Source organism: Narcine bancroftii, chromosome 11 (assembly GCF_036971445.1).
Source record: "Narcine bancroftii isolate sNarBan1 chromosome 11, sNarBan1.hap1, whole genome shotgun sequence".
Taxonomy (NCBI): domain Eukaryota; kingdom Metazoa; phylum Chordata; class Chondrichthyes; order Torpediniformes; family Narcinidae; genus Narcine; species Narcine bancroftii.
The window spans coordinates 105,075,427-105,146,661 of record NC_091479.1 but is presented as its reverse complement, the minus strand read 5'-3'; the positions used below and the strand labels follow the sequence as shown (position 1 = coordinate 105,146,661).

At 48.4% G+C, this 71,235-nt stretch overlaps 2 protein-coding genes across 6 annotated transcripts in view; both read right to left on the bottom strand.

Moving 5' to 3' along the window:
* Window positions 1–10,285, bottom strand: part of utp20 (UTP20 small subunit processome component) — a 108,329-nt gene extending 98,044 nt beyond the window's left edge. The window contains exons 1-4 of one of the 2 annotated variants that reach the window (XM_069904470.1): window positions 10,058–10,285; window positions 5,376–5,456; window positions 1,898–1,964; window positions 373–505 (exon numbers count right to left, since the gene is read on the bottom strand). In XM_069904470.1, coding sequence (XP_069760571.1) covers window positions 373–505; window positions 1,898–1,964; window positions 5,376–5,456; window positions 10,058–10,102 — 326 coding nt within the window. In that variant the 5' untranslated portion in view covers window positions 10,103–10,285. The remainder of the gene's footprint in view (window positions 1–372; window positions 506–1,897; window positions 1,965–5,375; window positions 5,457–10,057) is intronic. The other variant, XM_069904469.1, reaches the window with a different exon arrangement.
* A 4,729-nt stretch (window positions 10,286–15,014) lies between these two features.
* Window positions 15,015–68,240, bottom strand: LOC138746280 (anoctamin-4-like). 4 transcript variants are annotated; one of them, XM_069904465.1, is made up of 26 exons: window positions 68,009–68,235; window positions 64,787–64,984; window positions 59,816–59,952; window positions 56,051–56,209; window positions 54,472–54,572; window positions 47,657–47,788; window positions 44,701–44,807; window positions 42,948–43,003; window positions 41,587–41,708; window positions 40,252–40,386; window positions 39,520–39,616; window positions 38,392–38,452; window positions 37,530–37,612; window positions 36,133–36,273; window positions 33,733–33,897; window positions 32,745–32,781; window positions 31,526–31,637; window positions 30,445–30,502; window positions 28,571–28,668; window positions 25,769–25,911; window positions 25,485–25,637; window positions 22,504–22,651; window positions 21,136–21,255; window positions 19,948–20,053; window positions 17,122–17,328; window positions 15,015–15,673 (listed from the first exon to the last, which is right to left on the bottom strand). In XM_069904465.1, the coding sequence occupies exons 2-25, from the start codon at window positions 64,845–64,847 to the stop codon at window positions 17,137–17,139; spliced, it is 2,724 nt and encodes a 907-aa protein (XP_069760566.1). In that variant the 5' UTR covers window positions 64,848–64,984; window positions 68,009–68,235; the 3' UTR covers window positions 15,015–15,673; window positions 17,122–17,136. The 4 variants fall into 4 exon arrangements, with proteins under 4 accessions (XP_069760566.1, XP_069760565.1, XP_069760568.1 ...); XM_069904464.1 differs by having other exon boundaries at window positions 15,015–17,328; XM_069904467.1 differs by lacking the exon at window positions 25,485–25,637 and having other exon boundaries at window positions 15,015–17,328; window positions 68,009–68,236.
* Between the last annotated feature and the right edge of the window lie 2,995 nt (window positions 68,241–71,235).

The window sequence follows — 71,235 nt, the reverse complement described above, 5'->3', positions numbered from 1 at the left end:
CCCCCACCCTAGAGAGAAAAGTGCGACCACCCACCTCTCCTAGGCCCCTTGATTTCATAAATCTTTACACGGTTGCCCCTCAGCCTCAACAGGGAAAACTGATCTTGTCTCTCCTCCAAATGAACCCCTCAAAACCCAGGCACACACCTGTGAATCTGTATTGTACCCTCTAAGGCTCAATGCACACAGTACTCCCAGGGCGGTCTCACCTACGCCTTGTACAGTTGTAACATGACCTCTCAACTCTGTACACATAGGCAAGTGTGCTTCCTTCACCACTCTGCCCACCAGCGTCACCACATAACATCTTAAAAACCACTTGAGTAATTATCCTTTGAGAAAAGAGCGAATCATTCACATTCAGAACCTTACTCAAGCAAAGGTTGATAGGCCAAGCTGTTACTGATTTGAAGATGGTTCTTCAAGCTTTCAATTATGCCATTTTGATGGTAGATCAGCTGGTTAAATGACTGGGATCGTCCCAAAACTTCTTTGCGAAATGCAACTGTTTTATTAAAAAAAAATGAGAGGCATTAAACGTGCCTGGTGTTTTCTCCCCAATCAGCGCACCTAAAGAAACCAAGTGAACAGTAAGAAGCTGAAGGGACTCAGCAGGTCAGGCAGCATCTGTGGAGATGGTCAGATGATGCAGCTCGGTACAAGGTCAGAATGCGATCCAGAGGTCTGGAGCTTGGGGTCCAGAACAGGGGGTGTGTGCAGTGGGCTAGAGGTCCTGAACACCGGCAGTCAGCATTGTGGGAGATGTGAGCGGAGAGGGGGGTCCAGAACAGCAGCAGTCAGGATCTTAGGAGGTGTGAGGCAAGGTCGGAATTTGTAAGACCAGCATTGATGATCATAGGAGATGGAGCCAAGGCTGGGGTCAGGATCTTGCGGAGGTATGATTCAGGGGTGGGGTCAGGGTCACAGGTGCGAACCGGGGCTGGGGTCAGGGTCACGGGGAGGTGCGATCCGGGGCTGGGGTCAGGGTCACGGGGAGGTGCGATCCGGGGCTGGGGTCAGGGTCACGGGGAGGTGCGATCCGGGGCTGGGGTCAGGGTCACGGGGAGGTGCGATCCGGGGCTGGGGTCAGGGTCACGGGGAGGTGCGATCCGGGGCTGGGGTCAGGGTCACGGGGAGGTGCGATCCGGGGCTGGGGTCAGGGTCACGGGGAGGTGCGATCCGGGGCTGGGGTCAGGGTCACGGGGAGGTGCGATCCGGGGCTGGGGTCAGGGTCACGGGGAGGTGCGATCCGGGGCTGGGGTCAGGGTCAAGGGGAGGTGCGATCCGGGGCTGGGGTCAGGGTCACGGGGAGGTGCGATCCGGGGCTGGGGTCAGGGTCACGGGGAGGTGCGATCCGGGGCTGGGGTCAGGGTCACGGGGAGGTGCGATCCGGGGCTGGGGTCAGGGTCACGGGGAGGTGCGATCCGGGGCTGGGGTCAGGGTCACGGGGAGGTGCGATCCGGGGCTGGGGTCAGGGTCACGGGGAGGTGCGATCCGGGGCTGGGGTCAGGGTCACAGGGAGATGCGATCCGGGGCTGGGGTCAGGGTCACGGGGAGGTGCGATCCGGGGCTGGGGTCAGGGTCACGGGGAGGTGCGATCCGGGGCTGGGGTCAGGATCACGGGGAGGTGCAATCCGGGGCTGGGGTCAGGGTCACGGGGAGTTTATAGCCAGGAGTGGGATCAGGATCTTGGGGAGGTGCACTGCAGGGATTGGTGTCCAGAACATGGGGGTGGGGGGGTGCGGTGAGTGGCCAGAGACTAAAGATAGAGAAAGCCAAGATTCAAACACCTGGACAGCTTGAAAATAAAACAAGGCAGGGCGAGTGCAAATTATCTCTCACAAGGTTAGCAATGTAAACGTGGCAATGGAAAGGTGCAAGTAAAGTTCAGCCATACCAAAGTGCTCCGTGCAATTCAGATCTCTCCACTTTTCCAGACCTTCATAAAAGTAGGTCTCAACCTCCTGAGGAAGCAAAGTGTAGGTTTAATTTCTCTTTTCTTACAACAAACATAATATTTACGTCACAACCCCTTGATCACAGTTGTCGGCAGAATCACAAACAGAAATGAGGAAGCGTAAAGGAGGGAGATCGATCAGCTCGTTGAGTGGTGTAACGTCAACAACCTTGCGCTCAATGTCAGCAAAACCAAGGAGATGATTGTGGACTTCAGGAGGAAGTCAGGGGAACACGACCCAGTCCTCACCGAGGACTCTGTAGAAGAGAGGGTCAAGAACTTCAAATCCCTGGGGGGGGGTCAGTAATTGGTTATATGGTTATATGGGTCAACATCTCTGAGGATCTGTCCTGGAGCCTCCAAGTCCATGCAATCACAAAGAAGGCTCACCAGCGGCTACACTTTGTGAGGTGTCTGAGGAGATTTGATATGTCCCCAAAGACTCTCAAAAACTTCTACAGGTGGACATAGAAACATAGAAGATAGGAGCAGGAGTAGGTCATTCGACCCTTCGAGCCTGCTCCACCATTCAACGAGATCATGGCTGATCTTAAAGTTCAGTACCCCGTCCCCGCCTTCTCTCCGTAACCTTAAATATCCTTATACTGAAGAAATAGATCTAATTCCCTCTTAAATAGATTTAATGAACCTGCCTCTACTGCCCTCTGTGGCAATGAATTCCACAGATTCACCACCCTCTGGGTCAAGAAATTCCTCCTCATCTCGGTCCTAAATGGTTTGCCTATTATCCTCAAACCATGGCCCCGGGTTCTGGATTTTCCCACCATTGGAAACATCCCATCTGCATCCATTCTGTCCAGTCCTGCCAGATTTTTATAGGTCTCTATGAGATCCCCTCTCAATCTTCTAAACTCCAGCGAGTACAATCCCAATTTGCGCAATCTTTCCTCATAAGTCATTCCTGCCATTCCAGGTATCAGCCTGGTGAATCGCCTCTGCACTCCCTCCATTGCAAGAACATCCTTCCTTAGGTAAGGTGACCAAAACTGCACACAATACTCCAGGTGGGGTCTCACCAAGGCCCTGTACAGCTGCAGTAAGGTATCCTTGTTCCTAGACTCAAACCCTCTTGATATGAAGGCCAACATACCATTTGCCTTTTTAACCGCCTGCTATACCTGCATGCTCGCCTTCAGAGACTGATGTACAAGTACCCCTAGGTCTCTCTGCACTTCCCCATCTCTTAATCTATTGCCATTCAAATAGTAATCTGCCCTCCGGTTTGTATTACCAAAGTGGATAACCACACATTTATCCACATTGAAGTGCATTTGCCATGGATCTGCCCAGTCCCTCAATTTATCCAAATCACACTGGAGCTTCCTGACCCCCTCTTCCATGCACACAACCCCTCCTAGCTTAGTGTCATCTGCATATTTGGAGATATTCCATCCAATCCCCTCATCCAGATCATTAATGTAAATTGTGAACAGCTGGGGTCCCAGTCCAGATCCCTGTGGCACCAGAGCAGTCTGACTGGCTCATCACTGCCTGTTATGGAGGCGCCAGCTCTCAGGGGAAGAATAAACTCCAGAGGGTTGTTAACTCGGCCTGTAACATCACAGGCACCAGTCTACATTCCGTCGAGGACATCTACGAGGCGTTGTGTTAAAAAAGCAGCCTCTATTCTCAAAGACCCCACACTACCCAGACCATGCCCTCTTCACTCTGCTACCATCAGGAAACAGGAGCCTGAAGATGAGCACTCAGCGGCACAAGGACAGCTTCTTCTCGCTGCTGTCAGATTCCCGAATAATCAATCAACCAAAGGCATGGCCTCACTTTTCATGCAGTTATTTTTATTTTTTACAGTAATGTTGTAAGATGGTTACAATATGTACGTTTGCTCGATGATGCTGGCGCAAATCCCCAAATTTCAGGACTTGTTATGACAATAAATCGTGATTCTGAAGTCTATTGTGATTCTAGTGCAATATGCAAATGCACTGGAGAAATTCAGCTGCTTCTATAGGAGGCCAAACCGAGGACATCCATAAATTGGAGGAATATTCCCTGGGCACTCTCCAACCAGAAGGCATTTACGTTGAACTCTCCAGTTTCCGATAACCCCCTCTCCTCCCCATCCCTCTGTCTCCTTTCCTCTAGCTCCTTCCCTTACGCCCTCCCTGATCACTTCTCAGTTTTCTCTTCTTACCCCCCCCCCACCCACTTATATCCACCAATGATCTCTTCACTATTGCTCCTCCCCACCCTTTCCCCTCTCTGCCCCCACCTTTTTATTGAGGCACGTGCTTTTTGTTTATACCTTGCTGAAGAGCTTAGGTCTGAAACATTGGTTACTCTTTACTTCCTATAGATGTTATGATAACCTGCTGAGTTTCTCCAGCAGCACTTTTCTGTATTGCAATAAGATTGGTAAAATGTTAAATTTAGACATACACCATGGTAGTAAGTCCTTCCAGCACACAAGCCAATGCCACCAAAATACCCCAATTAATCTACAACCCCCATACATTTTAAACGGAGGAAAACCCACGCAGACACAGGGAGAATGTACAAACTCCTTTACAGACACCGCCAGATTCGAACATGGGTCACTGGCACTGTAATAATGTTGAGCTAACTGCTACGGCCTTGTTATCTCGACCAAGGCTGAAACTGAGGACGAGCTCTCTGTACCAGCATGACCCTGATCTAGAGCTCACTGTAAAGATGCTTCAACAACTTCTGGTCATGCTCAACAATGAAGTACACCAACCTGTGACACAGTTCAGCTTTCCACTCGACACGAGTACATCATCCTGTACCTCATACGCAAAACCCTCTCCACCATCGAGCTCATCTACAAGGGAACGCTGGCACCGGAGAGCAGAAGCAATCATCAAGGACCCACACCACCCACCACATGCTCTGTTCTCACTGCTGCCATCAGGAACAAGGTATCGGTGCCACAAGACTCGCACCACCAGGTTCAAGAACAGCTGCTCCCCCTCCACCATCAGACTCAACAACAAACTCAGAGACTCTTTTAAGAACTCTTACTTTTGTACTTGTTCATTTTTGTTTTTTCCTCTCTGTATTACATAGGTTATTTACATTTCTTTTTTGTTTACATGTACATTGAGTTAGTTTTTTTTTGCACGGCCAATAAGCTGAGTGATGGAGCAAGTCGATAGGCTGAATGGCCTCCTCATGTTCCTATGTTAAGTAAAATATTCCAATGAGCAAAGTGGGAATGTTAACAAAAAAACTGACAATAAGCCACATTAGTAGATTAGGGCCAACGAACAAAGCTTAAAACAAACAATTTTAAGAAGCATTAAGATGTTCAAGTGGGACAGTTTAGCAAGAATTTGGATATTCAAATGAACCAGAGAGAGCAACCCCAGGTCATCATTTATCAACCACCAATGCCATGAACCAGATGTCTCCTTACCTCAGCATGGCTGCCAGTCCTGTCAATCCGATGGATGACATCAATATTCACATTTGCCAATCGTTCCGAGAAGGTGAGAAACTGTAAATACAGAGGTGTGAAACAATTACAAATGCATCAGACAAAACAGAATTCCTACACAATTTGAAACAGAAACAAATTCTTTAAATGATCTAGCAGAGTCTAAGGATGGAATTTTGCAAATCAACACAAAATCCAAAGCTAGTAGAGAACTGGTCTCACACGAAGGTAGGGGAAATGGAAATTGTTTTAGCTACAAATTAAAGAAGAAAGTAGCACTAAAACATGAAAGTCTGCAGTTGAGGCAAAAACACAACACTGGAGAAACTCAGCAGGTCAAACAGTGTCCTTTTTAGAGCAAATATAAAGATGCATAACCAATATTTCAGGCTTGAGCTCTTCATTGAGGTATGACAAAAGGCATTAAACTCCAGATTCTGCTTGAAACCGCAGTACAACAATGGACAAATCTCCAACACATCAGCAGCATAAATGCAAAGATAGCGATGGATTTTATTAAGGTTACAATCAAGCATCACTGTTCATTTCCATATGTGCTCCTTCACCACCATTTGAGGCACCAACCAGTCCTTCCGAGTGAAGCAATGTTTCACTTGTGAATCTGCAGGGATCATCTGCTGCATCCGGTGCTCCAACTGTGATCTCCTCTACATTGGAGAGACTGAACACAGACTGGGAGATCGCCTTGTTGAACATAACTCTGTCACATTAGCATGCATCTCCTCATCCCATTTCCTGGTTGACATCTCTGTCCATGGTCTCATGGACTGCCAAACCGAGACCACATGCAAATTGGAGGAAAACACCTCATCTTCTATCTGGGCAGCCTCTAACCGGATGGCTTTAGCGTTGATTTCTCCAGTTTCCATTAAGAACTCCCCCTTCTTCTTTGCCATCTCCTCCCTTTTCTCTGTCTCCTCTGACAGAGCTAAAATCAATTCTCATCTTTCCTCTTATCATATCTTATTGACATCTTTTGTCTATTGGTCTGGATTTCTTCCCCCTTTCTCTCCCTCATCTTTAATTCAGACACCTGCCTGTTTTTGCTTATACATTGAAGGACTCAGGCCTGAAACATCAAGAATGTAACTTTACGAGGAGTCACGTGATGGAGTAGTGGCCGGACGGTGAACTCCAGCCCTCTCCAGAAAAGTCGGGAAAAACAAGAGAAAACACAAAGGCACAGAAATAAAAGTTACAGAAAAGTGAGTATAAAGGTGGAAAGAAGATGGCGACAAAAAAAGAAAAGTCGAAAGCAACGGTAAGAAGAGAGGAAGAGAAGACAAAGGAGGAAAAAGGTGAAGGCCTTACCTGTCCGAAGAGGCCCGCTGCGGAGAGAGAAACCCGCTCCCTCAGGTCGGTAAATAATGGACTACAAAAATGGCTCGCAGAGCCGAGCAAAAGTGCGCAACCGCGCATGCGCGAAGTTTCGCGCATGCGCGATGCGAATGAAAAAAAAACACACCGACGGGAGGGGGGACCAGCTGGGGAGTCGATCTCCACAGCCGGCAACGACAGCTGCAGAACACCTGCAGCAAGAAGAGACCACAGAAGACAATAGAAACAAGATAGAAGAGGAGGAAAGGGCAACAAAGAAACAACAGATGGTCAACCCAGAGGAAGAAGAAGAGGAAGAGTATGGTGAAATAGAAGAAGAAAAGATAGGCAAGGTAAAGGATATACTTGCTCTTATTAAAGGATACATGGAGTCATTTAAAGAATGGCAAACACAGGAATTTAAGGATTTAAGAAAAAGAATAAACAACACAGAGGAGAAAATAATTAAAATGGAGATGACCTTAACAGAAATGGGAAAAAAAATGGACAAGATGGAAGAGCGGGCAGTAGCAGCAGAAATGGAGGTAGAAGACTTAAAAAAGAAATTGGAGAAATCTAATAAAAAAACTAAAGAGACACAAGAACTACTAGCTCAAAAAATAGATACAATGGAAAACCATAACAGAAGAAATAACATAAAGATAGTGGGCCTTAAGGAAGATGAAGAAGGCAAGAATATGAGGGAGTTTATAAAAGAGTGGATCCCTAAGACCCTAGGATGTCCAGAACTACAGCATGAAATGGAAATAGAAAGGGCACATAGAGTATTGGCCTCTAAACCACAACCACAACAAAAACCAAGATCTATTGTAGTAAAATTCCTAAGATATACTACAAGAGAAAAGGTACTGGAGAAGACAATGGAAAAAGTAAGAGAGGGCAACAAACCACTGGAGTATAAAGGGCAAAAAATCTTCATTTATCCAGATATAAGTTTTGAACTCCTAAAGAAGAGAAAAGAGTTCAATACAGCAAAGGCGATTTTATGGAAGAAAGGGTATAAATTTATACTAAAGCATCCAGCGGTATTGAAAATATTTATTCCAGGACAACAAAACAGACTATTCTCGGATCCAGAAGAAGCACGAAAATTTGCAGAACAATTACAAAAATAGACTGAGGGAGGAAGACGGGTAATGAGAGTTAAAATGATCACGACTGATATGTATGTGGGTAAAGACAAAAATAGACTGAGGGATGAAGACGGGTAATGAGAGTAAAAATGATCACGATTGATATGTATGCAGGTAAAGAGGTATAAGAGTGAATAGAGACAATGAGCATACATGAATGTATCTGTACTTAGAGGAAAATATAGATAGTATAGACAAGAATTAATAAGGGAAGGTAATGGAATAGAGAGAATAAGGAGGGAATTAAAAGAGGGACCTTTGTGACATATGAAAAGTGAAATCTTTTCTGGGGGAGGCGGGGTGGGGGGAAATAGCGGTCACTGCAAAATCAGTTGACGCTTGCGAGTGGATTCGCAAATCCAAATGGAGAGGGGAGATGTGGTTGTCCGACAAGGGATAAAGGACAACTCAGGAGGTGAAGGGGAGATTGGGGATAAATAAGATAGAAATAGGAGAATAAGGAAAATGTTAGATGTTGTAGGAATGTTGTCTTATAAAGAGTTGAAAATAAGAAAACAGAAATGGAAAAGGAGGAAAGGTAATGATGGAAAAACGGAAAGAGAAGATAAACAAAATATAAAAGGGCTACGCTGAACTATATGTCTTTAAATATTAATGGAACACATAACCAAATTAAAAGGAAGAAACTACCAAATTTAAATGAATAAATGTATTCCATTAGAAAAAATAACATATTGGTTAAGAAATAATATTGAAATATTCGAACAAGTATAGGAGCCTTACATTAAATACAATAGCGAAAACCTACCGGGGACAAACATTACCTAAGTTGATGGAAGGAGAAGGAAAGAAAAGAATGGACTCAGTAGAATTTCTGGTGTAATTTTGTTGAATGACAACATTGTCTGACTGGCTTAATGCAACCTAGATTGTATACCTAAAATGGATGAGGGGGGGGTGGGGGGATGGTTTGGGAGGAAAGGGGGGGGGGGGGGGGAGAAAAAGTCACTGTATATGTGTGAAAAGAAATAGTGTATATCATGGCTAATGTGATTTATGGTGTGAAAAATAAAAAAATTAAAAAAAAAAAAAAGAATGTAACTTTACCATGTGTGAACACTGCGAGACCAGCTGAGTTCCGCCAATATTTCTGTGATTTTAACAACAATAACAATGTCTGCAGACTTTGGGGTTTCATTTCAATAACTTTGTCTGTTGGTTTGTGCTCCTCCCCCTGGCTTTTCTTTACTTCTCCCCAACCTTTATATTCAGGTGCCTACCTGCATTTTGCTCACACTTTGAAGGGCTCATGCCTGAAACTTAAGTTATACATCTTTACCTCCTCTCGATGCTGTGAGAACAGCTGAATTCCTCCAGCATTTTTGTGTTATAACATCAAATACAGCATCTGCTAACTTTTGTGTTTCACCCAATCTGGCCACATCCTGGCGAATCTATTCCAGACTCTGTCCAGTAATCGCACCTTTACTTCAAAAAAGTTCCCTTTCAGCTTATACTGTTCGAGTGACCTGTACTCTGCCTCCCAGAGATTTCCAGTCTCACTGTGTTCGGAGAATTACTGTAGCCCCCAAGCCAGGGAAACTGGCACGGGTTGAACACAACCTGTGGAGGTGGGGAAACAGTTTGGATGCCCTGGGCTGGGAGGGGGACAGTCCGGTGGCCGAGAGGAAGGGCGAGGGAACAGTCCGAAGGGGCTGGGAGGAAGGGTGGAGGACAGACCAGGGGGAGGGAAAAGCGAAAGGCTAGGGTCGGGGGGGGGGCACGGAGAGGCAGCCAGGGCTAGTTGAGGGGAGGGGGGGGGCGGGGAGAACGACCGGGACCAGGAAGGGTTGGGGGGGGAAACTGGGGGTGGGGGGAGTTGGAGTTGGGAAGAGGTAAAGACCAGGGCTGGGAGGAAGGGGGAGGGGGAGGTGGGGGAAACAGTACGGGGTTTTCTGGGGAAGAAGGAAAGGCTGGGAGAGGTGGGGGAACGGGACGGCGGCCGGGCCGGGGGGGGGGGGAGAAGGGAAGAGGGAGACAGACGCAGGTCCGGAGCTATGAAGGGTGGGGGAGGGGGAACAGACCGGGGGAAGGGAAGAGGGAAAGGCCGGGCCGCGCCTGCGGACGGAGGGAGCTCCGGTGAGACGGCATCCCGCGGGGCGAGCGGATGATGTGGGCGCGGACGGGAGGCCCATCGGCGTGGCTCACCCGGTAGGTGTTGTGGGCCCGGTGGCGGCCCGGCCCCTTCCTCATGATCGCTCAGCCACACGCACACCCGCCGCTAGATGGGCGCCGCCATCTGCACCGCGGAATGCCGGGAAGGGGCCCCGCGTGGGGGGCGGAGTCACGTGCTGGGGGCCGGATGCGATGGGTTGACGCCCCCCCAGGATGATGCGCAGCGTCGTCGGCCTCCACGTGGGTCTTTCTTCCTCCGCTCGATGGGCGCCGCCATCTGCACCGCGGAATGCCGGGAAGGGGCCCCGCGTGGGCGGCGGAGTCACGTGCTGGGGGCCGGCACTGGGAGCAGAAACAGGTCATTGAGTCTGCCCCCCCCCCACAATCAATCACGAGCTGGTCCCTTCTCCCCATAACCTTTGATGGTCCTGCAATGTCTGCCTGAAATGAGCCGGCCGGGGCAGCAAATTCCTGAAGTTCGTGCCCTCTTGTCCTGGACTCTCCTACAGTGGGAAACAACCTTCCAACATTCAGCATGTTTCTATGAAGTTCCTGCCCCCCCCCCCCGCCAACACCCACCACCCACCTTCTCCTAAATTCCAGTGAGTCCAGGCCAACCTGTACCCTTTAATTCCCAGGATCCCAACCCTCTCCAACGTCAGCGCATCTTCTCTTAAATGAGGAGTCCAAAACTGCTCACAGTACTCCACGTGAGGTCTCACCAAGTGTATGGAGGCCATCTCCCAAAGGTCGAGACTTGCCTGTCAGCAGAAACAACCTCTCAGCCTCCTCAATATCATAACCCTTCATTTTATAAAGGTGCACCATCATCCTTCGAAACTCTCAGGTAATTCCCCGCGGAGCTCATCGTAAGCTCCCTTCAATGACCAGAATTGTCCTGGTGAGCCTCCCTCCACCGTCTCCAGACCCAGTGAAGTTCTTTGCCACCACATTGGTGGCTCTCAGCCACTCTCTTGGTGGTCAGTGAAGGTTCTCCCAGCCAGTGACACATTTCCCAGTGCAGTAGGGGGCTCCCACAACCTTTCATTCATGGGGCATGTACTGCAAACAGCTGGCAGCACATCTGGCGATGGCTGAGATAACCCAGCTGAAGGAGCAAATGTCAGCATCCAGAGAGGGAGACTGACTGACAAGAGATCCGTCAGTCTCCAGTGCCTGGAAGCATGGTATTCTGGACATTTTGCACACAGCCTGACCGACAGGGAGACACTGGGCCAAGGGAAGAGAAAATCCAATTGCATTCCAATGCAGAAACTCAAATCACTGAGGGATGTTTTGTACCTCGTTCTCCCAAAGTGCCTCGTGGGCACCGTGATAAAGTATCAATGGACACACTGCATGGCAAAATCCCACTAATGGCAGTGTGACTGATGAAGTTCTGATGCAGTCTTAATGATGGGATTGACAGTTAAAACCAGGCAACATGGGTCTAACGTGAAGGCGAAATTTAAAGAGGAGCTGAGGGGCATCTTCATCACACAGAGGTGGGTGGGAGGGGGGGTGGGTATGGAATGAACTGCCAGAGGAAGGGGTCAAGTTGGGGACAATAGCAACTTGGAAATGCACCAGTGGGATAAGTGGGGCTCTTACCCAGTTCACAGGGGAATGGTATGGGCTGGAGGGCAGAGACATTAATGACATCTTCAGCCACATGGAAATGGACACCCCTCCCACCTCCCGGAACAGAAGACTCAGAGTAGGAGGGTACTGAACTGCTGATGTCCATGAGATGGATGCAGGTCTCCAGAGCCCATTCCGCCATTCAACAGGGTGGTCAACAACTTCAGTATCCCGTTCATTAATCCCCCTCCCTTACACCCACTTCAGGGTAGTCAACAGCACCACTCACCCCTCCGGGGGCGGGGGGTTATCAATACTCTACTCACCCACCATCTCCTCCCTTACTCCCTCCTCCCCCATCATCTCCCCCCTCAATCCCATCCCCTCTGATGTGGTCAGCAACACCTCATTACCCCCTTCTCCATCTACCTTGGATAGTCAACTACTCCACTCACCGTGCCCCCCCCTTCCTCTCCACCCCCCTTTCTCTCCCACCCCTCCCCCCTCCAGATGGTCAATAGTACTCCACTCACCACTTCCACCTCTACCTCCAGGGTGGTCAATGACCCATCACCCCTCTCTCACCCTCCATCTCCAGGGCATTCAATATCCCACTCACCCTCCAGCCTGGTCAACAATACCTGGTCAAGATTCAAGATTCAATTTATTGCCATTTTAATCTTTCTTTGGCTTGGCTTCGCGGACGAAGATTTATGGAGGGGGTAAAAAAAAGTCCACGTCAGCTGCAGGCTCGTTTGTGGCTGACCAGTCCGATGCGGGACAGGCAGACACGATTGCAGCGGTTGCAAGGGAAAATTGGTTGGTTGGGGTTGGGTGTTGGGTTTTTCCTCCTTTGCCTTTTGTCAGTGAGGTGGGCTCTGCGGTCTTCTTCAAAGGAGGCTGCTGCCCGCCAAACTGTGAAGCGCCAAGATGCACGGTTTGAGGCGTTATCAGCCCACTGGCGGTGGTCAATGTGGCAGGCACCAAGAGATTTCTTTAGGTAGTCCTTGTACCTTTTCTTTGGTGCACCTCTGTCACGGTGGCCAGTGGAGAGCTCGCCATATAATACGATCTTGGGAAGGCGATGGTCCTCCATTCTGGAGACGTGACCCATCCAGCGCAGCTGGATCTTCAGCAGCGTGGACTCAATGCTGTCGACCTCTGCCATCTCGAGTACCTCGACGTTAGGGGTGTGAGCGCTCCAATGGATGTTGAGGATGGAGCGGAGACAACGCTGGTGGAAGCGTTCTAGGAGCCGTAGGTGGTGCCGGTAGAGGACCCATGATTCGGAGCCGAACAGGAGTGTGGGTATGACAACGGCTCTGTATACGCTTATCTTTGTGAGGTTTTTCAGTTGGTTGTTTTTCCAGACTCTTTTGTGTAGTCTTCCAAAGGCGCTATTTGCCTTGGCGAGTCTGTTGTCTATCTCATTGTCGATCCTTGCATCTGATGAAATGGTGCAGCCGAGATAGGTAAACTGGTTGACCGTTTTGAATTTTGTGTGCCCGATGGAGATGTGGGGGGGCTGGTAGTCATGGTGGGGAGCTGGCTGATGGAGGACCTCAGTTTTCTTCAGGCTGACTTCCAGGCCAAACATTTTGGCAGTTTCCGCAAAGCAGGACGTCAAGCGCTGAAGAGCTGGCTCTGAATGGGCAACTAAACCTCACCAAAGCCTTCGACACCGTGAGCAGGAAAGGGCTTTGGCAAATACTAGAGCGCATCGGATGTCCCCCAAAGTTCCTCAACATGATTATCCAACTGCACAAAAACCAACAAGGTCGGGTCAGATACAGCAATGAGCTCTCTGAACCCTTCTCCATTAACAATGGCGTGAAGCAAGGCTGTGTTCTCGCACCAACCCTCTTTTCAATCTTCTTCAGCATGATGCTGAACCAAGCCATGAAAGACCCCAACAATGAAGACGCTGTTTACATCCGGTACCGCACGGATGGCAGTCTCTTCAATCTGAGGCGCCTGCAAGCTCACACCAAGACACAAGAGAAACTTGTCCGTGAACTACTCTTTGCAGATGATGCCGCCATTTTAATAAAGCAAGGTCATATTACATGGAATTGTTTTGCCCGATAGATTCACCATCAGCAGAAATTGCCTGAAGTGCCTCTTACAGTCAGAGAAAGAGAAGCAAAAGCGAGTCTCCCCCTCCCCCCACCGAATCACTGAGCGTCCATAGCAAACCTTCAGCCCCTTGCAGCCACACAGAGTCCAGTCTGAACCATCGGCAGCCCGAGCTCCAGATCTGAACCTCCAATACAGTCAGGAACCCTTCAGTGCCTTTGGCACCCCCTCGCATCCTGTTTCCGATACCTGGTCCTCCTTCAGCAAACAGGGGATGGTCTCCCCATTTTCTGGTGCCCTGCGTCAGTTTACCACTCCCCTGGAGTCCGCAGCCCCTCGTGGCAGCTGCCGATCAGAGGCGCTGCCATCTTGGGTCCAGACCCCACGGTTGCAGGAGTTTAAAACCCCGTCAGCTTCTTCAACGGCCATGCTGAGCTGACTGCAGTCGGACTGAGCAGTTGGTCCCCGCGGGAGCGCTGTATCTCCGCTCCTCGTTGGTCCGCACCAAAGCTGCCATGACAGCAGCTTCAGAAACACCGCCATTTTAACATTACCCCTCCCCACCTCCCCCCCTCCTGACACTTCCCCACCCCGTCTCGTTCACACAAGAGCCTTCCTGCATCCACCTCACACACACTTCAATTAGGGATCAAAAAATAAGTGAAGTAAATAAAACCAAACTGCATTTAACTGTCATGATTTTGAAGAATTTAGTGTGAAAGTAGAGTGAAGAGCCACAAACCCCGTACCACGTGCATCCATGCCCAACGTACAGCTGTCCACCCTCCCCAACCAAGCATCGAGCTCCGGCCCAAAACCAGAAACAAGCCGGTTAAAGGGGGCCTTTGGTGGTCTGACAACAAACACAAATGTAGCTGCACATACAGACTGTTAACTGCTTTGCAAAACAGGAGAATTCTGTTACAGCAAGAAGCACAGCCAGGAGCAGCTGTTGCAATTCCGAGAGAGTGTCCTCGTGGCTTACAAATCATCTGTTTTATACCGTCAGACCCCTCAGGTTCTGGAAAATTGGAACAGACTGCTCCATACAAATACACATTCCTTAGAATTCTCTCATCTTTTACTACCTTACCAAATAAGGAAGTTGTTATTAGCACCAGCTGTCAGAATGGAATACTGACATCTTCTGCTTCCAGTCAGTATTTTAAAACTTACTGTCTCGTCCAGAGATGGACAGGGACCTTGGAGGATAATGAAGTCAGGAGGCACTGATCGGCAAAGGAATCCTTCACTGGCAGATCTCCACCAAACTGCCACCCATTTTGGGCCATTCGGCTGGTAAATGGGGCTTTGAAAAAACTGAAGCAATTCATCACTCTTCAAACTCCAAATGGATGTTTATTTAAATCTGCATCACACAATATACAAGCAATAAATATGGTTCACGTTCATGAACAGATCCTAAACCATGACATTTCAGTACTTTCCCTTTTGCTATTTCCAAGTAGTTTGCATTTTACATCGGCCTCAACAACCGTTCAAAAGTAGCAAGAGCGAGAAGTTTAAAAAAAACATCAGGAAACAAGGTTGTTCACCTTTCTAATTGTTTGGTAGGAAGTGTGTGCAGAACCGGACTTGGAGAGATTATGCAAAATAGTTTTCAGAAATTCTTATTTACATTTAAATCGGGATGTTGTGTAAAAGTCTGGAGTCAGGTGATGAGAAAGATCCTCCGGAACTGGGTTACATAGCAAACCAGTGTAAAACAGTCACCCGTTTGAAGTTAAAATGGGTGTGCAGAATTACATTATTTAATGAATGACATGATAAACATGCTGACACAAGCCCTAATACAGTTGGGATCATGTGCTGAGTTGCAGAAGTCTTCATGGTCCATCTTGTGGCAGATGAACACCAGCGAGCTCTTGCCCCCTACCACGTGGTGTTTACTCAGTCTGGGAAATGCTGCTTGCAGGAGCCGCAGGGAAGAAGTCCAAAGTCTGCAGAGCCACAACAATGGACGGCTTTCATCTTCCAGAGAGGAAAAGATGAGCAGGTGGAGAAAAATGCAAATTGTTTCATTAGCAGGCCAACTCTTTTTATCAAGACCTCTGCGGAAAGTCCAACACGCGCTCCCACGGGGTTCAAGCGCCCAATATGGACTGCTGTTGGTTCTGTACAAGTTTTAATCAGACCTTAAAGTAGGCTTTTTCCACTGAGGGTCAGTGAGATACAAATGAGAGGACATGGGTTCAGGGTGAAAGGGGAAAGGTTTTGGGGGAACATGAGGGGGAGCTTCTTCACACAAAGAGTGGTAGGGGTGTGGAACGAGCTGCCAGCGAAGTGGTGAATGTGGGATCAATTTCATAATTTAAGAAAAATTTGGACAGGTACATGGATGGAGAAGGAGGGGTGTATGGAGGGCTTTGGACTGGGTACAGAATAATAGTTTGGCATCGACTAGAAGAGCCAAAGAGTTTGTTTTACTTGCTGTGGTGTTCTATGGTCAGCAAGGTCCACAAAGCTGGAGAGTAGAAAGAATTCACCTAGATGTTACTGGGAATGGAGGGCTTGAGGAACAAGGAAAGGCTGGGACCTTTCTCCCTGGAGCATAGGAGGCTGAGGGGGTGACCTCTCTGAGGTGTATAAAATCATGAGAGATGTCGATCAGCTCTGCATGTGCTGAGCAAACAACAGATGTGGCAGGAGGAGCTCAGCAGATCAGGCTGCATCTTCGGAGAGAAGTGAGCAGTCAGCTTTGTGGGTCAGCACCTTCACTTCAGGGTCGGAGATTAAAAGCCTTGAGGGCACAGTTTTAAGGTGAGAGGGGACCCAGAGACAAGATTTTCCACACTGAGGGCTGCAGGTATGGGGAATGAGGTGCAGAGGGAGTGGTAGAAGTGGGGATAGTTACATCCAGACAGGTATGTGGATAGGAAAGACTTGGAGGGATATGGGCCAAACTCGCATTGGCATGGATGAGCCACCTTGATTTATAGTATCCACTGGTGACCTTGATCAACGGACAATCACTGGCCCCATAGGTGAACATCCTCAGTTGTGTTCCAAGGGGCCACTGTCACAGATAAGGGATTGGTCAGTTAAAACCAAGCATGTTGGAATTTCTTCTGTGAATCAGTGGAGGTGTTTTATGATGAAGGTGCATGCATTTTTGAAAGATCAGGGAATTGTCACAGGAGAGGTGTTGAGGCTGTCACAAATAAGAGGGGCTAAATTGACTACTCGTGCTATTTTGTGGCATCTTCAGTCAGTGCATTGTTGGTTGTGAAGTTCTCGGCGACACGTGGTCGACGTTCACCTTCCCTGCTGTGATTCTGAGCAGCCAAAGGTGCAACTCGTCACGAGGTGGGTGTCTACTGCAGGACGCAGCGTTTGGGCTGGACATACGTCAGGGGGAGATGGTTTTGCTGCAGCACCGAGTCTGTTCAAAGCCCGAGGTCTGAAAGGCAAGTGAATACCTCCGTGGGGTACGCTCATGGCCACTCATTATGATAGCTCTTCCCACTACTCTTCCTGGCACTGCGTTCCTTCTGAAGTCTCTCCAGCTCTGCCTCGTACATCATCTCCTGAATGAGGTACTTCTCCCGCCGCATTCGATCCCGCAGGTTTTTCGGTAGGTCAGGAATCATGTACGCGATCAGGGTCTTGATGGAGAAAACCAGATGCTGTGGAGGGCGATAAAATGAGGCTCATTAGGGACTGTCTGACAAATCCAAGCAGCTGTCTCTTCACAAGGATAATGGAGGAAGCTGGGTTCTCCTGCAGGGACAGTCACCAGACACAACCTGTCATGGAACTCAGCACTCTTACAATCAAAGCCGACAGTGCCAGATGGAGACGAGGAGGTTAGACTGGTGATTAAAGCCGACGACACCAGATGGAGACGAGGAGGTTAGAGGTGTGTAGGATTCTCACTTCATTACTCTCATTACAGAGACATGCAGCAAGTCTCCAAAAACTGTGCCTCTGACCCTGAATGTACTCAGTGGAATCCAGATGACCAAAGACTTCCACCTCTCCGTCTTCCAGTTTGTCCAGCGGATGGCAACATCACTCACTGAGGGAGGGCAGGGGTGAGACCTTTCGTTGAAGGTGGTGTGCCTGGGGGAAGGGTTTTCTGGGGTTTAATGTGGAGGTACTGAAGGAGGGGGGCAGTGGTGTCAGTGGCTGCACCTGCCCCGTTCGTCATATAGTGGACTAAAAGGCGACACGCAGGTCAGGGGCTTTTCCAGTCACGTACAGCCCCTCTGCACCTTACAAAAGCAGAGCCTGGAAACAGGCCCTTCAGCCAGCCATTCCCCTGCTGACCACCAAACACCCTTCACACGAACATCATACATAATTTCCCATCGACTCCCTGCAGACTCTACCCACTAACCCCACACTTCGGGATGTGTGAGGAAACCAGAACATCCAGTAGGAAACCCATCTGGTCACGGGGAGACCATGCAAACTCCACCTATATAGTGCAAGATGTCAGATTGTACCCGAGTCATTAGGGTGGAGAAGCAGCATCTCACTTGCTGCACCCCCGCTCTGCCCTCCGGTTGCACCCCCCCACCCACCCCCCCGCCCACAGTTCCTGGCCACATGCATTGGGGTATTTAGGTACGAGGCCAGGAGAGAGCAGTGTTTAGATCATAAACCAAGACATCCCCAGAGTGAAAGGCATTTCCGTGAAAGTTTGTCAGTTGCGGTATGCCAATCTGCGTAATAGTGTATTTGGACGGCACAGGCTCATGGGCTGGAAAGGCCTCTTCCCATGCTGCATGTCTGAATTTAAACATACACTTGTCTTTAAATCCTGTCTTCTCTCTAGTTCTGTCGCTCTTTTCCCCCACCCCTCGGCTCCTTTCACAGAAACAAAATCAATTTTCACCTCCTTATTATATCCAATTCACACCTTTTGTCTGTTGATCTGGACTCCTCCCTCTCTCATTCTTCCCCCTTTCTCTCTAGTCTTTAATTCAAACACCTGCCTGCTTTTTATTTGTACCTTGAGGAACAGCTCAGGCCCAAAACATTGGTAATACATCTTTCCCTCCTACGGACGCTGCGAGACCGGCTGAGTTCCTCCAACATTTTTGTGTTTTTACTACAGTCACAGACTTTCGTGTTTCACTTTAAATTCAAACACATGACAACTAAAGCATGGGATCAGGAGAAGACCATTCAGCCCTTCATCTGCTCCCAATCTGTGAGATCACATCTGACCTGTGAGCTGATCTGCAGCACCTCCCTCCCCACCCCCGCAGAGTCTTTCAACCCAGCATCAGGTGCTCTGTAGAGCTGGACATGACACTGTTGAATGCACACTCAGATATTGTGTGCAGTTCCAGTCCTCGTGCTAATGGGAAGGAATTATTACATTGAAAAGAGAAAATAGATTCACAGGGATACCATTGTATATGAGGGCATGAGTTACAGGGAGAGGATGGGACAGTTTTCCCTGGAATACAGGAGGCTGAGGGGTGACTAATCAAAAAAGTGAATGCTCACAGTGTTTTCCCAGGTCAGGAGAGACTAAATTTACAAGGCAAAGGTTTACAAAGAAGGATGAAAGATTTAAAGAGGGCCAGAAAGGCATTTTTTAAAAATTATGTAGAGAGTGATGGGTCTGTGGAACAAGCTGCCAGAGGATGGGGTAGATGTGAACTTTTGGACAAGAAGGTTGAGCAGGATATAGGACAAAAGCAAGCAATTGGGAATAGCTCAGATGGGCAACATGGGTTGGTCTAAATAAGAAGGGCTGAAAGGCCTATTTCCTCATTGAACATCTCTATGAATAACAAAAGAAGTGCTCTGGATCTCTCCCATAAGACCACAGATATAGGAGGAACTAGGCCATTCAGCCCATCGAGTCTTCTCCACTATTCTATCATGAGTGGATCCATTCTCCCACTCAGTCCACTCTCACGCCTTCTCCCCATAACCTCTGATACCCTGACTATTTGGATACCTGCCCAATTAAAAATGTTTCTCAACCACACTCCTTGAACCACAGGTTTAACTTTTAGATTCTTTCTGCTAGTCCCAGTCTCCCCAACTTATAAACATAGAGGCACATCAGCAAGAGCAAAGAGGAAACAGTTTTAATTCCAGTTTCTTTGTGCACCCCTGCAGAAAATCCTGCACTCAGACTACTGACCAAATTCATTAATGGCTCCTTTCTCCGCCTATTCTGCTAAGCGGCAGAGTATTCCTGGCATTTGTGTCCCAGGTTTCTCTTGGACATTGTCTGCCATTCATGGACTGACAGAAGTGGAATTGCAGAGGCCCCTTACCTCGAACACAATGATGAACGCCAGGCGTGCTGCCAGCACGTGCCAGAACTGGATTGTGTAGGTGTACGGATGCTTGGAGTTCGGGGGTTCCCTGTAGTCACGATACCTTGCAAATAGTTAAACATTATTCCACAGTCATAATTTGATCAAAACAGTTTCAATCTGACACAAAGATTCCCTGCCGACCATCACCCTGACTCAGAGGCAGGGCGATGATGACTGCACACTGGAGCTCAAAATCCGGACTGATAGTTGGCATCAGTACTGAGGGAGGGCCACGCTGTTAGAGGTGACATCAAACCTGTAGGGCTCCCTCAGAGAACACGGAGGGGAGGGGTGGGCTCCATGCATGGGAAGAATGGCCTCTAGATTGAAATGTTGATGGATTATCTCTGACCTACCTCAGAAAATTGATGTTTCCCCAAAGCACTAATTAGTCCAATGGTTCTCAACCTTTCTTTTTCCACTCACATATCACCTCAAGTTGTCCTTTACGAACCGCAGACCTCCTATGCATTGGGTGCCATCGGCACTCTGTGGTTAGTAGGGGATTACTTAGGTTGCATGTGAGTGGAAAAGTTGAGAATCACTGAATGAGAGGAACTGTATGAGAGAGCATGATCCTACACACAGTAACAAAATAAGTGGCCAGGTCTTCTGTTGGTTCAAATTGGTCGAGACAAATCGACAAATAAGAGTGTGGAAACGTTGCTAATTTCCTGCAGCTAACCAACACACAATCCTTTACACCTTCCCAAAGGCAGCCTGGGCTCTCACTCAATAACATACCGACAGAGTGCCGATCAGTGGGACACCAGCATGACGCTCTCTCCACATTGCATAACATTCCCTCTCAACTAACTCTCAACATGGTCTCAACCCTAACCCTGGAACCCTTCAAACCCTTCATGGCAGTTGGGATGACAATGTGTGTGGGTTGGAGAGCTGAAGGTCATTTCGGTACCATCCTGGTTCCAACCCTGACCGCTTTCAATCTTCCTCAGGCCTGGCTCGATCTGAACCTCAGTGACACAATGCCTCTGCATCCTTCCCCAAATCCACGGGCAGCCACCCACAATCAGGAATGTTAGTGAAGCCGCTCACCAAGATTCTGCTTCTCAAGCAAACACAAAAGCTCTTGTGGGCGTAGCGGGTGTTCGGAGCAGCGTGGGGTCACCAAGCTCCTACCTGCAGTATTTCACTTCCATCTCAAAGGAGTCCGTGCTGTTCGATAAGGGTTCAAAGTGCGGTTCAAAATCAGCCACCAGGAATATGGAGAGGCTGGCATTAATGTAACCAACCATGCAACTGAGAAAGAGCAACAGACAACCTGAGAGTTCACATTGCCCAACACCTCGGCTGCTTAGGGGCGTTTGGGAGCTCGCGGGGGGTGGTCTAAACCCTGTTACTGCTCAGTGGGAGAGGCAGTGGATGGTAAACCTTGGGCCTAGATCTGAAATTCAACCAGCGCAAAGAAAGGGGCGGGATCCAACTAAGGAAGAATCCTGTGGTTGGGTCCGAGCTCTATAATCATACATCTTCCTCATCACAGACATCAAGGGGGGTGGGCATATGTACCGGTGGAGAACAGACGGCGGCGGGGTGGGGGGGGGAGAATGTGTACCGGTGGAGAATAGACAGCAGGAGGTAGGGGGGGGGGAAGAATGTATACCGGTGGAGAACAGACCGCGGTGGGGGGGGGGGGGGGGGAGAGAATGTGTACCGGCTTCACCATGGAGATCAGAGTGAGCCATAGTGAGGATCTGGTGCAGGTCAGTATTAGAGAGGGGATGGTGTTTGATGCTGGGGGACGTGAAGCGTGAAGAGAACTCCTTTCAGTCGAGACCTTTCCCATGATGCAATGAGTAGCAAAGGAGTACATGTAAGCTCCTCATCGGCCATAGAACAGATATCACAGGGTCTCTGATGTGGTTCCTTTAAGAGGACATCAGGGATAAGCACAGAAACAACAGGCCAGTGAGGAGTGCGTTATGGAGACAGCATTGATGTAAGTGGTCAGGGAGAGTCGGTTCTGGTCAGTGGAAGACAACCCCTGCCTCAGGAATCCGATGGAATGTAAAAGGTCACTAAAGGCAGGGTGGTAGAGGTTGGTGAAGAGATCTTGCATGGGACAGTGGTACAGAAGGTGCTCCCTATGTCACCCAGTCACACCCACAGGTCCCACAGTTGCCTTCCCGCCATGTCGCCCCCTCCCCCACATCGCCCCAAAGTCATGCCTTTAGGTCTCCCAGTTACCCCCCAGTCACCTCAGTCACACTGCATCGCCCCCAGGGTTGCCCTCCCATTGCCCCTAGGGTTGTCCAGCCACACCCGCGGGTCCCCCAGTCACCCCCCTGAATTTCCCCAACCCACGCATCCCTCCCGGTGTTGCCTCCTCCCCCACATTGCCCTAAAGTCACCCCAGACCCTCTGTATCGCCCCCAGGGTTGCCTAGATCATGGACAAAGATTACCTGTCAGCCACCACTCTCCTGCCCCAGTCCCCGCATCAGGCCACCATGTTACTGATGGCTGAATGAGTCATAAACACACTTACTTTTCTCCTGCCTTCCCCTGTCCAGCACAAGGTCCGTATTTGTACGCATACACCAAGCGGGGGATTAAGTCGGAGGTGATGGCGATAACAAAGGCATTGGTGATGACTGACAGCACCCCGATGCTTTCCAGAATGCTGTACCAGATCCCTGAGGACAGCAATGCAGGCACTATTCAGAGTCTGCAGGATGGGAACGTTGCTCAGGCCATCACACCCCCCCTCCCCCTCATCAACTCCACAACATCTCCCTGTCTCAGAAAAGCAGCCAAATTAACAGTCATCCCACCCCGGCCACCCCTCCTGCCAGGACGAATGTCCACCACCAGAACCAAGGGCAATTCCGTATCTGCCACCAGCAGGGGTTTGAACAAGCCCAACGGATATATGATGCTTCCTTCACTTTGCACATTATTTTTTCTAAAAGGTACAGTGTGTTAGAAGGCCCTTCTGGGCCATGAAGCCCCTGCTGTCCAATTACTCTACCAACGCTGTATATTTGGAGGGTGGAAGGAAACCAAAGCGGCCAGAGAAAAGTTACATGTCAAACTCCTCGCAGACAGAGGGCGAATCAATGATGGGGGAAGAGGGGGTGGGAGTGGTGGTGGGATGAGGGGAGAGCCCCAGGTCTGGGTGAGGACTTCTGATGAGGACTCCAACAGAACCCTGATGCACATCAGAAGTCGGAATGTCTCTGTGGTAAGGCAGTGGGAACATCGAGCAGATGGAGGGCAAGCCCTGAGCCCCAAAGATCCTGTGCCTGAACTAGTGGGTTTGGACTCACCTGGTGGTTCCATGATCTGGCCACAGCTTATTAAAAACCCCAGGGTGGTCCAAATCCAAATCACAAATAGAAAATCCTGGAAACACTCAGCAAGTCAGACAGCGTCTGAGAGACAGGCAGAGTTGCAGTTACAGCAGGTTTAAAGAGACAAATGAACGTTGGCCTTCCTCGCTAGAGGAATTGAATTCAAGAGCAGGGAGGTCATGGTGCAACTGTACAAGGTCCTGATGAGGCCGCATCTGGAGAACTGCGTGCAGTTTTGGTCTCCAGACTTGAGGAAGGATTGATGGCCTTGGAGGCAGCCCAGAGGATCCCGGAGATGAGTGGATTGACCTACGAGGGGAGACTAAATCGTCTGGGATTGTACTCACTTGAATTCAGAAGAATGAGAGGAGATCTTATAGAGACATAGAATTATGGAAGGGATGGAGGCAGGAAAATTGTTTTCACCAGAACGAGGGGTCGCAGCCTCAAGATTTAAGACGGAGTTGAGGAAAAACTGTTTTTTTCCAGAGAATAGTGATTCTCTGCTCAGGGAAGCAGTTGAGACAACTTCATTAAACATATTTAGATAGATTTTTACATAAAAAAGGAATTAAGGGATATGGGAAAAGGCAGGTCGGTGGAGTTCAGTCAATGATCAGATCAGCCAGGATGGCCGACTCCTGCTCATATTTCTTAAGTTTTATGTTGTTTTAAACACACAGTTTTGAGGTAATTAGCACTGAGAACATTTTCGAAAGCAATCCAAATTCTCACGTTGCCATTGTGAGAGGGATATTCAGTTTATCAGGAGGCAGACTTTCTTTTCAATAGCACCATTCATCCCAAAATAACTGTGGTGTCAGCATGCTCACAGCAGGAAGCCTGGGGATGTATCCACACCCTACACACCAGTGACCAAGCACCTCATCCTACTGGGGTGAATAGAAAAAAGATCCAATGAACAGCTGCTCCGATAGAGCTGTCGTCCATTGGGAGTGGGGGAAAAGTGGGAAGACCCTGAGAATTATGGCCTGCCCCAAATACCAAGATGCTCTTCAAACAAGGGCAGAAAGATCAGTCAGTTCAGTGCATGTCCCTCCTCACCAGTCTCATTGCCCATCATAGATGATTTTGGGGATGAGGGCGTTAGCTTATGAGAAGAGATCAAGTCACTTGTACTCGCTGAAGTTCAGAAGATTAAGATTAAGATTAAGATTAAGAGGGGCCTTAGAGAAACATCTTGATCGTGTTATATGGCGAGCTCTCCACTGGCCACCGTGACAGAGGTGCACCAAAGAGAAGGTACAAGGACTGCCTGGAGAAATCTCTTGGTGCCTGCCACATTGACCACCGCCAGTGGGCTGATAACGTCTCAAACCGTGCATCTTGGCGCCTCACAGTTTGGCGGGCAGCAACCTCCTTTGAAGAAGACCGCAGAGCCCACCTCACTGACAAAAGGCAAAGGAGGAAAAACCCAACGCCCAACCCCAACCAACCAATTTTCCCCTGCAGCCGCTGCAACCGTGTCTGCCTGTCCCGCATCGGACTTGTCAGCCACAAACGAGCCTGCAGCTGACGTGGACTTTTACCCCCTCCATAAATCTTCGTCCGCGAAGCCAAGCCAAAGAAGAAAAGAGAGAAACATATCGAATATGAAAGGAATGGATAGAAACGGGGAAGTTGTTTCCACTGGCAGATGAGTTTAGAACTAGGGGGGGGGGGGGGAAACACAACCTCAGGATTCAGGGGAGTGGCTTGAAGATTTAGGTCAGAAATTGAGGAGGATCTGTTTCTCCCAGAGACGGGCGAATCTGTGGAATTGCCTGCCTACGGAGCAGTAGAGGCCGCCTCAGTGAATATATTTAACGCACAGATTGATAGATTGCTTCACAATTATGAAATTAAGGGTTATAGAAAAACAAGCCCTTTCAGCCCAGAAGCCCTTGCTGCCCAATTATATTCAATTAACCTACAACTACGTTCCGAAAGGTGGGAGGAAACAGGAGCCCCTGGGAAAACCCACACAGACAAGGGGAGAGCATACAAACTCCTTACAGACAGCGCAGGTTCGAAACCCCGGTCATGATCGCTGGTGCTGTAACAATGTTGCGCTAATCCTGCCAATCTACACCAGATCAGCCACGACCTTTATTGAATAGCAGAGCAGGCTCGACAGGCCTGATGGCTGACTCCTGTCCATTTTCCCCACCCTCACCTATGTCTTTGGCTCTCGAAGCCAGAGGTCTCCTCCACTGGGTGACAAACTTGTATGCATCGAGCCGGATCTCAATGATGTTGTTCAACAAAGCGAGGAGTGGGGCCAATGGAAAAGCTGCCACAAATATCGTCGTAAATCCAAACTGAAGAACTGGAGGCGGTGGGGGAGAGAGAGAGAGGGGAGGAGGGAGAAAGAAAGGGAGAGCGGAAGGAGTCAACAAGAACATGCCTTAATATCACACACTGTACCACAAAACCTGGAACAGTTGAAGTCCTGCTTACTCATCTCCAGGTATTCCTCAAATAGTCCGTAGGTGTTGACAGGCTGCAGATTGTAATCTTTCTCCCACTGTGGAAAGCTTGGCTTGCTGGGGTCATGATGGTCTCGTCTCACTTTCCTCCTCGACAACCAATTCTGAAGAAGCCTTTGGGCAAGAGGAAAACACGCCTCATTGTGATGGCTTTCTGCAGAGGCCAGCACACATTTCACTCCTCAAAGCTATGCTGCTTTCATCAAAACTGGCACAACTCCATCAAATTAACCTGTTTTAAAAAGTTTGGTCAAAGGGGCAAGTTTCAAGAAGAGACTAGAAAAGGAGAAGGTAGATGCAGAGAGGTTTAGATGGGTTTCGACAGTGTTGAAGGCATGGTGGTTTCCCCTCCCAGCATTAAATCCCAGTTGTACTATGTTCCATTTCTTCTTCTTTGGCTTGGCTTCGCGGACGAAGATTTATGGAGGGGTAAAAAGTCCACGTCAGCTGCAGGCTCGTTTGTGGCTGACAAGTCCGATGCGGGACAGGCAGGCACGGTTGCAGCGGCTGCAGGGGAAAATTGGTGGGTTGGGGTTGGGTTTTTCCTCCTTTGCCTTTTGTCAGTGAGGTGGGCTCTGCGGTCTTCTTCAAAGGAGGTTGCTGCCCGCCAAACTGTGAGGCGCCAAGATGCACGGTTTGAGGCGAGATCAGCCTACTGGCGGTGCCCAGCATTAAACCCCCATCGTGTTGTGTATCCCCTTGTGCATGGTCCCCACCCCAGCATTAAACCAGATGTCCTATTGGTCACATCTTGGATTTTACATCCTATGCCACCAACTCATCAAAGGTTGGGAAGTGGAACTGGAGGTAGGCCCTGATCCAACCCCGAACCTTCCCATTGGAAGGTGGGGGGACCTGCCCCCAGCAAGGGGGGATCATTTGCCCCCAGAGAGGATGGGAGGAACCTGCTCAGTGTGAGGATATCCCTGGAGGTTCTGCTAAGCCAACCACAGCACAAAGAGGAAAACACAAAAGTCTGCAGACCCTGTGGTTGAAGTAAAAACACAATTCTGGAGAAACTCAGCTGGTCACAGTGTCCTTGACGTGACCAAGATAAAGATATCGTTAAATGGATCTAGGAATACAGGTACATATTTCCCTAAAGTGCTGTCATTGGTACAATACATAAGGCCACACCAATGTCTTGTACAATTTTACCACAACATCCCGACTTCTGTACTCAATAGTGAAAACACAAAGCTGGGGAATCTCAGCCGGTCAAACTGTCCACTTTATGTAGCAAAGATAAAGATACGTAATCAATGTTTCAGGCTTGAGCCTCTCATCAACATGAAGCCAAGTGCCCGCACCTGCCTACATTTGTCTCACACCTTGATGAAGGGCTCAAGCCTAAAATATTGGTTCTGGATCTTTCTTTGCTCTATAAATGACACTGTTTGACCTGCTGAGGGGTGTGTGTGTGTGTATGTGTGTTTCCACAGTACATGCCTCAATATTTGCCACTTATATCACGTTTAATAGATTCGCAGGTAGGGAGATTCATGAGGGAGGTTGGGAATTGATGGGAGAGACACTAACCAGAATTTTACATAAACCTTTCTGAGAGCACTCTGGAACCTGGCAGCAACAGAGAAAAGAGAGTTTGTGTGAGATGGGCTAGTGTGGTCTGGTGAGAAAGACCAATCAGACAGCAGGATGATCTGCTCGAGGAAAGTTCTTAGCAGACAGTTGGCCTGGCTGGTGGTGGACGGGAAGCCAGGGGACACAGGCTTTCACAGAGAGAAGATTTGAGGAGAATGTTCCTGGCCAGTTTCAATGGCCTAACTCCCTTTCCTGCTGTTGTCCACTTCCTTAATCTTTCTGCTCATGTCTTCTGACAGAGAGCTGCTTAATAACCCAGCACAGTAACAGGCCCTTCCAGCCCACGAGCCCGTGCCACCCAATTACACCCAACTGACTTACAACCGTGGCACATTTCAAAGGGTGGGAGGAAACAGGAGCCCCCGGGGAAAACCCACACAGACATGGAGAGAACGTACAAACTCCTTACAGACAGCATGGGATTCTAACCCGGTCCCTGGTGCTGTAACGGCATTTTGCTAACTGGGCAGTGGAACTCATAACTAAGTGGCAGGGCAGACTCGATGGGCTGAATGACCTATTCCTGCTCCTATGTTTTCAGGGGAAAGTGAGGTATCTCCCACCTAGGGAAGGAAGTGTGGGTCTAGATATACTGGGGTTCATGGAGACCACACCTGGGGTGATACCCCTCCTACCTGGGCAAGGAAGCATTGAGCATGGCTGGAATCCTGGACCAATCCCTGGGATGAGAGTTGTCCCACGAGGACAGGGATCTGATTGTATTCTCTGCAGTAGAACGAGAGGGGACTTCACTGGTCCTCAGCAAAGGAATGGTGCCGAGCCCCTGAACACTGGGCCCAAAGTGCATCTACAAACTTGCGTTATGAACTTGATGGTTATTGGAGCTGCCTGCCTGATGCTGCCCCTGCTGAGGGTAGGATGGACAGACACCCGCTGTTCAGGCTTAGGACCTTAGAAACGAGGGCTCAGCCACAGGCAGGGCTGTACATGGGATGGATGTGAGGGGGGGGGGAAAACATGCAACGGATGGGGAATACATCACGGGTTGAAGGGGGCAGGGAACACGTCACTCAGGGTGAGGGAGGTAGGGGGCACGTCACTCAGGGTGAGGGAGGTAGGGGGCACATCACAGGGTGAGGGAGGAGGGGCAGGGGGCTGGGGAAGGGTGTCTCTGCCTGAACCTTTGACCAGCAATCCTGCCTTTACTCACGGGTAGCCAAGCTCCACGAGGTTATTCCAGATCTGCTTCAGGACCATGATAATTCCCATTTGCAGGCAGAGATCCACAAGGCAGCCACTTGGGTGACACTGTAGGGGGGAGACAAAGAGGATGCCATAACATTCAGGCAGTGGGGCTGGCTTGATACATCACAAGCACGTAGATTGCAGGTACAGAAAGGCAAATGGGACGTCGGCCACCACTGGTGGAGGGATTGAACACATAAGCAGGGAGGTTCTGCTGCAAACGTACAGAGAACCTGGTGTGGTTACACCTGGAGTACTGGGTTCAGTTCTGATCTCCTTACTAGAGGAGATGTACACTGGCTTTGGAGGTGGTGTAGAGGAGATTCACTGGGTTGATTCCATAAATGTGGGGTTCTGCTGTGAGGAGAGATAGAGTTGCTGGAGTTTAAGAGAGGGAGAGAGAATCTTCTTGAAACATTCAAAATTATGAAATGAATCTACAGGATAGAAGCAGGAAAGTTGGTCCCACTGTTGGTGAAATGAGAACTTGGAGACATGGCCTCAAGATTTAAAAGAGTAGATTTAAGGTAGATGAAGAGGAACTGCCTGTTCCAGAGAGGAGTGGAGGCCACCTAGCTCATTAAATCTATTTAAAGACAGCCATTCTCAATAGGGGCCCTACAGCCTTCCAGGGGCCACAGCCCATTTTAGTAAAAGCCTTGTTTTCTTTTCACCTTGTGTAACGTGCACGTAAATAATTTTTGCGTAGTCGGTCGGCGAGAAGTTGGAAGAAACCAAAAGTTGACTGTTTCACAGGGAAGGGGCCCATAAACTTTGAGCAGAGTTTTGGGTTGTGGGGGGGGGCACAGCCAAAAAGAGTTTGAGAATGGCTGATGGAAGGAATAGTTAGATAGGCTTTTGCACAGTAGGGGAATTTAGGGTTATGGGGCAAAGGCGGTGGGGTGAAGTTGAGTCCATGGCCAGATTAGCCATGATCCTTCTGAAGGGTCGATCAGGCTCGACGGGCCACATGGCCGACTCCTGCTCATGTCACCAGCCTGAAAGTCATGGGTTCAGATCTCATCCCTGGGTCTAGAATCCAGTAACCAAGCAGAAAACCCTGGAGAGGTCCTGGGCCAGTGATGAACCTTGCAGCCGTCACTAAAATCAAAGATGAGCAGATGTCGAAAACATCGGTTGGAAAATCCTGGGGGTGAAACATGCAAGTCTGCAGACACCATGATTGTAGTAAAAACACAGGAACTCAGCAGGTCTCTGATGTTTTGGGCCTGAGCCCGTCCTCAAGGTATGTCAAGATTCTTGAGGACGGGCTCAGGCCCAAAACAACGGATACACATCTCTACGGACCTGCTGAGTTCCTCCAGCATCGTGTTTCTACTTCAACCACGAGGTCTGCAGACTTTTATGTTTTACTTCTGCCAGAAAGATGTTCACTTACAGCCACCATTAACTATCGGAACGTGGGCTTTCACACACGGACCAACACAAGTATACCAGGACATGTACACACGTTCACAGAGGTTTTCACACACAGGGAGAAGGGCTGAAAACAAACCCCTTTATATTCAACCCATAAAATACTGGGTTGATGTGGGGGGAGGGTGCACAGGGGCAGGGGAAAGATGCGCATGTGGGAGTGGGTGGAGGGTCTGTCGGAGAGGATGAGGGTAGAGGTTGTGTGTGGGAGAGAGGGAGCATGTGTGGGAGAGAGGGAGCATGTGTGGGAGAGGGTAGAGGTTGTGGGGGGGTCTGTGGGAGGGGAGAGGGAGGAGGTTCATGGACAAAGAAAGGTTCGAGGCCTGTGGGCCTAAAGTGGAAGCATGGGACAAGCTGAGGGGGGAAAACAGTCCCATGGCCATGAAAACAGGTGACTCTCACCTCTTCCAACCTCCACCTGTTCAGCACTCTCAGGTATGCCCCGGGACGTCCTGTCAACCTGAGGATGAACAGAGACCCTGAGTGAAAGCTGCCCATCAACGCTCAACCCTCTCGTCATTGTACATGGATTTAAATGTCCAATCAACCTGGTGACTTTCTCCCACTTTCTGCTCAGAGTCTGAGCAGCAGGGCTAAAACTGACCAACTCAGGGCTGTTTTAACCCTTCGCCCTCCTGATTTCATCCACCCACCACACCTCACCCTGCAGATTGACCCTTCCTCTAACGATCCCATCGCTGACCTCAAATCCCAGCTCTGGGAGCATGGTGTTCCCACATCAGCCTTCTCTGCCTCCCTTGAACCCCTCTCCCCACCCGGATCCACCTCCACCGACCCACCTTGACACTCCCGCACTTGCCCATCATCCTTCGCCCCCCCCTCGCTCCTCCCATCACCTGCTGACCCATTTCACTTCTCTCTACTGATGGTCCTCCCTTCACACTCAGACCTAGTGTTGCTGCTGCCCACCCACAGGCACTTACAGTCCCCTTCAACACTCCCAGACCCCCTCCCTCGGCCCCACCCAATGTTCCCTGACCCCCCCATCCCCTCCAGCAGACAGTCTGTGTATCCACAATTCATTCCCCATTTTCTCCCACATTCCTCCCTTTCCCACTGTACGACACTCCTGAGAATTCCACAGGAACTGGCCACGTGGTTCGGTGCAGGGGGTGGGAGCTAGAGCATGAGGACGCTGGACGCTGCACACCCCTCGAGGACAAGAAGGGACACAGCAATGCGAGTCATTGCAGGGCACTCAATGTCCCCTGGAGCTCCAAACACACGCTGCTGGAGGAACTCTACGGCTCTCAGCGTCGGCAGGAGAGAGAGAACATCAACAGATCAGGCCACAACCCTTCACCAAGAGGGAAACAGAGGGGAGGGAGTCAGCAGCTGATAGGTCCAAGACATCGTTGGGACGTTGGGGAAGGAAGGCATCGTTGGGGCGTGGGGGAAGGAAGGCATCGTTGGGACAGGGGTTCAAATCAAATCCCCCTCTAGGTCGAACAAGGACTTTTACCTGCCCAGGAAGAAGGCGGTGTAAAAGGTGGAGCTGTTCAAATTCACAAACTGGAACAGAAACATCTTCAGAGTGAAGCTGTTCTCCCACTCTGACTGGGTCCGAGGCTGTTCTGTAAGAGAGCGAGAGCAGTGTTAGGGTCCTACGCCTCTGTCAGACCAGTAACCACTCCCACCCAGCCCAAAGGATCAGCATTCAACTGCAACTCAGATTACAACAGTGATGCCAAACTCATTGGGCTGGGGAGCTCAGCAGTCGGGCAGCATCCGTGGGGGAGAGAGGATGGGCAGTGTCAGGCTGGAACCCTTCGTCAGAGTGAACACAGAGGGGAGAGAGTCTGTATTGTGGACGAGGTGGGAAGGGTGGGTCAGAGGCCAGCATAGGACAGGGGTACCATAAAAGAGTGGACAGGGACCAAGATGGGATGGGGGCACCATGGGAGGGGTGAAGGATAATGGAAAGAAGGGAAGAGGCAAGAGAAAAAGAAGGGGGAGGGAGTCACACAGGGGGCTTTAGGGACTGGAGGGGAGAGGGGCTGGGGACTAGAGAGAGGGACTGGGGATCGGAGGGAAGGGGAGGGAGAGGGGCTGGGGACCGGAGGGGAGGGGAAGGAGAGGGGCTGAGGACCAGAGGTGAGGGGAGGGAGAGGGGCTGGGGCCTGGAGGGGAGGGGAGAGGGGCTGGGGTCTAGAGGAAGGGAGAGGGGCTGGGGACCGGAGAAGGGGAGAGGGGCTGGGGACCGGAAGAGGGGAGAGGGGCTAGGGACTGGAGGAGGGGAGAGAGGCTGGGGACCGGAGGAGGGAGAGGGCCTGGGGACTGGAGGAGGGAGAGGGCCTGGGGACTAGAGGAGGGAGAGGGCCTGGGGACTGGAGGAGGGAGAGGGCCTGGGGACTGGAGGAGGGAGAGGGCCTGGGGACTGGAGGAGGGAGAGGGCCTGGGGACTGGAGGAGGGAGAGGGCCTGGGGACTGGAGGAGGGAGAGGGCCTGGGGACTGGAGGAGGGAGAGGGCCTGCGGACTGGAGGAGGGAGAGGGGCTGGGGACTGGAGGAGGGGAGGGGTGGAGAAATCTACAAAAAATTTCACTGTGGGATGTGGCTAGTTGGTCCAGAGTCTGGAGTGGTGACAGGGTGGGGGGTTAGATCTGGGGGGGGTACCAGGATTCTCAGAGAGAGTGGACAGCCTCATTCCTCATCCAGACAAAGCACAAAGCCCACACTCACCTAAGTTGGTCAGTAGAAGCGCAACCTTCTCGTACAGCTGGAAAACAAGAGACAATTAGCGGCCAGTCATTTGATTTTGATGTTTTACATGCACTAAGAGAGAACGGTACACAGGAGCTGGGTCTTCACCTCATCATAATGCAAACAATAAGGTGACGCAAAGAGAGAGAGAGAACAAATGAACTCCAGGCAAATGGAGGTTAATGTGGGGGAGGGAGAGGAATCTAAAGGCAGAGGATCGAAATAGAGAGAGCCTGTGTTAGTGAAGTGCAGAGGGACCTGGGTGCTTGAGGGCAGGAATCACAACAGGTCCCATAAGTAGTTATGCTTGGTTTTCCTTGCAAAGGGTTGGAGATGCAGTTAAAACTCCAGCTCTCCCTTCTGGGCAACGTCCTGGTGAATCTCTTTCTCACTCTTCCAATTGCTCCCACATCCTTCCTGCAGTGTGGTGACTGGGACTGTACACCACGTGGAACCAAACCAAAGTAATGGTGGCAAAACAACATCCCAACTCTTATCCTCAATGTCTCAGCCAACGAAGGCAAGCACACCAGATACCTTCTTCACCAGCCTATCCATGTGTGTCTCCACTTGCAGTGACCACCCCAACATCTCTCGGTGTCACTGCATTGCCCGCTGCATTGCTGGGGTGAGTGAGGGGTTTGAATGATTGTGGCATCACCACGGTGTCAGCCTGACAAAGACATGGACAGGACTGCCTGTATCAGTTCCAGCACAAATTCACTCCCGTCTCACTTTTCTCAGAGCAGATTGGAGCCAGATGTAGTTTGGCTCCATTTGAAAGTCAAACAACAAATTTACTTCAATCACTGTCACCAAGTTCTTCGGCAAGGTTTTCCCAACTGGGGGGGCGGGATATCCCTGCTTGATCCATAAATAATGTGAGGAGCCCCTTTGGTGCTCTGCCAACACAAAGTTGAAAGGACCTGCTCAATGAGTGTCTGTTTCCTGAATGTAGAGGACTCACCAGGTTCAGAAGTATGATGATGCAGAAGTTGATGCACACGGCAGTGCTGGTGGTAGCAAGCTGGGAGTTGTTACGGATCAGAGCCCACTTGAACGCTGCAAAGGTGCTCACCGTCACCACCCGATAAATAACGATCCCAAAGACAGCAGCAATTACCACACAGATCTGCCAATGGACAGAGATGGCCATGTCAATCTTCCCCCCTGGCCAGGAACGGGGCCAAGGGAGGAGGAATGTCCCACCCAGACTCTCCGCCCAGAGGTTGTACTCTTCCCCTACCACCCCCCCTGAGAGATAGCCCCTTGGAGGACTCTACGCCCAGAGGTGGGACTCTTCCCCAACCACCCCCCCCCCCCCGAGAGGTGGCCCCCTGGAGGACTCTCAGCCCAGCAGTGGCTCCCCAGAGGTGGGACACTTCCCCCACCACCCCCCAAACCCGATAGATGGTCCCCTGAAGGACTCTCCCCCCAGAGGTTTGACTCTTCCCCTGCCACCCTGGGAGACTCTACCCCCAGCGGTGAGACTCACCCCCACCATCCCCTCCCCCCGAGAGGTGACACCCTGGGGGATCTCCACCCAGTAGTAGGACTCTCCTCCCACCACCCGTCGAGAGGTGGCACCCCTGGGATTCTCCAGCCAGAGGTGGGACTCTTCTTTCCCCCCCCTCCACTCAGAGATGACACTCCTGGGGAACCCTCCAACAGGAGTCCAGAGGTGGCCACATTTACATGGACAGCAAAGTGGATCAGAAGATTTGGTAGTATTGGACCAATGTGGCAACAGCTCTGTCCTGACTGAATAACAGAACAGCAAGAAGGACTGAATGGCCTCTTCCTGTAAAGAGCGCTTTTGTTATTAAGATGAAGGGAGTCGGGGACTGGGGATTTCACTGATGGGTGAGTGGGGCACTAGGGGTTTCTTGGACAGGGGAAGTGGGGAGGGAGAATGTTTTATACACAGGGTGGGATTTCATAGACTAGGGGAAGAAGGAAGGGAGGGTTTCCTGACACAGACTTCCAGAAAACTCTCACCAGGTAATGGAGAGCCGTCTTCTTGGCAGGGTGATGAGGGCAGGGAACAGGTTTCATCCATCTAGTTCATGAGTGTCTCTGTGTGTGGCTTGCTCAATGTCGAAGCCTCACACCAGATGTTGGCACACTGCAGGATGGCAGAACACACTCAGTGCTCAACACCGATGAGAAATCCAAGCTCAGTGCAAGTTTCCAGTCAGTTTCAGCTGGACAGCACTAGTGTGCGGAGTTAAACCTAGGAATCAGATCATCTGGGCCGTCTGCACCTTACTGGCATGATCCACCATGAGAATCTCAGATGGGACAATCTCTCCCTCCACCAACAGTGCAGTGACCACTGTTAGACCCAGGTACTCCAAAATCTCCCTAACCCACCAGCTCCATCACCATGTTGGACAAGGGCAGCAGGTGCAGGGGATCACCACTGTCTGGAGGTTCCCCATCCCACATCTCCCTCACTTGGAAATGCACATCCAGCCCCTCGTCACTGGGACGAAACCTTGGAACTCCTTGTCCAACAGCTCTGAGGGAGGATCTTCACCAGAGGACAGCAGGGATTGAAGGCCAGCTTCCCAACCACTTCTCCAGGGATTTGGAATGGGCAACAAAAGCTGTGCTGGATGGTCCATGATGACAAGGCTCCAGTCAGAGCTGTGGTCCCAGTGTTACCAACACCATGGTAGCACCGACACTCCCAAGGATGGTCCAAGAATTGTTCCTATCTCCAGGAAGAATGACTAGGTGAAGACTGTTTACCTTCAGAAGGGATTACAATTGAGATTTTTAACTTCAGGACTTTGACAATGGACGTGGTGAGAATGTTTTCACATGTGGAAGAATCTAAAGCCAGGAACCAGAGATGCAGGATAATGCCCAACCAGTCCAGTGGGGAACAGAGAACATTCAGCACAAGCCAGGGCCCTTCAGCCCACAATGCCTATGCCAACCATGTTGCAATTTAAATCATTCCATAGTCTCCACTTTCTGCATGTTTTGGAATGGAAGGTTTCTGTGGAATGGGTATGGAACTTGTTGGGAAAGTTGAACAGATGAAGTGAAGAGAAGAATCCAGAAGGGAACTAGACATGTAGGTGAGAGTATGATGCAATGGAAAACCACTCCTGTGCAGCACAAACTCCAGTGTGGACAGGTCAGGGCCATTTCTGGGCTGCATGTTCTAGCTCATACACGAGCCCATGCTGCCCATTTACACCCATTAATCTACATCCCCGTATGTTTCAGACGGTGGGAGGAAACCAGAGCCATGTAGACATGGGGAGAACGTACAAACTCCTTATAATCAGAGCTGGATTCAAACCCAGTTGCTACCTCTGTAACAGTGTGACCCTAACCGTACCGCCCGACTAACCATGAAGAATATTCCAGAAGCTGACACAATGATTCTGCTGCACTTGTCCGTGAAAGCTTGGTGAGGTTCGGCTTTTCCTGATATTGGGTTGACCCGTTCCTTCTTGGAGTACTTTGCTTCGAACTGTGGGCGAATTTCCTCCTAGGTGGAGAAGACAAACAGTTTTGGGATCTATCTTTACCTCCCCTGGTCGCTGCATTTCCTGCTGACTTCCTCCAGCAGTTTTGGGATCTATCTTTACCTCCCCCGGTCGCTGCCTTCCCTGCAGAATTTCTCCAGCAGTTTTGGGCTTCCCCACTTTCCTTTGATGGTTTGTGGCCAAATGGAGTTCCTGACCTCTGACATCACCAGGGACTGGACACATTCATGTTATCCAGTAAATATATGGGACGGCCTTCCTACACAGACACACGCCACTCATGGTGCTGATTCAATCCAGTGCTGTGCTCCCTTGGCACTGCTCTCTCTACGGTGGGTTGTTGCCTGCACATGGACATCCTATGAAGGATACAGACAGAGTCAATGCAACAGGCTTTTTGCACTGAGGGTAGGTGAGAGACAGACTAGTGCCCATGGGATAAGGGTGAAAGGGGAAAAGTTTCAAGGGAACATTAGAGGGACCTTCTTCACAGAGAGAGGTGAGAGTGTGGAACGAGCCACCATCTGAAGTGGTGAATGCAGCTCAATGAAGAACAATTTGGACAGGTGCATGGAGTGGAGGGGTATGGAGGGATAGGAACTGGCAGGTACATGGAGGGGAGGGGAGGGAAACTTGTTTGCACAGAGTAGAAGAGCTGAAGGGCCTGTTCCTGTTCCCATTCCATGGGGCAGGACTCCTTTAGTTCCCACCTGTTCCCAGGAGGACATGCCAACATAAGAGACAGTCCAGAAATGGCAGGCGAGCAGCTCCAATCACATCCAGCTCCCCTCAGTGACCCCACGCTATTGATGCTTGTCATATCTTAAGGAGGTTTTTCAGCACAGGAGGCCATTCACCCCATCAAATCCATGCTAGCTCTCAGCGGACCAATTCCATTCTACCTGTATTGCTGAAACCCCTCTATCACTCAAAGGGCCATCAATTCACCATCAGTTCTTCAGCCATGAACTCACATACTGGGGGTAATTTCAGTGGCACATTAGCCAACCAACCCACACGTTCTTGAGGAAACTGGAACGCTCAGGGAAACCCATGTGGTCACACAAAGAGAGTGTGCAAACTCCACGCAGACAACACCGGAGTCGAGGATCAAATCTGGTTCTCTGGGGGTGTGAGACAGTGTTGCCCTATAAACTATCCTGGACAGTGGACTCACTGTAAACCCCACTAACGATGGCTTACTGTAGAACTGATCAGCTGCTTCAAAAGGCACAGAAGGTGAAACATGGTCACTGACCTCCTCCTCGTCCCAGTCAATCAGGTCCCAGTCATAGGCAAGGACAGCTCGCCTGCGTTTCCAGAACTCCAGGAAGACAGTGGCTGTGGGGGGGGGAAGAGGGGAGAGAGGGGAAGTTACCTTCAGGGTGAGATGGGGGAGGCCATGTAGGGCAAGAGGCTATGTGCAGTGAGAGGGGAAGGAGGCTACGTGGGGCGAGGGTGGGGGACAGAGGCTACGACAGGCAATTAGGTGCATAGAGAGATCCCAAATTGATACATCTGGTGAGTGACACCACTGCGTTGGTGCAGGGTGAATTTCCCCTCCCCCCGACACTCCACCCCACAGCGTCACTTTCCACCCCATAGGGTCACCCCCTGGACACAACTCAGTCACAGAGGAGTGCCAGGCAACGCTGCTGCCTCACAGCACAGTGAGCCGGGTTCAAACTTGACCTCCGGTCCAGTCTGTGTGGAGTTTTCACGATCACCCTGTGACTACATGTGATTTCTTGGGGGCTCCAAGGAATTTGCCGCTGTAAACAAGCAGCAGGAGAACGGGGGGGGGATGGGGGTGCAAGATAAAAAATGGGCCCGGCCTTCCTCTGACACCGTGGGGGGCCGCCCTTCCTCATACCTCACCCATTCTTCCTTGCCTCCAAAGTATGGTAGCCCTGCCTTGACCAGCTTCACTCGTGGGAAGGGGACGGCCCAATTTTGAAGTAAACCATGATCTTTCTCCCAACATCAAGCACGTGAGTGGTATTTGCAGGTGGGTGTGGGCCACGCACCGTCACTTAGTCATCACACCAACCCGGCAGCAAGATAAACAAGCAGTGTGATCCATCCGAGATTAAACGTGCTCATTTACAACGGCCACCTACCCCAGACTGCCATGAAAACCGCAAAGAACACAGTTGCTTGATTGTCGAAGAGATGCGTCACCTGCAGATGGGAAATGTCAAGTCTCATTTAGTGCAAAATAGAAGTGAATTGGTTTGCCCACCAGGCCCTGCAATGACCACTATTACGAATTCCCATTTTAGTGCAATGGGATTATCACTGTAAGGGATAGTATGGACAGAAGGGACTGAATGGTCACAGTTAACATTTAACATTTCACACAAGCACAACACAAGTCACAGTCCAGCAATAATTTGATGCATTGGAAGAGCTGAGGGAAGGTTTGTCACAGTCGGTTCTAGATTCGAGACATTTGCAAAGACGCAGTGATTTTGTAAAGGGAGAACCATCCCTGGTACTGAAGAGAAAACAGCTCTTGTGTCCGGCCATTTCTGTGGAATTCAGAGCCAAGCATGTTCTGTGAATGTCAAGGCCTTTTCGGTGGATTGGCCTGAGCCAGGAAGGTCTTTTGGGAAGCAAAGCGTTTCATTTGAGTGTGACTAACAGTGAAGGTCACTTGGAGAGACCAGTGCCAGAGTCTTGGAAGCTTCGTGGAGGTCACCCAGTTTCGTGTCTTGCCTACAAAAGGACCAGGAGTGTTATGACTACAGCCCATGTGGATGGGCATTTCTTCAAAGGCAACGCAACTCCCATCTTCCCATCAGTTCAACATTAATTCTGGGCATCAAATTTCAAAGGGCTACACTTTAACAATGAATTTAAAAGACAGAACTTTGAAGTAATTTTCTAGATTTTGGCCTGGTCTGTAATAGTTTGGGTATATCACACACAAACACACCCCCACATACACACCCACACCCACATCCACACCCCTACATGCGTATAGTTGGGGATAGATTTAGTGTTAAGGATAGTTTAAGAGTCGGCCTTTGCTCATTCCAACTTGCCAGATAAACAACATCTTTATATCATCCAGTACCCTCCTCCTCACGATGAATATCCCCAATCTGTGTCACCCACACAGCTTAGTGACTTTCCGAGTCCTGCTAAATGCTCACAGATCTGAAACCCTGCTTCCACACAAGCTGCCCAACCTGGGGGAGGAGGTGTCAGTCAGTGCCTGTGAGGGTTGGACAGGACTACCTTACCTTGGCATACATACAGCTGTAAGAAAGTGGCAGGTAGCCACAGTGCTGGTCACAGAGTGGACACATGATCGTTTCTGTTGCTTGGCAGATCTCTTTACTGGAAACGGAAAGCAGAGATGGGGTCAGATCACTAAGCAGTGAGGAGGAGGAGGGTCTTTGTTCCATCAAAGCAGAGAATGCCCATCACTTTTCCCTTTCCCAAATGTGAAATCGAGCTCGCATTCACCACCTCCACTGGTTCCACTCTTTCACAACCCTCTGAGGGAAGAAATTCCCCTAACGTTCCCCTTAAATGTTTCTTCTTTCATTCTTAACCCATGTCCTCTAGTTCTTGCCCCACCTGACCTCAGTGGAAAAATTCTATCTGTACCCATAATAATGTAAACCTCTATCAAATCTCTCCTCATTCTTCTATTTCCCAGGAAATAAAGCCCTAACCTTTTTAATCTTTCCCTTTAACTCAGTTCCTGAAGTCCAGGCAACTTCCTAGTAAATCTTCTCTGCACTCTTTCTATCTTATTGATATCTTTCCTGGCCTCCCTGGCCTGTCCAACCCCCTCCCATACTATACTGACCACCCCACCCCCCGCACTCTCAGTCTTGATGAAGGGCCTGACCATTCCCTTTCTGCCACCGACACTGTTTGACCCACTGAGCACCCCCAGCAGGGCGCGTGTTGCTCCAGGTTCCAGCGTCTTCAGTCTCCCTTGTCCCCAGCTAGCCAATCCTTACCTCACTTGACAGTGATCAACAGTGAGGACTCCATAGAGAAACACGATCAACCCAACGGCAGCTGCAGGGAAGAGCATCCCAGTGTACCAGCCCAGCCAGGCAAAGTAGAGGCCAATCTGCTCCCCAAAATAGCGTCTGTGAAGCAGCAAGTGAAAGGATGGTTGGTAAAGCAGGGAAGGAACTGCAGCCAGCAGTGAGACCTTCTTCAGGGCCAAAACACCAGCGCACATAAGAAACAGGACCAGGAGTTATCCATCTGAGCCGTCGTGCCTGCTCCACCATTCAATGAGATCATGGCAGATCTGGCCGTGAATTCAGCTCCTAACTCTTGCACTCCATGACCTTGAATTCCCCGACTGTGTAAAAATCTATCCAACCTTATCTTAAATCTATTTACTGAGGCCGCCTCCACTGATTCAATGGGCAGCGAGTTCCATAGATTCCCCACCCTCTGGGAAAAACAGTTCCTCCTCATCTCCATCCTAAATCTACTCCCCTAAATCTTGAGGCTGTGTCCCCTTAGTTCTCGTCTCACAGACCAGTGGAAATAACTTCATAATTTTTTAATGTTTAAAAGATCCCCTCTCATTCTTCTGAATTCCAGCGAGTACAGTTCCAGATGACTCAACCCCCTCATCTCTGGAATCAATCCGGTGAACCTCCTCTGCACCCCCTCCAAACCCAGTATATCCTTCCTCAAGCAAGACCAGAAGGGAGGAGGCATTCACATGCAAATGTAGGGGATGGGGGCAGAAAAGTCTCATTTGTTAGCAAAAAAACCCCAGAGATCGTCAATTCCATGGATAACACAATGGATTAACTCAGACCCAGGCAAAGCAATGTATACTGGGAGGGGAAAGACCCTTCTAACTTTGACCTGGAACTCAGACAGAATTCCACAGATCTGGACAAGAACCACATGCAAGATGATTCAGGCAAGAAGCAACAAATTCAACAGTCCTTGAAAATCTGGCCTATCTCTGAAACTTATCTGTAATTACATGGATAAATTCTGCAAAAGGAGACAAGTTATTCTACCTCTTTAGGTTCATGAGGTGGGACTGTAATAGGGGCATCCTGTACATGCTCTGATTGAGTGGGTAGACGGAGGTCGAACTGGAGGAAAGTAAATAAAACTGAAACCAGAGGCCTCTCGAACGTGAGAGAGACAATTGCCCCACTGATAGGAGCTGTGGATCCAACAACATCCACGAGGGAACTGGAGAATAACTCGACAGGAACAACTTGCAAGTTCTCAGGGAGAGGGAGCAGAGAATGGGATTGATTTGTCCCAGGCCATGGATTCATTCGGCAACAGAAAGGTGGATGGCTCACCTGACCAGGTCGAGTGGCTGGAACTTGTACCACACCCCCCACCAGGCCCAACACTCGTATAGCAGATGCCGGTGGTTTAAGCCTCCGTGGGTCTTCACTGATTTTTTGCTTTTGTAACTTCCCTGATGCAGAAACACACAACACAAAAGTGGTGATGAGGCTGGGTTTAAACAAATTGTCTGATATTGTTGGCTTCAAGCTCAGTTCAGAGCTTCAGTTTTTCCTCATTTTATTCTCTCTCTCTGCACACTGTTGTACTATGTATGGATTGATTAGCTGGACTCCTCACAGAACATTCTCACTGTACTACAGGAGGGTGGACATAAGAATAGGAAACAGGAGCAGGAGTCGGCCATCCGGCCCATCGAGCCTGCTCCTCCATTCAATAAAATCATGGCTGATCTGGCCTTGGACTCAGCTCCACCCACCTGTTCTTCAAAATTTGCACTCTCCAGAGTATCTATTGGTTGTGGACACTCAGCCCTCTCGGGGAGAGATCCCAAAAGGTCGGGAATGACCCCTTATTTGGACAGTGCAACCCCCTGGTCCTGACCTCCTGTGAAACAGTCTCCCTGTCGCAAGCCCTGGAGCTGATGGAGGGCAACCTCGAACACTGCAGCACCATACAGGCCCTTCAGCCCAGAATGTCGTGCTGACCTATACATACCTACCAAAATAAAAACGACACCCTCCCGTTTCAGGGGATTTCATTTCACACAGAGAGATCAGAGTGTGAGAGATAATGGAATATGGGAAGTCAAGCAAGTGCTAAATGGGAATGAATTAGGATTGGGTGAAGGGATAATGGAATATGGGAAGTCGAGCAAATGCTAAATAGGAATGAATTAGGTTTGGGTGAAGGGATAATGGAATATGGGAAGTCAAGCAAATGCTAGATAGGAATGAATTATGATGGGTTGAATAAGGGTGGAGTAAGAATGGAGTGTGAGGAAGGGTTAAGCAAGTATAATAGAATATAGCAAGTAGATAGATTTAGCAAGTCCTGGGGGGGGGTTGAGATTTCTGAATAAGAACAAAGACATGACACTTCCTGGTAAACAAGTTTACAGAAAGGCACATAAACTGCACGTAGGCAGAATTACCTAATGCTAAACCAATCCAGGAGGCAGAAGAATATTAAGGAGGGAGGTACCTCTGTACTGAAATAGAAAGTATAAAAAGTTGGGTAAGCCCCAGTACGTGTGTGTGTATTCCCAGGGTAAGGGGAAGCATCTAACTTTCCACTGTTGTAAAATAAATGTTCTTTGTTCTCAATTTTTGTCTCGAGTGAAATCTGTGAAGGCACCTCTGCTTCTCACAAGAACATCATTGAGTCAGAACGTTACTGAGTCCACACTCACCTCATGCAGCGGGAACGCTTCTTCATAGGTGTTGTTACCCAGCAAGCGATTAAGCCCTGAAGAAAGAAACATGAACATTAAAAACATGAACAGGTAAATTAAAATAACATCATATCCCATCCTTTTTGGCCAAATCATAGGCTCCACGTATAAATATCAATGATCATTCCCATTAACAATGTCCAGAGCCCAGTGGCATCACGCTTGGATCCGATTTACTGTGACAAAGGCTCCCACTCCTAATGGACAATTTCATTATTCCACTAAATGAAGAACTGAAATGGAGCGATCCCTCTCAGGCACAGAGACCCAGTTGATGAAATAGGATAACGTATGCACTATCAAGTTGACTGAACAAGTCCATATCAGAGCAGAAGGAGTCCATTTGGCCCATAGTCCACTCTACCATGAGCTGATTCATTCTCCCACTCAGCACCCCCCCACCTTCTCCCCATAACCTTTGATACCCTGACTAGATATTCATCAAGCTCTGCCTTAAATACACCCAATGACCTGCACAACCGCCCATAGCAGCAAATTCCAGAGATTCTCCGCCCTTTAGCTAAAGAAAATCCTTCACATCTGTTTTAAATGGGTCCCCTTTAATCCTGAAGTTGTGCCCTCTTGTCCTTGACTCCCAGATCATGGGAAACAAGATTCCCCCATTTTCTCTGTCCAGGCCTTTCAGCATTTGAAATGCTTCTATGATGTCCCCCCTCACTCTTCTGAACCCCAAGGAGTCCAGTCCAAGAGCCTTCAAACATTCCTCACGTACCAATCCCTTCATTCAAGGAATCATTCCTGAGAATCTTCTCTGAGCCCTGTCTAATGCCAGCACTTTGTTCTTTAAATATGGAGCCCACAACTGTACCCATTCTCCAACTAAGAACTCACCAGTGCCTTATGAAGCCTCACCATCACGCCCCTGCTCCTGTATCCTATCCCTCAGGATAGGACGCCAACATTGCATTCGCCTTTTTCACCACCGACTCAACCTGGAGGTCAACCTTTATGGTTCCCCACATGAGGTCCCTCCAAGTCCCTTCGCAACTCCAAATTTTGAATTTTATCCCCATCCAAATAATAATCTGGCCTTTTCTATCAAAGTGCACGACCGTACACTTTCCAACTTTGGATTCCAACTGCCACCTCTTTGCCCGTTCTCTCAATCTGTCCAAGTTTCTCTGCAGACTCCGTGTCCTCCTCACAACCTGCCCCTTCACCCTTGTATCATCTGCAAACGTAGCCACAAAACCATAAATTACATGTTGAAATTAGCCCCTCAAATTATCAGCAATTTGTCCAGGATTGTGTAGGCCAGCGGACTCCTGCTAGAATAACCACCAGATCATCCCACGCAACTTTCATTTATGGTCAAGACTGGATATTTTCAGACAGACTGGTGGCTAATGAGATTTATTGCACTTAATTACAACATTAAACTCAAACATTTAATATATCCATTACATAACCAAGCACATTTATAATGGGACGGGCCCTGTGCAAACATTACACTCTACACATTCCATCCCAATAGCAGGGACAGTTCACCAGGAGGTTACCAGGAAGGATAGGCTGCTGTAAAGATAAAAGGCTGGGGCAGTTAAGAATTGGAGCTAAACTTTTAAATAGGCTTTGGTTGAACAGTATTTCTAAGCTCCATCACATTTTGAAGTCAACCAGCTCCATTTAACAACATTGTGCTCGTAACCCTGGTAACAGCGTTCATCCCCAGAGTGAACACTTGACCTACCCACTTTGTTCTTCCCCTCTTCATATTTAACTCTCTGCAGGATGTGGTGTACGATCCGACTCCTCGTGGAGTTGTTGAAGAATGTATCTGTGTTGTTTATAATGAAGCTGAAACAAGATGGAACGGGTTTTCGTAAACTTCTCTGCCACTATTTCCAGTTACAAGTAGTAAGTGGCCACAAACTCTAGAAAGGCTGGACTTTTACATTGGAATGTGGTGAAGAAACCTCAAGAGGGCGACACAATTTTCTAAATTCCAACTCTCTTCCCCACACCACCCCCCCCCCCCCCCCCCACCACCACCACCAAGTGTACAAGCAGTAAATACCTTAATTGCACATTTGATTAGTTGTGGCTTCGAGATTACTGTGTGATCGTGGTAGCAAACACCCCAAGTGAAAAGATTGTGGATTCAAGTCTGTCGCCAAAGATTCCAAGCACAATAACCAGGGTGATAGACTTTCATTTAGACCGAATGAAATTTCACCCCCTTCCTCCTCATCTTGATAAAGGGTCCAGCCCTGAAACTCTGACAAACCACTTCTACCAATGGATCCTGTCTGACCCATTGAGCTCCTCCAGAAATTCTTTGACTGCTGGAAATACAAAGGAGTCACTGCTTTCCCATCTGGAGATAGGAGTCAGTGATAATCAGACCATGGTTAAAAAATGATGTGGGCACAAACCTCCCTTTGGGCAAGTGGTTTTCTGCTCTTACCAGACTGGCTCCAATCCTGACAGCAGTGTGGTGAAGTCTTAACTGCTTGGCTGCAGTGACTCAGTGCAGAGTGACCCAGACTGACTTTCCACCAGCCCATCCAGGGTAACCACACCAGTCACCACTGAATGGCTTATTGTCATATGCAGCAAGATTCAGTGAACATTGTGTTCTGCGCGCTATCCAGGCAGGTCAACATGTACCATAGGTATAACAAGTAATGCAAAGATAGGTGCATGTTAAACCTCTGTGTTACAGAGAGGGGAACCATTACAGCAGGACCAGGTAGGGTTTGTGAGATGAATAGATTATCTTTCACTCATGAGAGAACTTTTCAAAAGTCTAAGAACAATAGGGAAGACACTCTCCTTGAATCAGATCGTGCATACTTTAAAGCAAAGGGCGAGGTTCTCCTCTTTGGAAGGCAGATTATCTGAATGGTGACAAATTAGGAAAAGAGGTGTTGTGAAGAGACCAGGGGGTGTTTACTGTGAGAGCAGAAAGGTCTGACTGTAGTTGTATAGGGCCTTGGTGAGGCCATACCTTGAGTGTTGTGGGCAGTTCTGTCCTAATTGGAGGATAGACATTCTTCCTGTTGAGGGAGGGCAGTGAGGGTTCGCCAGACTGATCGCTGGGATGGCAGGACTGACGGATGAAGAAAGACCAGAGAGAACAGGGTTATTTTCTCTCATTCTTCTATATCCCACTGAGAATCTCAGAGATATTCCAACAGAACCAGGCAGGTTAGGGGAAGTCCAGTACAAGGGGGTTGCAGTCAAAGGAGAAGGGCAAACTCATTGAGGGCTGAGATGAGGAGAAACCTCTTCCCTCAGAGAACTGTGAACATGTGGCACTCCCTGCCACAGGAAGTTGGCAAGGCCAGTTCATTAGATCTATTCAAAAGGGAGTTGGGTGTGGCCATAATGGCTGAAGGGTTCAAGGGGTCTGGAGAGAAAGCAGGAATAGGGGATGGAAGTCACATGATCAGCCGTGTTGTATTGAATGATGGAACAGGCTCGAAGAGCCGAATGGCCTTCTCCCACTTCCATTTTCTAGGATTCTACAATGTTGCCTGCTGGCCGGGGGAGAGGGGAGTGCAACTGGGGCCGGCTGGTTGGCGGCTGTTGGGGTGGGAAATGTAGATGTCGTCGACGGAAGGGAGGTTGTGCAGTAGCCTGAGCAGAGTTTCTAACTCGGATCTTGGCTGGTCTTGGGGAGAACAGTTCCTGTACCCACACTGTGATGCGGTCAGACTGGAGCCTTCCAGTGGAGAATCCAAATATGATGCAGCATTGGACACAATATCTGGGCCAGGTTAAATATCTTCCAGTAGTCCTGGATTATACATTACGTGATATTAGACCACAGAGCAATTGAAAGAGAGAGAGAGGGAGAGAGAGAGAGAGAGAGAGAGAGAGAAAGAGAGAGAGAGAGAGAGAGAGAGAGAGAGTGTCTTAAACTTGAAAAAAAAGCCCTAGCAAAAAATAAATGAGTCTTGTGGTTACAATTAGTCCTCAGCACATCTAAAATCAGCTAAATTCACAATAGACGCTGTAATCAGGGTCAAACAGCTTTGTCACTATCGGAGAGGAGCAGGATGTTATGAGGAATAATGCCTTCAGAGGTTATCAGACATGGAGATTTCTCACAAAAGAACAAAAGCTTTGGAAGCAGGATAGATAATGCACAGCAAATACCCAGAAGGCCAATGGAAACCATCTAGATATCAGCTGGAGGGATAAACATTCACTCTGTTACTGGGAAGCTTTGCAATAGTCGCCATGGGATATTTCATGTGCACTCAAGAAAGCAGGTCAGGGACACGTCCTCTCCAAGACAACGCCTGTGACAGGACCACACTCCCTTCACAATGCATTTGTATCAATAGCTTTAAGAGATAAAATATCATAAATCAAAGTATTAACATTCTTATCCAGTTGATCTTGAAATCACTGTGGAGTGATTATCCATAGAAGCATTTCTCAGGACCGAGCTTATTGGATGTTGCATCAGTACAACCCCAATTCATGTACAAAGATCAGGAAGAGCGAAACACGCGAGGTTCCCTGGCTGCCTCAGAAGAGCCCAGCAAAGCACCTGGATGGACAAGGCAACCTTCAGCTTTAACATTAACCCCAGAACGTCTCCAGGCTGACAGATCTCATCATAAATTGAACAATCTGACATTTCCTCCTCCCACCTTGGGATATCGCGAGCTGGCAACAGACACAAGGCTTACTGGTGCGCCCTCTGCTGACTGAAAGGGGCAGTGTAGCAGTTGGTGTCTTCCAGGTCGGGTAGGATATCTTTGTCCAGTTTCATGGGCTTGCTGGGAAACCATCTTCGAAACCTCTTCCAACAATTCTCCATCCTGTGACAGATGTAGAGCAATGTCAGTCAACCAATTTTGGTGCTCGAGCGTCACCTGATTCAGATGCCGTGCAATGGGAAGGATGTGGTTGTGCTGGAGAGGGGTCAGAGGAGATTCACCAGGCTGTTACCTGGACTGGAGGATGGGTTCTGGGGAGACATTGGATAGGCTGGATCACTTCCCCAGAGTGAGGGAGGTCGAGGGGCAAAGTTGTTTCCCATGGTCGGGGAGTCCAGGACACGAGGCACAACTTCAGGATTGAAGAGCGCCCACTTAAAACAGAGATGCAGAGGAATTACTTTCGGCAGAGAGCAGAGAACCTCTGGAAGTTGCTGCCACGGTCGGTTATGGAGTCTAGGTCATTGGATGTATTTAAGGCAGAGATTGATAAGTATCTGAATAGTCATGGAATCAAAGGTTATGGGGAGAAGGCAGGGGAGTGAGAAAATTAATAAACTTGTGATGGAATGGCAGAACAGACTCAATGGATCGAATGGCCTACTTCTGCTCCAATATTGTGGTCACCAGTCTGGGAAGAGATTGAACAGACTCATTTCTGCTGGAGTGAAGGGGGCTGAGGGGTTATACCTGGAACTTGCTGTCAGAGGCGGTGAATCAGATACAGTCGCTGTGCTCGGGTTACAGTGCGAATGTGGATGGATGAGATTAGTGGTTAGCATGAGTGAAGTGGCTGAAGGGCCTGCTCTGTGCTGGACAGACCTGCGCCTGCTCTGCGCTGGACAGACCTGCTCCTGCTCTGCGCTGGACAGACCTGCGGCACAGCATTGACAGGTTGTACTTCAGTTGATTCTAATGGAAATTTCTGCAACATGGCTCAAACACATCATTCTGGGAGCTGACCTCTGCACAGGGATTGAAGGCAAAGCAGAGACAAACAACTCCCCTCTAACTGAACCAGGAAGTAATGATTCCTTGAAAAGGGTGGAGCATGATGGGAACAGACTGCAATGGAGCAGAAGCAGATTATTGTGTGATTCTATGATTCAGAAGGTTTTTTGTTCATTGTGGAAGCTCGCGCTATATTGTGGAACCTGCTTCACTAACAACTAAAGCAAACGTTCCCCACGAGTTGGTTTGTAAGTGACTTTGACACTGCTTAAACAGAACATAGAACACTACAGCACAGTATAGGCCTTTCGGCCCTCAATGTTGTGTTGACCCACACATTCCTCCCTCCCCTGTAGCCCTCTAGTTTCCTTCCATCCATGTGCCCAAGAGTTTCTTAAATGCCCCTACTAATGTTCCAGCCTCCACCCCCACCCCTGGGAAGGCCTTCCAGGCCCCCATGACTCTCCTCCACCCCCAACCCGGGAAGGCCTTCCAGGCCCACACAACTTTCCTCCATCCCCACCCCTGGGAAGGCCTTCCAGGCTCCCACTCTCCTCCACCCCAACCCCTGGGAAGGCCTTCCAGGCCCCCATGACTCTCCTCCACCCCCACTCCGGGAAGGCCTTCCAGGCCCCCACAAAACTGTGTAAAAAAAAACCTCTGACATCTCCCCTAAATTTCCCTCCCTTCACTTTGTATAGATATCCTCTGGTGTTTGCTGGGAAGCAGGTGCTGGCTATCCACCCTATCATTGCCTCTTGTAGACCTTTATCAAGTCTCCTCTCATCGTTCTACATTCCAAAGGAAAAGTCACAGCTCTACTAACCTTGCCTCATAAGACTTGTTTTCCAATCCAGACAACATCCTGGCAAATCTCCTCTGCCCCCTCTCCAACATTCTTCCTATGACCACTAAGTGTGGTCTCACCAGAGTCAAACACATGAAAGCTCTTGAGGAGTATGGGATAACCTCCTCAAGTAAAAACATATTAGATAGGGTCATAAAAAGAGCTTTTGGAGCACTGGCCTTCATAAATCAAAATATTGAATACAGGAGTTGGGATGTTATGGTAAAGTTATACAAGACATTGGTGAGGTCAAATTTGGAGTTTTGTGTGCAGTTTTGGTCACTGAACTACAGGAAAGATATCAACAAGATAGAAAGAGCGTAAAGAAAATTTATTAGGACGTTGCCTGGTTTTCAGGAACTGAGTTACAGGGAAAGGTTAAACAGGTTATGATTTTATTGCCTGGATTGTAGATTTGATGGAGTTATTTAAAATTATAAGGAGATAGATAGCAGTAAATGTAGGTCAGCTTTTCTCACTGAGATACAAACCAGAGGACATGGGTTAAGGGTAAAAAAAAGTGGAAAAATTTAGGGGGAGCTTCTTCACACATAGAGTGGTGAGGGTGGGGAGTGAGCTGCCAGCTGAAGTGGTGAATGCGGACTCAAATTTATGATTTAAGAAAAATTTGCTCTGGTACATGGATGGGGAGGGAGGGCTATGGACTGAGTGCAGGTCAGTGGGACTAGGGAGTATAATAGTTCGGTACAGTCTAGAAGAGCAGAAGGGCCTTTTTTCTGTGCTGTAATGTCCTATGGTTCTATTGACAGTTTGTTTGCCTTGTTCTGCCCTAATCAAATCAAAAAGCTCAGATGATTGAAGTCTGGTGCTCAGAAAAATATCACAAGCCAGCTCCTGGTTACCTGCTCATTCACAGTATGTTTTTAAAAGAAGTTTACACCAGTGTGTTCCCACATTAGAACAGTAGCTTCAGTCGCTGAGGTTGGTTGCAAAGCGTTTGAAGACATCCAGAGATTGTGAAAGACACAGCAGGAATCTCTTCCAGAAGACATGATTGAGAGGGTGGATATGGATAGGTTGCTGCCTGGATCAGAGACTGTGGGAAGCTATAGAAATGGACACAAAAGCAATGGAAATGAGAGGAGATTCCCCAGGAGGTTGTCTGGATTGGAAGTCAAGTTCTGGGAGAGACTGGATCAGCTGAGCTTGTTTTTCCCAGGGCGAAGGAAGCTGAAAGTTGGCCTGATACATCAGCTTAGGTGAAGTAGCATGACAAAAATTGGTTCCCCACCCCCCATTGGAGGATCTTAGTGCTAAACCAGAGAGCATTAACTTAAGCAGAGAAGGAAAATGAAAGATGATTTGAGAGTTGTTTTGTTTTAAAGAATAGTTTATTTCTAGGGTTTTCTACCAGAAGAGGTGGGGAATCATTTCGATCATTACATTTCAGAGGCATTTAGACAGACATTGAATAGACAAGGCAGGGAAGGACCCAGATCTAATGCAGGCAAATAGGGTGGGAGTAGATGGACAAACAGGGTTAGCATGGACATGTGGAGCAAAGAGCCTTTTCTGTGCCGTATAAGCATGGTAATCCTTCTGCCAATAGGCGTGCAGTTTGAAGGGAATATTGATGACTGATGTATTATGGAGTAACCAGAATATCCAAGACTTTTTCATTGAAAGTGAATTGGCTGCGCACTAACGGCCTTTTCAAACAGAAACAGTGAGCTTTGGCCTGCGTTGCATCTTAATGCCTGTTCTCCAGAGAAATGAAGCAAGCTACAGGTCAAGACATCGTCTATCCCAGCCATTCTCAACCTTTTTTTTTTTAAGGTATGTCCCTGCAGGACTCTGCTCAGAGTTTATGGACCCCCTTCCTGTGAAGCAGTCAAGTTTAGTTGGGTTTCTTCCATACTTCCTGCTTCTGGCAACCCATCCCATAGGATGGTGATGATTCCTTTCAGTCTGTTTGTGGGGTTTGATATGAGGATACCCCACTCCTCAGAAAGGAACATCATGTGCATGAATGGATTTAGGTGGGTAGGGGGTTGCACAGGTCCAGACCCACCCTCTCGACATCCCCTCCCAGATCCAGCGGCCTGGTGAGGTCCAAGACGGCTGAGGGAAGTTCTGTTGCAGTGAATGGCCAGACCGAGCTTCACGCTACACGGCACGAGTTTTCTGCACGGCTGTTGACCCTACGAGAGGGTTTTTCCACCCTTTGACAGGTCTTGTTTTTCATCCTGCAGGGTGCCTAGCCACCCTCCGCACCAGGCCAGCCTGGTGGGGGAGCTGGTTTAGTCGCCGACCACCCGACCATGCGACAGGTAGTACTGGGTTACATGGTATCAGTAGCGTTCAGACAAGTGACCTGAATACTTCTCTGCCACCCACTACATAAAAAATAAAATGTTATGTGAGGTAAAAAGAAAACAAGACTTTTACCATGAGTGTAACAGCTGTGGCTTGTGATTCCAAAACAGGCCAACAAAGAGGTATGACATTGGAAACCGTGGCAAATTTCTAGAGCTGCCATGGACAGTGCACTGACCGGCTACCTCACAGTCTGGTATGGGGACACCAATGCCCCTGAGCATAAAGCCCTGCAAAAGGTAGTGGACACAGCCCACTACAGGCAAAACCCTCCCCACCATCGGGAACGCTGCTGTTGGAGAGCAGCAGCAATCATCAAGGATCCGCATCACCCAGCACACACTCTGTTCTCACTGCTGCCAACAGGAAAGAGGTCTAGGTGCCAAAGGGCTCGCACCCCCAGGTTCAGGAACAGCTGCTCCCCCTCCACCATCAGACTCCTCAACAACATACTCAATCAGGGCTCATTTAAGGATTCTTGCGCACTTTTTTTTTACTCTCTGTATTGCAGTCAGTTTGTTTACATTTGTTTATCTGCTTCCATGTGTACATTGAGTACAGTTGTTTTTTAAATGACCAATAAGTGGTAATTCTGCCAGGCCTGCAGGAAAAGAATCTCATGGATGTATGTGATGTCATGTATGTCCGACAATAAATCTGAATCTGAAATAGGAAATAATTCTTATTGAAAGAAGAAAACATGAACATATAAAAAAGATTCTTAAAGTTCAATGGTTTGTATTCAATGAGTCATGAGAAGTGTAAATTCGCAGATGTAGCTGTAAACCCCACCCAGGGGAACTGTATGGCCCCAGTTGAGAATGGCTGGTCTAGTCTACCAAAGCGGTGAGAGTTATAGCCTCGGTTCATGCAGGACTACCTCTCAGCAGTGCTCAACCACACCAACCTGCTCGTGAGCTTGTAACACCGATGCAGGTAATAGATTTTTCTCCTGGAAGAACAGCAAAAATGAAGCCAGTCGAGAAGAAAACCCACCGTCAGTTACAGTATGAACTAGCAAGGAAGGAAAGGGAGATTGAAGAGGTAAGCCTGCAAGAGGTAGAAAAAAAAGACTAAAAGGAGAGATTAACAGATCCAACACAAAACCATTCAAACAGCCGCGGGAATGAACAGGAGAGCAGTGCATCGTCTCCCACACAGTAATCCACCTCTTCCTTTGTTAGAACTACCCGGAGTGAATAATAATGTGAAGAACATTTACTGTCACAATGTACAGATGTACTGAAATGCTTATTTGCTGCAGTTACATCACATGCACCATCAGTATAAATTAAATCACCAGAGGAGAGGAAAATGATAATAAAAGGGTAAAATTCTCAGTTACAATGAGTGCAAAAACAATGTGCCCACAGATGTTTGGAGGACACTTCCAATGTTGAAAGGCGCAGACAGAATCGATGTAAAGAGCTTGTTCCCCACGGTGGGAGAGTCTTGGACCAGAGGGCACAACTTCAGGATTGAAGGGCGTCAGCTTGGAACAGAGATGCAGAGGAATTTCTTCAACCAGAAGGTGGTGAATCTGTGGAATTTGTTGCGCAGGTGGTTGTGGAGGCCGGGTCATTGGGTGTAGTTAAGGCAAAGATCGATAGGTTCTTGATTAGGCAGGGCATTAAAGGTTATGGGGAGGATTAAATGGCGGGGCAGACTTGATGGGATGAATGGCCTATTTCTGCTGGACAAACAAGACAGTAGATGCTAGAAATTGGATGCAACCTTAAGCCATAGGAGCAGAAGTAGGCTATTCAGCCCATTGAGTCTGCCCCACCATTAAATCATGACCTGATCCATACTCACACTCAGTCCAGCCTTCTCCTTATAACGTACAAAATCTCCCCCTAACCGACAAATTGAGAAAATGCAGGTAATACTCAGCAGATCAAGCAGCATTTACAGGGAGGGAAGCAAGGTCTAAAACCTGTACCATTAATGGTTTCTTTCCCCAGATGCTGCTCCATTTCCTGAGTATTTTTTATTTCAGAGTTAAGAGGGGGCTTGAGAGGGCTGCTGGAACAGATTTGACCAGCGAGCCGATGAGATACAAAATAGTGCATCTTTTGTGGACTAACTGGCCTAGGGACAAGCACAGTGTTGCTCTAAAGAGCCAACATCAAGGGAAGTGGAAATGGCCCCTGCTGAGGAGGATCCCATTGGGGTGTGCTGGTGCTGAGATCCTTCACATTACTTTCAGAAGGAGTGGACAGCCAGTGACCAGTGAAGTATGGGGCACATGTCCTGAGACATGGCAGCCTGTCTTGGTACACTGGTGTTTCCAAAGCTGGGAAGGAATAACTCTACAACCTAAAGTCTTTACCAGATCAGTCTGTTGGAGTGCCCTGTTGTTTCCAATCCTTCCAATGTTATGGGAACACCAAGACTCACCCCTAAACAAATTCATTTTCTCAGTTTACTTTCCCACCAATGGAATTCAGCCAAAGTCCTTTGCCTTTTAATGGGAAAATCTCATTAACTCCCGACCAGAGGAAGCCACACTGGAATGGTGAAACCTTCAGCATGGTACAAAGGAACTTCTTCCCAATGGGTCGTACTTCACAGGTACAACCAGCCTCAATTTGCAATCACATTTGATCCAGTTAAACAAACCAACAGAAAAAAGCCGAGTTTAGCTCACCTGAAAGGCATCCTTATATTCATTAACTCTGCGTATTTACAAAGAACCTCCCATGGGGCGTGTAACTTCACAAATATTATATCATCATTAGTTATTGATGACTGTAAAAAAAAGTCAAACGACCAATAAATTTATTGAATGGGGCTTTGAAAACCACTCTATCAAAAACATAAAACAGTAACCCCTTGCTTCGCAAAACCTTCTCCCCATTCTCTGCTTTCAGAGACACCCTCCAGCATCATTATTCTGAGGCACTTTTGCCTCCAAGGAGTGGAATGTGGGAAATATTTCACACACAGCCATACACTTTGGTCCACAACAATCATTTGTGTACAACGAACAGAGGGGACGAAACAGAATTCAAAGCTCTCCCGTGAATTATAAAGTAATTCATACCAACATGAAGTTGCCCAACTTCATACCAAGGACACAAATGAGGGAAATGGTCACAGAACATTAGAACAGAGTACAGGCCCTTCAGCCCTCGATGTTGTGCCAACCTATATAAACCTACTCAGAAAATTAATCCTTTCCTACTTCATATTTTTCTTGCATCCATTTCCACATGTCCTTTGAACGCCCACATTGTTGCAGCCTCCACTACCGCTCCGGTGTAAAAATCTTACCCGTGGTGTCTCCCCTAAATGTTCCTCCCCTCACTTTGTACCGACGTCTTCTGGTGTTTGCTACTCTTGCCCTGGGATAAAGGTGCTGACTGTCCACCCTATCTATACTTCTCCTAATTCTGTCCATGTCCACGCAGTCAGTGAGAACAATCAATTTACTGGCTGTACCACAGACTTTGCTGAGCTCCACTTTCTGAGGAATTGGGAGAAATGAAGCAAAGATAAACAAAGCTTCTTTCCCCCAGAGCTGCCAAGGCAATAGTACTCCTGAAGGACCCAAAAACCGATCAATTCGTGGAAATGAAGCCAAAGCCCAGGATACCTTCACAACCTCAATCAGTGTTAACCCCCTACATTTATGGTGACAAACGTCCATACAAAATGTCAAGATGCCAAGTGTAAGAGTTCGGATGTGATGCTGACACGATGCAATTCAGTGGTGAGAGCACATTTGGGTATTGTGTCCAGTGCTGGTCTCCGCACTACAGGAAGGATGTGGTAGCAGTGTTTTTCTCTGAGAACATCTGTTCCCAATTTGCTCTCCCTAGTTTCTGCCTCATCCCATCATAATGAAACACTTTCCCATTTTGTGTCAGGGAGTTGTGGTCACTCTCACTGAAATACTCTCCCACCGAGAGGTCCGCCACCCGACCAGGTTCACTACCAATACTAGGTCCAGTATGGCCTCTCCTTTCGTTGGCTGGTCCACACACTGTGTCAGGAATCCATCCTGGACACACCTGACAAATTCAGCTCCCTCGATCCCTTTTGCAGTTAATATTTGGGATGTTGACGTCGCCCATAACAACAACCTGTTATTTTTGCGCATTTCCTCATGATTGTGTTGTGACCACACCATTAAATCACATATTTCAGCAGGTTCCTTGACCACTTGCTGGGGACAGTTCTGTAATGACAAAAGACACTGGAGTCCATGGAGTGCAACAGCCCACCTCCTTCTCAACATTCAGCCCCTCAGCTCGGAGGTTCCTCTCGAACATCTCTCTCTTCCCAGCTTGTGCACTCGACTTTCTGTAAACTAGGATGTAGTCAATACGGCATTTGCCATCACTGAGGAAAAGGCCATTTCTTTTCTTCTGATTCGCAGCTTCCTGTAGAGGAACAAAACGTGCACACAGAATCCTATAGCACACCCGGAGGCCAGTCCACCCATCGTCATTATGCTAGCTCCTAAAAACCTGCCCAGTCAGTTCCCCTCTCCTCTTTTCCCAGTCCTGGGAAGCTTTCTTGTTCTGGTTAGAGTAGTGGTTAGCGATCGGGACCAGGGTTCGAATCCCGTGCTGTCTCTAAGGAGTTTGTATGTTCTCAAAGTGTCTGTGTGGGTTTTCCTCAGGGGTTCTGGTTTCCTTCCACCATTCAAAATGTACCGGGGGTTGAAGGTCAATTGAGTGAGATAAGCTCATGGGCTGAAGTGGCCTGTTACCAGATTTCAGATTTATTGTCAGACTACATACATGACATCACATTAAACTCTGAGATTCTTTTTCCTGCGGACCACACAGAATTATCACTTAATGGTAGTGCAAAAAAACTGTACACAGCATAAACACGTAAACAAATAATGAAATGGAAACTGACTGCAATACAGAGAGGGGAAAAAAAATTGATAAAGTGGACAAGTTAAAGTCCTTAAATGAGTCCCTGATTGAATTTGTTGTTGAGGAGTCTGATGGTGGAGGGGTAGCAGCTGTTCCTGAACCTGGTGGGGTGAGTCTTGTGCGGCCTAGACCTCTTTCCTGATGGCACCGTGCTGTATGTCTAAATTTTAAAAAACTATTTCTCTGTTCCTCTTTTGGGAGCCGGAGATAATTGCAGATGGTTGAATCAAGAAACTGCTGGAGGAACTCGGCAGATAGAGGGGATGGGAGGAGGACTGCTTTCATCCAGAGAGTCTGGAACACCCTGCCTGAGAGAGAGGTGGGAGTGGAGTCACTGGCAGGGGTCAAGATGGGGACTTGAATCACCCAAGCACAGATGCATTGGGAGATGGAGTTGATACAGGGAGTCTGTGGGCTGGCATAGACATGCTGGTCAAATGGCCTGCTTCTGTACTGTATGTCTCTACTGGCCAATTAGATGAAACAATTGTATCTGGAAAAACAAACATTAAAATTGGATTGGAAGTGCAGGCGAGTTGTTTGTTGAGCTGGGTTGTTCCCAGACCGGAGAGGTGGTGACAGAGGAATCTATGCTGTGCTTGGCAGCAGAAAGAAGGAGGAGATGGAGCCAGCGTGTGGTTAATGGAGAGGAGAGGGTGATTTATTTGAAACCAGTGATTCTGCTACAGTGAGTGAATCTAGTAGACAATGTGGCACCAACTCAATGACAGCTCCGTGAAAATGCTGCACTGGGATGTAGCAATGTCATTTCACAGGAGATGACGCCAGTTACCTAGCGCTGCTCTGAAAGGTAGGCCGCACTTTGTCCCTTACACTTCCTGCCTCTGCGATCTCAAGAGATGTGGATGTTGGAGAGGGAGGAGAAGCGAGAACAAACCCTCTCATTATTTCAGCACAGGAGCAGGTCCCAGCCATGTCTCGACCCCACAAATGTGCATGGTCTCCGCCCCACACCCAACTCTGCCCAATGTATCCAGTAGGCAAGGCCAGTGAAACCAAATGCACATCCTAGGTCCCAACTGTGAATCGTCTCCCATCCCACAGAACCCAAAGTTGTTCCCCTTGGTGGGAGAGTCCAGGACAAGAGGGCACAACTTCAGGATTGATGGGTGGCCACAGGTACAGTTGGCCATGGGCATGCACAGACAGTTAAATAGACAGACAGCAGTTGACCACATAACTTTTAAAAATTCTATAAATTGAATTATTCACATTAAGAAAATTGGAGATTTGAAGAAGTGGATAGCGTGGCCAATAACATTACTGGGCAGAGTTAATGCTGTTAAAATGAAGACATTTCCTAGATTACAGAATCTTTTTCAAACATTGCCAATACTGTTGCAATCAGATTCCTGAACGGACAAACAGCACCTCATTTATTTTTCTTCTTCTTTTGCACTAATTTTTTTTAAGTAGTGCATTTGGAAATGTAGCCTCCAGTAACTTTCACACACGTAATGTACAAATTTTGTGACACAGGATCACAACATTAAATTCTGATTCTGAACTCACTGGCCATCCCATCAAGAAAGGGATTTTAACTTCCAAGTGATGAGAAAAGCCACTGAACGGGTTGTGCAAAACCTCTTCAAGGGGAACAAACAGATTGCCCAGTTAGAGATTCAAATGGAATGGCAGAACCCTCTCTTTGTTCCAAGGCGTCCACTCCCTCTCTCTGCTCACACAACGTGCATCTCGCCCCACTGGTTAAGATATCAAAGATATCTAGTTATTACAAGTGCCAGGATGTTGCCTGGATTAGGTAGGTTTGGAGAATCTCTCTGGAGTGTTAAGGGACTGAGGGGTGACAAACTACAAGGGATATTGAGGAGGCTGAAATGCCAACTGCTGGAGGATATCAGTTTAAAATGAGAGGAGGCATTTTTTTAAAATGTCGAGGGCAAGTTTTATTTTAAATCAGAGAGGTGGGTGTCTGGAACGGACTGCTGGAGAGGAGCTGGAAGCAGGTACAATGGTGATTTTAAGATGCATTTAGTCCGACATAGAAACTGGAAGGGGGCAGGGATGTGGACTGAGTGAAGGCAAATGGGAACTTAAAACGGGCATCATGTTCAGCACAGATGCGGTGGGCCGAAGGGTCTGCTGCCATTGCTGTGTTCTACATTACATGCACCCACGTATTGACTGCATGAGATTGGTGAGGGAGGAGAAAGAGGCACCCTGAGGTGCCCCAAAGATCAGGTGTTGGTCTCACAGCATCAGGTCTCAGTTTACAGACCTTGTATGTTACAATGAACATTTTTAAAAATCATAATGTTTGTTTGACAATTCTATGAAAATTAAAATATTCCAAAATAATGCCTCAGGCTGAAGACGTGTCACCACTCAGAGCCAAAATCAGGTTTATTGCATCAAGTAAAACACAAAGGCCCACAGACGCTGTGGTTGAAGTTAAACGACAATGTTGGGGGAATTCGGCTGGTCAAACTGTGTCATGAAATGTGTTCTTTTGTGGCAACAGTATTGTGAAGAAAAAGGTACAAGATAATCGTACTATAAGTTACAGTTTAGTAAATGCAAGATTTTAAAATACCTAGTGGAAAAAAAAGAGAGGAAGTGAGGAGGTGTCTGGTTCATTGTCCATTCAGAAACCTGAGGGGGGGGGGGGGGGGGAAGAAGCCATTTTTGTACCATTCAGGGGGTGGAAACAAATTCAATAAAGTTAAAGAATGGCCAGATCCAACATGTTGTGTTTTCCAGCATTGTTTCATTTCGTGAACCTACCCTCTGGTGACGCTCTGATCTCTGAACCTTTGCAGCATTACAGAAGTTCCCATTCTCATTCATCATTGCTTACAATTCGACAACAATCCTATCCAGGGAAAAATAATCACCAAACCTTTGGCTGCATTTCATCCATGGCAGTTTAAATTTGCTGGCAGATATTAATTTACCCGGAAGTGGAAAATATAAAGTTCCAGGTTCAATCCTCGGCCAAACTTTGACACATAAACACTCGTTAGCAAGAGCCAGTAATGGTTTTACGGTAAGCCCACATTGCTAGTATTGAAATTATTGAATACAGCTCTCAAAATTCAAAAACTTAAGACAGCTCACCTCAATGCCCATTTCTAGTCTGCTGGCGTTGCCAGAAGCACAGGTATAACTACCAGGACGTAGCAGGGAGTCATCATCTTTCGAAGGGCTGTCCCTCCCTTCAGATTCCCCCAGGTAAATGTTGACATCTCGAGCCACTGAAACCAAGATGAATGAGAGTGAGGTTTTAGAGGAGTGAATGACCGTGGTCAAAGCAAGCAAGCCAAAAACAGCTCTCCACACCTTGTGCAGAGACAAATCTTAGCAAGCCAGCCTCAGGATGAGAATGTTCAAGTTTCCAAAGGCCTGGTGCATTCAACCTTTTGAGTAGTGGGTTGAGTCGACATCAGAAGCCCCAGCTCCCCCAACAGAAACAGTCTGATCGGCTCGTGTGCCATTACAAATCCCACCCTCTGCTATTCTCAGTAATCTCAGGATGGTGCTGAATACTCTCCATCCACCAGCAGAGAGCAAAGAACATGTTAAAAGGGGGCCCCACCAAATACACATCAAATTTCTTTATTACAGTAAAGCCCCTGGTATCTGCACCTACAGGGATTTCTCGATGCTGGATGTGAATTTTCCGGTTGCTTGAGATTGTGTGTTGCGTGATTGACGAACTAACAGCAAGACGCCAATTTTAAACCTGGTTTGAGTTTGGGAAAAATTGTTTCATGATTTTAAGTTTTCTTTGAAGAAATAATCAGGAGGATTGTGGAGGGCAGCTCAGTGGAAGTTGTAAATATGGACCCAAGAAAAACTGTTGACAAGGTTGTTGGGCCAGAAGGTGAGATCACATTGGATTCTGGCTGAGTGAGCAATTTGGACTCAAAACTGGTTTCCCAATGAGAATAAGGGATGCTAGTGGACGGATATCTTTCAGATCAGAAGTCTGTGACCAGTAGGGCCACAGGATTTTAAAAATCAAACAAAATGAAGATTCTTGATCTGCACAATCCTCTATGGTGGAGAATTAAAATTAAAAATGTTTGTCACCTTCTGAATGGAAAATAACTTTCCCCTCATCTCAGTCCTGAATGCTTATGCCATATCCTGACTCCACAGTCCTTCGTGCTAGAGATTCCAGCAAGGAACACCTTGCCCACATCTGCATGCCTACACACCGTCAGAATTTTCAATGAAATAGAGTCGGTCTGATTTTTAACAGCATGGAGACAGGCCCATCTGCCCAGGCTGACAGGTTGTCTACCCAACACTCTGACCTTTCTTGACTCCAGTAGATACTACCTGCATTGCCTCAATCACTTCCCACTCAACTCTCTCTCCATTCCAGGAACCTCTGCTGCACTCCCTCGGTGCTGTGGATATTCTCTGCAGCAAGGGGACCAGCAATGCAGGTCTGGTCTCTCATGGGAATCCAGCTTAGGCATAGCCCATATCCAGCCACAGGGAGACACTCCAACATCGCTCACCTACTCTCCACTCATTCCTCAACAACCCTGACTGCAGATCTGCCCCACTGACACAGCACAGTTTGAACTGACGTTCACTGTACAGACTCACACATTATGTTTTGAAAAGCAATTATTTAAACGTTTCCATGGTGGAAGAATTTGCTTCGATCTTCCACCAGCCATCTACGTCTCCACGGTGTCACGGAGTTGTGGGAACCCTGAAGAATGAAAGAGCACTGATCTACAGGGAGGCTGATGAACCCCTCAAGAGGGAGAATGAACATAAAAGTCTGGCCACTTCTGCCCAGGCCATGGACAATGATTAAAAAAAAACTTCCTCAATGTAAAGTGTGAAATGCTTCCAACCTACCGGTAACCAACCTGTGATTTACAGGAGATTTGACAGGGACTGGTCTCGATGGGTTAAGGGGAAGGGAGCTGTTCCCATTAGCAGGTGGCCCAAAGATCAAATGGTGTCAATTTTAAATGCTGGGGCTCTAGATCCAGCCAGATAAAGAATACGTTTTCTGCAGAGGGCTGTTCTGATCTGCAATGAGGCTAGCAAGAGTGGTGGATACACCCAATGAACACACAAAAGAGAATTGAGTAGCTATTCCAGAGAATAACCCACAGGGCTCTGGAGAATGGTAGTGATGGGATGGTTCTACCTGGAGCCAGCAGGAATTCGATGGGCAAAGAAGCCTCCTTCAGTGCTGTGGCAAACTCAATGAGTCAAAATGGCAATCGCAGCAATTGTCCAAACGGCCATGGGGGACCAATTAATATCCGCAAATCCTTTGCAAGGGTGTGTGGTGTTGTAGGTTCATGTTTACTGGTGAAGAGGGCCTTGGATAGTTCCTGCACCCTGCTCAGACCCAGAGGTAGCCGGAGAAATTCACCAATAAACATTGTAATTCCAAGGGGTAAGACTGGGAACTGGTCAAAGCATTAACACAGAGCCACAGGGGAATGGATGGCAGCACAGAATAGCTGTGGTCTCTCGAGCTACTTGCTCCCAGTGCATGATCTTACATAATTTCACAATAGAACCATAGAACATGGTAAGATGGGCGGCAGGGTTGGCATAGCGGTTAACACAACACCTTTACAGCACAGCAATCAGGATTCGAATCCCACGCTGTCTGTAAGGAGTTTGTACGTTCTCCTCATGTCTGTGTGGGTTTTCCACGGGGCCGCCAGTTTCCTCTCACCCTTCAAAATGAACCAGGGGTGTAGGTTAATTGGGGGTAAATGGGCAGCGTGGGCCCATGGACCAAAATGGTCTGTTACCAAGCTGTATGTCTATATTTAAAATTGATATTTTAAAAATTAAGAAATTTAAATTACAGCACAGAAACAGGCTCTTTGGCCCTTATAGTTTGTCCCAAACTATTTTTCTGCCTAGTCCCACTGACCTGCCCCCAGTCCAGACCCCTCCCATCCATGTACCTGTCCAAGTTCTTCTTAAATGTAAAAATTGAGCCTCCATTCACCACTTCAGCTGGCAGTTCGTTCCACACTCCCACCACTCTCTGTGTGAAGAAGTTCCCCCTCATATTCCCTCTAAACTTCCCCCTTTCACCTTAACCCGTCCTCTGATTTGTATCTCACCTACCCTCAGCCTGGACACTCTTAAATCCTCCACTAGACAAAGTGAGTGTGTTTGAATAACATTTGAACACTCCTTCAAAATTTACATGAACACCTTTCAGATTCAAGTGATGATGTGAGCAGCTGATGACTCTGTCCAGTGGGGGTGCAGGGGTGGACATCTGAGAGAGAAGAATTTAATATCCAGCTCCAAGAGAGTGGCCAGAGCTGCCACAATTCCAATCGAGAAGAAACAGGCAGAGCTTTGGAGGAGTGGAGATAAAGCACCGGTGGATCTTCAGTAACTTCAAGCCACGGGAGACGCAGTGGCACTACTGGTCGAGCCACTGCCTCTCAGAGACCCCAGTTCAGTCCCACTGTTTGGAGTCTGCATGGATTTCCCCAAGCTCTCTGCTTTCCTCCCACGTCCATAGGATGTGTGCTGGCAAAACTAACTGGCCGCTGTGGATCATTTCTTGGTGCAGGTTAACAGCATGAAGCAAAGTAGAGTTGCTGGGCTGGTAACAGAGAACATGTGGTCGGGGCCACAGGGGAATGAGCAGAGGAAATGATGCTGAAGGAATGTCCCTGCAGAGAGCTGGCATGGATCAGAGAGGCTGAACAGCTCCTGTATTGTTCCCAAAAATGAAACCATCAAAACTCAGTGCATTTCTCCAGCATCAGATGCTGCAAATGTTTTAGCTTTGGGAAGCTCCAGGCATTGACTCATTGGTTTAATGGTCTCTTTGCTCACCTTGGCTCCCCTTTCCTTCCTGGAATTGGCCATGTTCCCATGTCAGGGGTTAATGTCATTGATGGCTGTCTCAGGGCCACTGTCACCACACTGGGCGCAAATCTTGCTCATCCCTCAAGTGGCTTTCAGTCATTGAGGATCTGCAGCGGGCAGGGGTGAGGAGAGGAGGAGCAGGGAGAGAACTGGAAGAGTCCCGACCTTAGGCAGGATGGTGCAATTGGGAGCTGGATGAGCAACGTGGAGATACATTACAGAACGTTGGTGGCAGAAGTAAATCACAATAATCTGCAGACATTGTGATTGAAGTAAAAACACAAAATGCTGGAGAAGTTCAGCAGGTCAAATATTGTCCTTTATTTAGCACAGGTAAAGATACAGAACCAACGTTTTGGGCTCGAGCCCTTCAGCAAGGTTTGAAATAATGTCAGCAGGTGCCTGAACAAAATGGTAAAGGGGTGGGGGAGAAAGGAGCACCCCCAGGCAGGAGGTAATAGGTGGCTAAGGGAGGGTGGGTTCACCAGCAAACAGGGGGAGGAGGGATGGCTCTGGGAATGGGGTGGAGGGCTGGAGGAAAGAAGGCAGAGGGAAAGGGAAGGGAGGGTAGGCCAGCAGAAATCGATGTGGATGCCATCTAGTTGGAGAGTGACTTAGCAAACACCTAAAGAATTTAAGAACTGCTCAATGACAAATGGGCAAACCTCCCAGATTTCTCTGGCCCAAGGCTGTCTCCATACCTCAGCCCATGCTTGGTTGGGACTGAGATCTCTTTGATTGGCGATTCTCCCATGAATGAGGACTTGAGCATTTTCTGATATTAAAGGAGTGTTGAGCAGGCTCTGAGCAGGGCATCTGATGAAAAAGAGGTTTGTCCTTAAGTGCAGACCCGCAGACATCCCTCACACTGTAGACTGAATGCAAGAAACACTTCCATCTGGAATATTGGAGGGTCACCCAGTTGCACTCAGAAATTGGCCCTAGAAACTCACGGAAGCTCAAAACTTTTCCATTCCATGGACTCAGCAGATCAAATTTGTAATGTAGAGGACACAGTGCTCATGCATTTGTTGCAACTGATTGGGAGAGTTTACATATGATTTATCCCTCCGAGAGGGGAGTTGGTCTGAACATCTGGAGACAGAGCAGTAAGACTCTGGCCACAGACACTGGGAGTTGTCCTCTGCCAACAAGTTGCCCATTGGACAGGCAGTACCCGACTCTGGAGTTCCCACTAACCTGGATAATAGGGTTTCCCATTCACCACAGATTCCATTGATGCCATCGAGGAACCATCCATGGTCGCAGACTTGGAGACGGGAGGCAGTATGGAATTCCTAGCCCTGGACAGGCAAGAGTCTCGACAATAGCTGGGTACAATTCTTCGATGATAAATCTGAACACAGTTGTCTTCCCCATGGATAGGTAAACTCACACCTGGAAGAAAACCACACTCATTACTTTGGCAGAGTCTGGGAGAAAGTCGAGGTGGAGAGATGAACAGGTTATTTAAAAAAAAATGTCATGAGCGTGTGATGGGGATCATCCCTAATCTGTGCATTAAACACACACAACCCCAACTCCACACACATGCGCCCACCCCCACTCCACACACACAAATCATTGCTCTTCATGACCCACCAAAACGGTCTGACATGTTGAGATACTGCGAGGCCTGCACCATAGGAAGGAAATGTTGGTCTTGGATTAGTCCAGGTTCACCCAGGAAACTGGAACCAATGCTAGATTCCATGGAGTGAGCTCATTCACCTTCAAGTTTTGAGAAGCTATAAAATGGGACTGACAGATGGAACTGATGAACGGGGCTGTTGAAAAGTTGGAACTCAGATCTGAGTCAAGTCTTTCAGAGTTAACATGCAATCTGCTTTTTTACTACACAGAGGGTGGAGGGTGTGTGGAATGGGCTGCCAGAGGAGGTGGTTGAGGCAGATAATATTGCAATTGTTAAAAAACATTTGGACAGGCTGACTTTAGAGGGACGTGGGCCAAACATAGGCAGGTGGGACAAGTGTGGGTGGGTCACATGGGTGACATGGGCAGGTTGGACTGAAGTCCCCGTTTCCATGCTGTCTGACTGTCTACTTCAGCAAGGTCACCCCTCAATCTCTTCTGCACGATGGCTAATAGAGGTAACCTCTCTAATCTCTCCTCGCCTATCCCAGGTAATGCCCTGGGGAATCTCCTCTACACCCTGTCCCAGTATAAACACATTCTTCCCTGCATCATGGTCACTAGAACCACACATAGAACTCCGGCTGTGGCCCGATCAGTGTTTGATAAAAATCACAACATGCACAGAGTGATTAGAGGTGGACAGCCAGCACCTTTCCCCAGAGTAGCAATCGCCAACACCAGAGGACATCTGCCAGGAGTGGTGGAAGAGGCTGGTACAAAAGGGACAGATTCTTAGATGGCTACATTAGAGGGAATGGTGAGATTGTTGGGAGTAGGGTTATATAAGTTGGCAGACATTGTTCTTAGACTAAATGGTTCTGTTTAATTCTGGCCGCATCTTCAGATTCTGTGCCAGAGAAGTGGTGGAGAATTGAGCATTGATGTCCGTACCGGGGTTGGTGGTGGGGGGGGGGGGGGGGTTAAGCTTTGAAAGATGCAGCCATAAAGCATTGTCTGCACCATTGCAAAGTTATTTTTTTGCACAAGTATTACTGGGAATCCTCAGTGGAACAGAACCACAAAGGTGTGGCCAGGAGCCTCAGATGCTGGAATCTGGAGCACACAAACTGCGGGTATGGAAAAAGCAGGCATCATCTGACTAACAGAAATGGCAGGGAAGGGGTTCAGACCAACAGATGAAAGGTCTGCTCTCCAGTAGCTCTGTCCACCTCTTTTCCCTTACCTCTCAGAGAGGGACAGAGCTACTGGAGAGCAGACCTTTCATCTGTTGGTCTGAACCCCTTCCCTGCCATTTCTGTTAGTCAGATGATGCCTGCTTTTTCCATACCTTGAAGTGGTCAGACTCGAAACATCAGTTACATATCTTTCTCTCCTATGGATGCTACGAGACCTACTGAGTTCCTCCAGCATTCCTGCCTTTTCACTACAATCACAGCATCTGCAGACTTTCGTGTTTCACTCCACTGAAACACATTACCCCAATGAATTCAGTTCTGTACAGTCTCAGCTCAGTCAATGGCAAAGGCATCATTCTTCTCCAGTGTAATGAGAAAGACTAATCATGTCGATAAGGGTAGAGCTGTGGAAGGCTGCGCAGAATACAGAACAAGGGAGGTGAAGAGAAGGAACTTGCCTTGGTATAATAATACCATTCCATTACAATGAAGTGGGGCACACATCTATATATCACGCACACCACACCTAGAGAACAGCAGGGTAACAAGGCTGCGTAGACACAGGCCAAGCCACGTGATGCTTCACGCAGAGGGCCGGATCCCTGTCAACAGCAATATTCTGTCCAGAACACTCACCTCTTCACCCTACACAGATGCTACCCTTTATTTAAAAAATCCTTTAAATTATATTAAAGGAAGCAGATATTGAATTGGTAGAGGACAATAAGCCACTAACAATGCATTTAAGGAAAATGTAGGCAAAGTTCTGATGCAAGGTCACAGGGTCCAAGTAATTGGTGCAGAGAAAACGACTGAGGCTTCAATGAGCAAGAGCAGTTGGTAACCAGGAAATGGCTCCGAAAAATAAACCAGAGGCTCTGGCTGCATTATGTGTGGTCAGTAACCAAGACCCAATAAAAGCTGAGATGAAGGCACAGCTTCAGGAGAATCCAGCCCTCACTGCAGCGGAGACTGAACAGACCAGCAGGAAACGGCCATGCACAGCTTCAGGAGAATCCAGCCCTCACTGCAGCGGAGACTGAACAGACCAGCAGGAAACAGCCGTGCACAGACGGTGCATCAGGGACCTGCTTCTCCCTGTGAATGATTGAAGCAACTCTCAAACTCAGCAGGTCACGCTGAGGAAGTAAAGGGTAGCCAATGTTTTGGGCTCAAGCCCTCCAGCTCCCCACTGCCCTCCCTCTCCATTCAGAGAGCTACCCCCCTCCTCCCATCAAATTTTCTCTCATCTACCCTCCCTCCTCTACCTACCCATGACCTCGGTTAGCCTGTACCCCTTCCTCTCTTTTTAGTCAGGCACCTGCTTGTTTTTTGCTCTCACCTCAATGAAGGGCTCAAGCTTGAAACATTGCTTAACTGTTGCTTCTTAGATGCTGCACGACCTGATGAGTTTCTCCAGAACTTGTGTATTATATCACTTGTTGACCATAGAACATTACAGCACAGAAAGAGGGCCTTCTACTCTGTGCCAAACTATTATTCTACCTAGCCCCACTGACCTGAACCCAGTCCATAGCGCCCCATACCCCTCCCATCCATGTATCTGTCCAACTTCTTGTTAAACATTAAAATTGAGCCCGCATTCACCACCAGCTCATTCCATACTCACACCACTCTCTGTGTGAAGAGGTTCCCCCTCATCTTTTCTCCTTATCCTCTGCTCTGTGTCTCACCGAACGACCAGCTTTTGCTTGGAGGTTTTCTCTTCCCTGACGAATCCTGTGGTATCTGATGCTTCTCCAACTGTTGTGAGAGTCCATCTCCAGATTCAGTCAGGTTCTGATTCCAACCCCCTTACCCTAAACCATCTCAGTTTAGTCACCTTCACTCCTGGAAGGGATTGCTCACCAGTTAGTCATTTAGTCAGGGACTTTACTGACAATTTGACAACAAAATGAATGTTCCGCTGATAGGAATGTTTAAAGCAATAAACAGAAGTGCTCTGAACCTGAAGTTTTAAGTTCCTGAACCTTCTATGTTCCCTAAGAAAATGGAGGGCATTCAGCCTGTCAAGATTATGTTGGCTCATTCCCATGATAGTTTTCCAAATAACCCATCTTCACATTCTAAGTGGCATCACAGGTGGATAGGGTTCTAAAGAGAGCTTTTGGTATATTGGCCTTTATAAATCAAAGTATTGAGTATAGGAGCTGGGATGTTATGGTAAAGTTGTATAGGACATTGGTGAGGCCAAATTTGGAGGATTGTGTGTAGTTTTGGTCACTGAACTACAGGAAAGATATCAATAAGATAGAAAGAGTGCAGAGAAGATTTACTTGGATGTTCCCTGGATTTCAGGAACTGAGTTACAGGGAAAGGTTAAACAGATTAGGACTTTATTCCCTGGAATGTATAAGAATGAGGGGTATTTAAAATTATGAGGAGAATAGACAGGCTTTTCCCACTGAGGTTAGGGAGATACAAACCAGAGAACAGGGGTTAAGGGTGAAAGGGGAAAAGTTTAGGGGGAACTTCACACAGAGAGTGGAATAAGCTGCCAGCTGAAGTGTGGAATGCAGAGTCAATTTTAACAAGTATTTGGACAGGTACATGGATGGGAGGGGTATAGAGGGCTATGGACTGGGTGCAGGTCAATGGGACTAGGCAAAAAAAAGTTCAGTGCAGACAAGAAGGGCCGAAGGGGCCTGTTTCTGTGCTGTAATGTTCTATGGTTCTACAGTTCTAATCAACTGTCCCTAGATTCCATTACCCACCCAGGGAATTTATAGCAGCTAATTGACCCACCGGTCTCTGGGAGAAAACAGGAACAGGATCAGAAGGGGAAGCCGGCATGGTCCCAGGGAGAATGTGCAAACTCCATACAGACAGCACTGGAGGTCGGGTGTCTGAGGCTATGAGACAACAAAGTCTGTCTTAAAGTTGGCAAAAGACACCAACTTTAAACACAAGAGACTCGATTAGGAATACAGAGTCTGATAAGGTGATAGAAATTGATTCAATCCCAAGATGAGGAAGGGTATTGGTTAAATATTTGGAGCAGAAGTACAAGGTCAATGATTTCTCTGTTGGAGAGTCAGCATAGACACCATGGGCTGAACGAACCCCTGTCTGCTGATCTGCCAAGTCCAGAGTTACTGAGGGATTGCACAGGCAGATGGGAGGAAACCTATTCCTTTGACTGTGAAGTTTTATACACGAGGGCTCAAATTAAAATTAGGGGGAGAATTTAGGATTGGAATCAAAAAGTACCCACATCTCCTCCAGTGAAAACAATACAAGAGAAAGGTTTGGGTCAAACTGCTCTGCAGGCAAGACCCAAAACATCCTCCTTGTAATTTTTCTAAGCTGACCTCAGCTCTTTAGGAACTACAATTATCCTCTTTCTCTATATGTATATTCACAGCTGAATCAACAGGGATGAAACTTTGTGCTGTATATCCATTTGAGAAGCAATAACAGACAGATTGTTATTAGAAGATCTAATAATTGCTTGGGCCAAACCTCACACTCCCAGTATTTGCAAATCACACACATTAAAGAGGCCAAATCCCAAATTTTCCAATTGCAATGTAATGAAAGGCTCCTTCACATGGGAATCTCCCAGTGGCCACCCATTTCAATTCCTCACCCCATTCCCTTGCTAACACGTCTGTCCACGGTCTCATGTACAGCCAGACTGAGACCACCCGCAAATTGGAGGATCATGAGAAGGTTGGACGTGTACATGGATGTGAGGGGGCTGGAGGGTTATGGGCGGAGAGCGGGAGGGTTGAGTTAGTGGAGTTGTTCAAGTGAACCAGTGCGGACTCGAAGGGCCGACATGGCCTGTTTCCCTGCTGTAAACAGTTATATGGCTATCTCATCTTCTGTCTGGTCACCCTCCAACTGAATGGCATTAACACTGACCTCCAGTCTCCATTAGCCCCCAACCCATCTTTCCCGAGGCATCCTTTCATCAAGCACTGCCCCTCTCTCTCTTCCCTTTTACCAGTTTCCTTTCCCTCAGTTCAGCAATGACAGGCCACCCCCACGCTTCTCCTCTCTCCTGGTCGCCTCTCCATGACCAATGAACCTCTCCAGACCTTTTGTCTGAACTCCTCCCCATTTCTTTTAATTCAGACACCTGCCTGCTTTCAACTCATGCCTTGAAGGGCTCAGGCCCCATTGTTACTGGACACTGTGACACCGACTGAATCCTCCAGTCTTTACTACAACCACAGCATCTACATTCCAAGCCTCTGGGTCTATCTGCAACATGGGGCACTGATGGACATGGACTGGGTCCAGCAATCTGACCCAACACCAGGACTAAAGCACAGAATGGAAAGTGGGGTGGGGTCGGCAGGCGAGGCAGCATCCGTGAAGGGAATGGTGGACATTTCCAGTCAACTTATCACAATAACACAAAGCTTTCACCTAGAATAGTAGGGATTCTTTCATCATTAGGATAACTTGCCCATCAACCTTGTTTAAAGTTACACTTCCTTTAAATAAACTAAAGCACCGCAGACACATTCATCAAATGGTCACATGCATGGCTCAGAGACACAGAAAGCAGGTGTCTACAGCTAAGGGCCAGTACTTCTCCCCCACCCACCCCCTCCTCCCCACCCCCTCCTCCCCACCCCCTCCTCCCCACCCCCTCCTCCCCACCCCCTCCTCCCCACCCCCTCCTCCCCACCCCCTCCTCCCCACCCCCTCCTCCCCACCCCCTCCTCCCCACCCCCTCCTCCCCACCCCCTCCTCCCCACCCCCTCCTCCCCACCCTCTACAGCACACCCCACCCTATCCCCACATCCTCACCCCTCTCCCCTTCCCCCCTCCCCCTTCGTCCCTTCCCCCCCTCCCCTCGCCCTACCTCCTCACCCACCACCC

Excerpts from the sequence above, each read along its gene's own strand:
- LOC138746280 (XM_069904464.1), bottom strand. The coding sequence starts at position 64,847 with ATGGATGGTTCCTCGATGGCATCAATGGAATCTGTGGTGAATGGGAAA. Across the intron at positions 32,782-33,732 it reads TCATCATACTTCTGAACCTG|CTGTACGAGAAGGTTGCGCT; the intron begins GTGAGTCCTCTA and ends CTTGTTTTCCAG. Across the intron at positions 17,329-19,947 it reads CGTTCATCATTGTGTTCGAG|CATCTGGTTTTCTCCATCAA; the intron begins GTAAGGGGCCTC and ends CGCCCTCCACAG.